The 60948-nt window shown below is 34.3% G+C and overlaps 1 protein-coding gene across 1 annotated transcript; it reads right to left on the reverse strand.

Annotated features, from left to right (window-relative positions):
• Positions 1-39051: 39051 nt before the first annotated feature.
• LOC143529152 (uncharacterized) lies at positions 39052-41974 on the reverse strand. The gene is made up of 2 exons (XM_077025000.1): positions 41239-41974; positions 39052-40287 (listed from the first exon to the last, which is right to left on the reverse strand). The coding sequence occupies exons 1-2, from the start codon at positions 41950-41952 to the stop codon at positions 39052-39054; spliced, it is 1950 nt and encodes a 649-aa protein (XP_076881115.1). The 5' UTR covers positions 41953-41974.
• Between the last annotated feature and the right edge of the window lie 18974 nt (positions 41975-60948).

The raw sequence follows: 60948 nt of genomic DNA on the forward strand, positions 1-60948 counted from the left end.
GTTAAAGGCTCGAGATTCATTTATTATTCATATTTTATTTTTTGTTCACCAATCATTAAGGTGAATAATCACTCCCCTGTTTTACTGCTTTTAAAACCTTTTAGGGGACTTTATGCGTACTTATTTATATTTTCATACTACATATTATCCATACTAGCAAATCATGGTTATTGTGTTGTTTATAATTAAATGCTTATTTGCTATTTGCTTACTTGCTTATTTGTTTAATTCTAGCATTCGGAGAGGTCCATCATTTATTCTAGCATACTTATTGATGTCGTCTTAGTAGCCAGACCCCGATTCGCTAGGCAATGGTTAACTGATACGCTTACTTGTATTTATTTCGTTTTAGTAACCAAAGCTCAATTTGCTAGGCAATGGTTAAACGACACCAATTATTTGCTCATCATTTTATTGTTGATACTCTCAATATTGATTTGCAGTTTTTCTCATATATTATACTTAGCGTCAAAAAAGGGTGATTACTTACTCAACCTCGTGCTGACAAACATATGTGTGTGTGTCTATATATATATATATATATATATATATATATATATATATATTGTAGGTTATCATATGATGTGAAGCGAAGGTGAAGATCATTTAGAAAAGACCATAGGCTATTTAATGAAAAGATAAACTGCCATGGATTATTTAAGTTGGATTATTTGTTTTGAGAATAATTATTTTCTTTTGGGATTATTTTGTATAACAAACCATAAAACAATTCAAAAAGAAATAAAATAATCAAAAGAAGAAGTGAAGAAATAAGAAGAAAAAGAGAAGAAATAAAACAAAGAAAGAATGAAGAATGTAAAAGAAGTAAAATTCCATCCCACATTGGTGAAGGAAAGAAAATGAAAGGCTTCCACCATGATATAAGTAGGATTCCTAATTCTTGTCCCACATTGCTAGATTATAAAAATTGTAAGCTCTTTATAAGGAAGAGAGCTCACATGATAATATTCTTATGTGCCAAATCACACCTAGTAGTCCTAGCGGAGGGTGCGAAGCACCCAACGCGCACGGGCACGGGCGAAGTGCGATGGGCACAATGTGGCGCACGCTCGCATCGTCGCGAGACGCTTAAGGGCCGCCTTAGTATTTTTGTTCCTTCGCGCAACGCGAAGGAGTATTCATAAGATTCTTCGCGCTACTCGAACCAGTAGTAGTTATCCAGAAAGTCCTTTGTCCTTCGCGCGCGACGACGTGGAAGTCGCGCAACGGTGACACGTTACCTGGCACGTGTCATGCCACGTGGCATAGCTAGGGCTGACTCGACAACCCTACATCTACTTCGCGCGACGCGAAGGTTTCTTTGCGCGGCGCGAATATGCCCAATTTCAAGTATAAATAGGTTGGGATTCTAACTTCACAAATCGTTAATTTTCACTTTTTCTTTTAAAATTTCTCATATATAAGGCTAGTATTATACACGAGTAGTTGTAACAGTATCTCTCCGATTGAAAGGAACTTATATACACGGATCCAAAAGCTCTATCTAACAAGGTAAGACATTGTGTCATCGAGTAAAGTTTCATGTCTCGTGATTATCGTTATGATTATGGGTTTATACTAACATAGATATACTATATTGTGCTTAATCTAGGTGCTTAACATCAGAAGGCTTGTTAAATATAAACTTTCAATGTGAGACATTCGAGTTTTTGCGCAACTCACATTTGCGTGAGACAATTGATTTTCCAACACTGTCATGGTGCTTTTCTAAAACCATAAAACTCGTGACAAATAGTCTAAATATTTTGAAAGGATTTTAAATACATTACAGTGATTAAGTCTCTGTAGACTTACGGGATGGTTACTACTGGTATTGTGGGGGTTTTGTGTACAAGGCTTGCCTACTGGGCTTGCCTACTGGGATATTACACGTTACTAATTGGACAAGTGTTAGCCAATAAGTAATATGATCATAGTCACAGATGCGGTCGAGTGACAAGTACCTTTTGATAATTTGTTAGCAGGCAGATGTAAAAACATCTTAATGTTGTAACTGTAAAATGTGTCATTTATAAATGAATGTACTCACCAGTAATTCCTGTTGATCAAATATTTTTTTTAAACATGTTCCAGGTGACTTGTTAGAGACAAAGGAATAATGTCTGCGGGCTTCCAGCTTAAATAAGTGGCTTGTTACCAGAATAAAGAAACATGTTTTGTAAATTAGGGTTTACCCCTATAAACCTATGTTTGTATAAAAATGTGTTTTTAATCCCAGTTTATGAGATAAGAATTATGTTGTTTTTATAACTCTGATCATTTTTCCTAACTATGGTTCTAATGAAATATTCCGCTGCAAATTATTTTAATAAACATCGATACCACCACTCAACGTTCACGACTTCCCTCCCGGGGTATAAGGTCGGGGGCTGTGACATTATGTAATTGTTTAAACATTATGTACTTGATTTGAAATTTGAAATTTGAAATAAATAAATTAGATATTGTCATAAATTACATGATAGTGTCTTGTGAGCTGTGAACCAACGGTTCATGCCCCGACATTCCGCCGTAGGTTGGGGTGTTAGTGGCGGATGCATAGTAATAGGAGGGGTAGCCTCTGCTACCACTCAACTTCTGTTCGGTGGTGTAAAAAAATTTAGGTCAGTTTTCGTGTTTCGTTACCCCTGAAAAAAAAATAACGTTACCCATATGCGTTTTAAGCCCAACCAATTTAAAAATTCAACCCAACTAAAGCCTAAAAAAATGTGTAAAGCCCAAACCAATAAAACCCATTAACCTTTAAAATAATATATGTTACACTTAAAACAAAAATGTCGGTCCTCAATTAATCAAAAACTGCCACCACCATGACCAGACACCACTGCGCTACTGCGGGCTGCCCTCTATCGGTCTGTCCTTCTCCTCTTTTGGTCACCTGAACAGGTGACCTCCACCACTCCACGCTGCAGCCGAGAAGAGGTGGTTCACCGGTTCGAACCCTCTTTTACAGTTCGACATATAGTTTCTCAATTTAGGTCCTCTTCAACATTTAAGTAAAATTATAATTGTTTATATAAGTTGTTAATATAGAACAATCGTAAGTTTTTTAAAATTATTCCCGGAAGTTGTTAAGGTACTTACTTTTATTAAAGAAGATGGGGAGAGTGTGCAACGACGAACTAATGCGAAAAGTATTCTTATGTATTTTAAGAGACTTGATTTTGTGTTTTATATACACTCGTTAGACGATATTTTAGGCCTCACAAATGCTCTATCGAAACATCTTCAAAAAAAAAAGTCAAGACTTGTTAGAATCGTCTAAGTTGATAAGTGGGACAAACCGAGCATTGAATAATCAAAGACAAAACTGGTTTGACAAGATGTTGGATATAGTGACATTTTTTGTGAAAAAAACAAGATTAAGATGTTAGATATGACGAAAAGTTATGGTAATCAATGAAACCGAGTTTTTAATACCGTTTGGATATGCAAATTCAAAAACTTGGAAAGAGATTTAGTGAGGTCTCAACTAATTTGATAAAAAATATGTCCGGTTTAAATCCTTGTGATTCGTTTTCTAAGTTTGATAAATCGAAGATAGTGGCATTTTCTGATACGTATCCAAATGACTTTAGTAATGAAGAAAGATGGTGTATTTTGGGTGATCTTACGCCATTTTATCACACTTTAAAGAAAGATGATAAATTTGCAAAATTGGGTGGAATGTGTGAACTTGCTTGTGTAATGGTGGAAACTAGAAAATACGCCACTTTTCTTTTGGTTTATCGTATATTGAAGCTAGCGTTGGTTTTACCGGTTGCAACCGCAACTGTTGAAAGATGTTTTTCTAAAATGAAGCTTATCAAGACAGATTTGCCCAATCGAATGGGTGATGAGTATTTGAACAATGCTTTAATTTGTGCGGTCGAAAAAGAAATGATTGATAAAGTAAAGAAGAGGATGTGATTGCTCGATTTCAAGCTTTCAAAAACCGAATGGACGAAATATGCAGCTCATGTGTTCAAATTTATTTATCATCATGTTTCTATTTTTGTTTAGTTTACATTGTATGAAATACGGTTAAAAAAAAAATTTAGCGCTACCCCTGACATTTGGTTCTAGATCCGCCACTGTGGGATGTGACATACATAACAAGGAATTAATTTTAATTCTTATATAGCAAGAAAAAAGATCCAGAATTGGTAAACAACCACTGATTTAGAGAACGATATAAGAAGGTAGCAATTGCATCAATTTGGAGAGTTTCCTTTCTCTAATCATTTTTGAAAAAAACAAAGAAAGATGTGTTATACTATTGATTTAAATAGTGGCCTGCATATAGTTACCATATATGCTCAAGTACCCGTAAATTGCGAATTTGATCGCGTTGCACCCAATCGAATTCGATGTTCCAAATCATTCCCGTACGCGGCTCCAATCGATCAAAATCGGTGTTCCAAATCCAATTTCAATTCGATCCGATCGTTGTTGGTTCTTCGAATTAGGTCCTGAAATACGATTAAGGGGTATGATTAGGGCAAATTAGGTTCTGGAATTCAAGTTTAACGGGCATTTTTAGGGTTAAAAGGTGAAAAAGTGTAACGGAAAGAAGAAGATGGAAGAGAAAGAGCGACGGATCTGAAGAGTGAACGCGTGTTTAACTATTTTAGGGTTTTAGGTAATTTAATATTTAACATTCTTTTCATTTTAGTCCTTGAAATTTATAAAACTCTAAAAACTATTAATAAGTATAAAATTAGTTTGTTATTTAGGATTTTACCTCCTATAATTTTACTAGTTTACATTTGATTCTTAATCTTATAATTTTATATGTAAGAAGTATTAAATTAACATTATATATGTACAAATTATAAATAACTATATTTTTTATTTGGGTATATCGAGCTGAACTACATGGTACACCGTACCGGTTCGTACCAAAATGAGCCTACCCCCTTCCGTACCAAATACATAAGCCTTAGTGAATTGCGTGCCCGAGCCGCTAATTATGTAACTCTAGTCCTGCATATAGATTTGGCCTGTGACGGATCTAGTCATCAAACTCATTGGTAACGTTCAAAAACCTTTTTTTTATCGTACTTCACACTGTGTAAACGAAACAAAAATAGAAACATGATAATAAATATATTTTAACACATGGGGTGTAAACTCCTTTTCGATTTTTAAAAGCTTGAAATCAAGTAATTACATCATCTTCTTTAACTTATTATTTTAATTTATTTTTGCATTCCCTAAACTGTACTTACCAATATGCAAGTTGTTCTCACAAATCAACTTTAATACCGCAATAAATAGACCTTTAGAAAAAGAGTCTTCAGATTCATTATGATCATGAAATGATAAACTATTTTCTAACAATAATCTATAACTATGAACATAACCCAATAATCGATATCAATTTGCAATCTTTTTTTCCATACTACGCTTAGTGGCATTCGCCTCATAGGATCGCTTTTGATTCAAGAAATTGTTATATTGTTTAGCCGTCTTATTATGAACACTCTTAACTTCCCTAAAATGGTCTTTTAAGGCACTTAGTTTACTCCAATTACAAATGCCTCCACTTACAAAAGTCTCCCTTGCACCTTGATTACCAACACTTTTATCAAACAAGTAATAGCATAAACAATATGCTTTTTCTTGTTTAGTGCTATACTCCAACCAATTGTGTTTATCAAACCATTTTACATTAAAACGTCTTCGACCACTAGAATCGCTTTTATATTTTAAGTCATGGCCTCGTGGTTGAAAAGCCTTTTTAACAACATACGCTCTTCTTGTGTCATCTATTTGATTAGGATGATAACTAGAAATAGGTGGTCTATCAGAGGGATCCGAAGGAAGATCATTCAAATTGGTTGTATTTCGTATTGAAGGGCTTGAAGCTGAAGGAATATAAACCAATATTATCATTTTCTTGCATACCAATCTCAATATTTGAACGTGGACCGTTATCTTCATTTTCTTGCATATCATCAACGATATTTGAACTTGGAGTTGGAATATTTGAACTTGGTGTTTGATCGATATCGTCGTTTTTCTTTTCCTTTTCATTTAAACAGATTGCTAAAACGGTTGTTGAGCCTGTTTCTTTCTCGTTCACGAACAAAAAAAAGGTTAATGGGTTTTATTTGCTTTGGGCTTTAAACCTTTGTTTGCGTTTTAATTGATTTGAATTTTTAAATTGGTTGGGCTTTAAACAAACAGGGGTAGCACAAGATTTTTTCAGGGGTAGTGAAATACAAAAACCGACCAAAAATAAACTTTTTTGCATTACCGATAAAAAGTTGAGGTGTAGTGAAGGTTACCCCTAGTGTGAACTAGGTCCGTCCCTGGATTTGGCAAACAATAACAACAGGAAGAAAGACGAAGATGATGGAGTCGATTAATTAGTTTTGTGAAGAAAAGATATTTAAATTATTTTTAGTTATGTTTTAATTAAAACGATATAGTTTTGATAGATTTTGCATACAGCTTGGATGTATAACAACGCCATATTCAGTTTCTCCTTTTACGTTATAGCTGTATAAACTTTATATCATATGATTATTTATTATAAAAGTCATATTATTTTAAATAATGAAGTATATAATGAGCTTAAAAATAATAAATTTAGATAAAATAAAAAAGGTTACTAGATTTTAATAATCTCAACTTTGACATATTAATAAATACTAATACTAACTGAAACAAATAAATAAATTATAACAATCCCCACTTTAACTTATATTCTTCACTCTTCATCAATCCATACTAAGTGAAAAATAATCTCGTTACTTTTTAAAGACATAAAAAATATGTATAAATGAAGGAAAAAATTTGAAAGTTAGAACTATCAAAAAAAATTTCTTCAGTTCAGCTAATAGATTAATATAAAGATTATTAATAATCAATAAAAAAAAATCAAGGCAATTTCGTTGTTATTACTTCCCTATTAATTATCATCTTGTCACCACTCTAATCTTAATCGTTGAGATTAAAGATCTAAAATCCTTTAGTACACTTCAAATCCTAAGTACACCTTATATTATTTGAAGTATCAATACAATATGTTGAGAATAAAGATCATCTTGTCACCACTCTAATCTTAATCGTTGAGATTAAAGATCTAAAATCCTTTAGTACACTTCAAATCCTTTACTACACTTTATATTATTTGAAGTATCAAATACAATATGTTTTGGTTTTACAAAGTGTAGAATTGATACGTACCTGTAAGACAAATTAACAATAAAGATAACGAAAGTGCCATCTGGACATAATTGAAAAATACAAAAACCACTATTATCATTCTCTCATTTTTTATATACCTTCAAAACATTGTATACTCTTAAAAAATATCTTCAGTTGTAATTAATCCCAGCTATAGATCAAAGTTAAGATTATTAAAACCTAATAACAAAAAAGAAGTAAAAATAAAGAAAATAAAGAACAATCAAGACACGCAATTTCGTTGTTATTACTTCCCTATTAATTATCATCTTGTCACCACTCTAAACTTAATCCTTGAGATCAAAGACCTAAAATCATTTAGTACACTTCAAATCCTTTAGTTCACTTTATATTTCATCATCATCATCATCATCGTACTCAGTATATCTGTCACACCCCGACTAGGTAGTTGCGGAAGCGTAATACGGGAATGTAACAGATAACACTGGTATCAACCACATTGTTTATAAAGAAATTCAACAGCTAAATTACATCATATTACATTGTACCTAAGTTTACAAACTAGGTGAAAAACACATAACCGGTTTACGAGCTTCTTATTCAGTATTATATCAGCGTCTATTCACAGCTATTCAACTTTCCTTCTAACACCAAGCATGTAAGCAAATCATTCCACTTTTGCTTTACCTGAAAAGCATGTTAAAACGGGTCAACTACGTCTAGTTGGTGAGTTTCAAGTTTCACGAGTGTCAAAGAAATCAGTACACGAGTTCGTAAAGTTTACAGTGTGTATGTATATATGTATGTGTATGATGTATTATACTAAGCCACAAGTGAAACCGAAACGAGCTAAAACACATGGCCTCCACTGCCCATGGACTCCCGTTGGCATTTAACAGCCACTTGCCCCAAGTATGTACTATGTCTAACACCACATAGCAGTATGTAAAAATATAATGACAATGTGCAACTGGGTTTACATATGTTCCGTCATACCCCTCCGGCTCTGTCAGTTGGGTTTGTCAAACCGATAGTACTATCCACACGTCACCGGCACGAAGTTAATCACTTGTGTTTGTGGGGACTTGTCAAGTGTTAGTACTTAGATAATCCACATCATCACACGTTTTCAAGTATATCAGTATATGTAAACATGCTTTTCACCCCAAAAGTTCGTAAAACAGTTTAGAAAGTGGGGGTCGTGAAACTCACCTTATCGTAGTTCGCACAGAAATTACGTATCAATAAGTCAGATGCCTCGTTTATAGCCTGATTCCTATAAACGGTATCGTATCGTTAATACTAGTACAGTGTTCAAGCTAAGTTGGGCTGTATAGATAATCTGGGTATAGCTGTTAGGCCCAGAACATGACCATAGTCTTAGATTGTGACGTTGTATACTATGAAATGTTTAAAACTGGATTTGACTCAGTTTCACCGTTTCCCGAGCCTAGCCCAGTTGATCGTTTATACGTTTCGGGATTAGGTAAGATCACATAAACTTAAGTAAATATATTGATTGATAAAATGATTTGATTTATGAAAGAATTTTAAGGTTTCGGTGTCTGGTTTGATCGCAGGGTTCGTTTCCGTTTTCACACGGGTTTGATTATACAAAACGCGCATAATTCACCCGAATTTTCCGGAATTCTCGTAAAAAGTTCGTTTTTATCAATATCATTCAAAAATATGATATTTGACCACTTTTGACATTTTGACATACCAGTCAGTCCGTTAAACACAAAACTGCCGGTTTCGTTAAAACAATTATAATTTAAATCTTTGATTAATCATAACTAAATATGTACTTATATATAAATTATGTAAATTTTTGTAAAAATACATTAAGACATGGAGAATTTTATAAAAATATTTTCAGAAATTTTATGATTAATTATTTATTTATAAAAATTCATTTAATAGGTTATAATCGTGTAATAAATGGCCCGTTTATATCAAACGACCTCCGAAAAATACGATAATTTTTACAAATGGCCTCAATGTTATTACATAGCCCCTGCAAAATTTCCAGAACCTAAATCTTTTGACAAAATGCCTTTTTGTGCGTTTTTCGGCTGTTAAAATTCGGTTAAACCATGATTGCACAAACCATACTTAGGCATTTCCAATGATCCCCAAACTTTACCAGTGATCTTACCATCACATATTAAACTCCAAAACCAAGTTTCATAATTTTTCAATATGTTTAGCTATTTTTCCCAAATAAACGCTCATAAACGGAAATAAATTCACCAAATATTCTCCGTTTATCGAAGAATTACCAAATTTGAACAGGGACTCTTTTATATGATCCCTAATGTTCCTGCAAGTTTTCACAAGCTAACAACAAGCACGTAACAACCTAATACTAAACAGCCCCTAAACGAGTGTTACGGGTTTACCTTGTCGGTTTTCGATGAATTTTGCTAGCTTAAACGACTCTCCGGGTCTCGGGTTGCAAACTCAGTATATCTACATATCATATAACATCAAACCAAGCATAAATCATCCATGTAACAGCCTTGACAATTAGGGTTTCGGTTTTGGGTTCAAACCGAACTTTCTAACCGTAAAAACGTTGTATTCATGTTCTAATCCGCGTTTTTGACCAAAAAAGTATATGTTCCTGGTTTGTAAACATGTTTAACATCAAAACATGGTTTTACTTGATTTTTAGGGTTTTTGGATGGTTAAACATGTTAAAAACTAATCAAGGATTAATTTTTCATGGTTAAACTATGTTAATCATGGTTAAAACTCAAAGAAAATCACTAATTACCTTAGGTTTTTGATGTAACTTTTGAAAGTTTCTGGAGTTCTACCTTGCAGCTGCTTGGACTTCAAATTTTATGAGTTAGAATGGATAATAAAGCTTAAGGAGTAAGTTATATAAAAAAAATGTGAAGTATGGTGGGCTGTCCGATCGGAATCCAAGAATGGCCCATAATGGGCTGTTTTGGCCATTAATTCTGATTATACAAGCCCAAACATGAAAAGCCCACTTCAAATTTAGTTCGGGTTCGGTTTTTCGCAAGAAAATTAATTCGGGTGTGAGAAATAGCGCAAAAACGAGTGTTTTTCAGCTTACTTTTGTAAAATAAGAAAAACGTACTGACTCGTTGCAAAATTCCAAAATATTTTCACGGATTGCTTAGAACATGTCATATAAGTGTTTTATAAATCTTTTTCGGCTTAACGGATGCTACAATGCTTGTTTTGATATTAACGATTGCGTTTAAGCTTATAGCGTATCGATAAACGAAACCTTTTTCGTTTAAAGAGTTTTAAACGTACTGGGGCCTAAATATCAATATGTTAGCCTCTATAACATATATATAACTCGTATATGACCCCTCAGTATGTATACGGGTCATAATTAGTATCGGTCGGTTACTCGTTTAAGCACTACGAATTAACCGATTTATCGTTTACTTGTTACGTAATGAATATAGTGTACCTCGTTTTGTCGCGAATGTCACATTCTCCCCCCGTTAAGAAATTTCGTCCTCGAAATTTAATGTGTCATCGGTTTTCTTTTTAGGGAACAGGTGTGGGTATTTCTTTCGGAATTCGTTCTTTCGTTCCCAAGTATATTCGGGTCCTTGTTTTGAATTCCACCGAACTTTTACCTATGAAATTTTGTTGTGTCGTAACTGTTTGGTTTTCCCGTCTACAATTTCTACCGGTTCCTCTACGAAGTTGAGCTTTTCGTTGATCTGAACATCTTCCAGTGGTACTATTGTCGTTTCATCAGTCAAACACTTTTTCAGATTCGATACATGATACACGTCATGAATAGTGCTCAGTTCTAAGGGTAGTTTTAATCGGTAAGCTACGGGACCAATTTTTGCGACAATCTCAAAAGGTCCTATGTATCTCGGGGCTAGTTTACCAGTCTTTCCAAATCTTATAACACCCTTCCATGGCGATACTTTTAAAAATACCTTATCACCTATTTCAAAAGATAACGGTTTTCTGCGAACATCGGCATAACTCTTTTGTCGGTCACGGGCAGCTTTCAATTTTTGTTTAACCTGGTGAATCTTATCGGTGGTTTCCTGAATTAAATCGGATCTTGAAATTTGAGTATCACCCACTTCTGTCCAACATAGTGGTGATCTACATTTTCGCCCGTATAGAGCTTCATAAGGTGCTGCTTGTATACTACTGTGATAACTGTTATTGTAAGAGAATTCAATGAGCGGGAGGTGTTGATCCCAATTCCCTTTGAAGTCCAGTACACAAGCACGAAGTAAATCTTCTAAGGTTTGGATGGTTCGTTCAGATTGACCATCAGTTTGGGGATGGTAAGCCGTACTTAGGTCGATTCGGGTTCCCAAGGCTTCTTGTACTACTTGCCAGAAATGTGAAGTAAAGTGACTGTCTCGATCGGAAATAATCGAAAGAGGTACTCCGTGTCGAGATACTATTTCATCAATGTAAATTTGAGCGAGTTTTTCGGTGGTATAGTTGTTACGGATGGGAATAAAGTGTGCGGATTTGGTTAATCGGTCCACAATTACCCAAATTGCGTTGTGTCCTCGAGAGGTTTTAGGAAGGTGTGTCACAAAGTCCATGGTAATTTGTTCCCATTTCCATTGTGGGATTTCGGGTTGTTGTAACATTCCCGAAGGTTTTTGATATTCCGCCTTTACCCTTGCACATGTTGCACATTTACTTACATACACGGCTATATCCTTTTTCATACCAGGCCACCAGTAAAATTCTTTAACATCCTTATACATCTTATCAGCACCTGGATGAATAGAATATTTGGATTTGTGTGCTTCATCAAGAATCAGCTTTCGGAGTTTATGATGTGTTGGAATCCAGACCCGGTTTTTGTAATAATATACTTCATCAATTTTCTTCTCAAAATTCCTTTCATTTCCATGTAGTTCTTCTTTTTCTAGCTGATATGCCTTCAAGGCCTCATCTTGTGCAACGCGAACATGTTCGGTTAGACTACTTTGAACAATCATTCCGAGTGCTCGTACCCTTAATGGTCTGATTCTGTCTTTTCGGCTTAAAGCATCAGCTACTACGTTGGCCTTACCCGGATGGTATTTAATCTCACAATCATAATCATTTAACAGTTCTACCCATCTCCTTTGTCTCATGTTTAGCTCTTTCTGATCGAATATGTGTTGTAGGCTTTTGTGATCAGTATAGATGGTACATTTAGTGCCATACAAGTAATGTCTCCAAATCTTCAATGCAAAGATAACTGCTCCCAATTCCAAATCATGGTCGTATAATTCTTTTCATGTACTTTTAATTGTCGGGAAGCATATGCTATTACTTTCTTTCTTTGCATCAGTACGCATCCTAAACCTTTACGAGATGCGTCACAATATACCACCAATTCATCAGTTCCATCTGGAAGGCTTAATATTGGAGCCTCACATAACTTCTGTTTTAACGTTTGGAAGGCCATTTCTTGTTCTTCTCCCCATTCATATGCTCGATCTTTTTGAGTTAGGAGGGTTAGAGGTTGTGCAATACTTGAAAAGTTTTCAATGAATCTTCTATAATACCCGGCTAGTCCTAAGAATTGACGAATTTCTCTTGGTGACTTAGGCACTTGCCAATTTTTAATGGCCTCAATTTTACTTGGGTCTACTTGGATCCCTTGATGGTTCACAATGTGTCCCAAAAACTGTACTTCTTGTAGCCAAAACTCACATTTGGACAACTTTGCGAATAACTTCTCTTGCCTCAATAATTTTAAGATTTCCCGCAAATGTTGTTCGTATTCCTCCTTACTTCTCGAATATATCAAAATGTCATCGATAAACACTATCACAAACTTGTCAATGTAAGGTTTACAAACTCGGTTCATGAGGTCCATAAACACTGCAGGTGCATTTGTCAACCCAAACGGCATAACCAGAAATTCATAGTGACCATACCGAGTTCGGAAAGCTGTTTTTGGTACGTCTTCTTCCTGAATTCTTACTTGATGATAACCAGATCTAAGATCAATTTTTGAAAAATACTTCGCACCTTGGAGCTGATCAAACAAGTCATTAATTCGAGGTAAGGGGTATCTATTCTTTATAGTCACTTTATTCAATTCCCGGTAATCAATACACATTCGAAAACTCCCATCTTTCTTATTTACAAACAACACTGGTGCTCCCTACGGTGAGTAACTAGGGCGAATAAAACCCCTGTCCAGTAATTCTTGTAACTGGTTGGACAGTTCTTGCATTTCAGAAGGTGCAAGTCGATAAGGTGCCTTAGCAATGGGTGCTGCTCCCGGTATCAAGTCAATACGGAATTCAACCTGTCGGGTCGGTGGTAAACCAGGCAACTCATCGGGGAATACATCTGAATACTCGTGTACCACTGGGATGTCTTCCATTCGTTTTTCCTCGGGTTCCTTAACTGTTACACTCGCCAAGTATAAAGTACAACCTTGGCGTAAATATCTCAATGCCTTAAGTTGAGATATGAGAGGCAGTACCGTACCAGATTTCTCACCTTGAACAATCATAGCTTCATCATTCGAAAGAGGTATCCTAACGGTCTTATCCTTATAGACAATTTCAGCTTTATACTTAGATAGCCAGTCCATACCGACTATAACATCGAAACTTCCCAATTCCACTGGAAGTAAATCAATAAGGAATGGGTGGTCGTTTAGGATAAGGGAACAGTTTCGGGCTATTCGGTTAACAAGTATAGACTTACCGTTAGCGAGTTCTATAGTATATGGTTTTGTTAGTTCACTAACCGGCATATTTTCTAAAGGTAAGAAATTAACAGATACGAAACTTCTATCGGCGCCCGTATCAAACAAAACTGAAGCATACTGACCCGAAACTAAGAATGTACCTGTCACCACATTCGGATCATGACGCGCTTCACCCGGTCCTAATACAAACGCGCGTCCCCTAGCTGCATTGGAGGTTGATGCTTGTGGTTGGTTCTGCCTTCTCACTGTACCCGGGTTCAAATTGGGGCAGTATCTCCGAAAGTGTTCCGTACTGCCACATTCATAGCAGGCACGGAGGTTCGTGGTAGGTGGGGTTTGTTGGTTGAGTTGTGGGCGGGTTGGTTGAGGTCGAGGTAGTTGAGTTGATTGCGGTGGACGGTTAACAGTGTTGGTGGGGGTTCTACAGTTTGGGGCATAGTGTCCCGTTCTTCCACACTTTTGACAAATGATCGGTTTGCAATCACCCACATGATGAAAGTTACATCTTCTGCACTTCGGTAACGTCCCTTATAGGTCTCTTGTTTTACATTAGAACTGGTCATGGCATAACTTCGGGTATTCGGACGAGCCCGCTTGTTTTGAGGGTTTCCTTGCATTCTTGTCCCATAATCAGTTCGTTTTAAACTTGTTGTTTCACCTGGCATCCTTATCAATCCAATTCTCATCAGATCAAAAGTAATGACACCCGTTTGAGATACAGCACTTTCTAATGTCGGGTGGGCAACTGAATTCACTATACTTCTCACAGCAGGGGTCAGTCCCCAGATATAACGTTCAATTCGCTTCGCTTCCGGTGTAACTAACCATGGAACTAAGCGGGACAGTTCGTTAAAATGATTCGTGTATCCCACATGGTCCGCTCCTTTCATTTCCAGATTCCATAACTCATGTTCCAACCTCTGAATCTCACTTTTAGGACAAAAATGCTCTAGCATGAGGGTTTTTAATTCAGTCCATGACATACGATTAATAGCATCTTGTCCCCTTATTTGGACTACCGTGTTCCACCACATCAGCACTTGGTCTAGAAACATACTGGTAGCAAATTTGACCACGCGGTTCGGTGGACACTCACTAATATTAATTACTGATTCGGTCTTTTCTATCCATTTGACCAGCCCGCTAGGTCCTTCAATACCCTTAAACTCAATCGGTTTACATGATGTAAATTGTTTGTATGAGTACTCCTGACGCGGGGGTTCTCGGTTATTATTATTGTTATTATCGGTATTGGTCCGAGTATTATCATTATTAGTTGTGTTAACAACCGGTACAGGGTTCGGGATATTATCAGGGTGCACAACAGGTTCTGGGTTCCCAGTGACATTCATAGTTGGGAGAGTGTTATTATTATTTATGACATTATCAGTATTCACCGGGGTAGTAACACCCGGGGCTACATTAGTGTCCGGCGGAGGTGTATTAACAGTGGCCGTGGTGGTGCTCGTAGGTTGATTAACAGTATTGTTAGCACGTATGCCTGCAGTGACTTGTGTTACAATTGTTGGTATCACTGCTTGTAGTTGACGAGCAATCATTGCGGCCACTTCCGCCTCAGAAAAAGGGTTTGCTTTCTTCGGGGCCATTCTTTAAAATAATCAATTATATAATAATCAATATCGTTTCACTATGATCAACACAACTTTACAATATTACAATTTCACAACACATAACTATACCAAAGAAAACACGTTTGTATTAATTATAATCATTACTGTACATATGCATACAAAATTAGCGCATAGGCTTAACCTGGTATAGGCCAGCGCTTGTATATGCGTATCAAAATTTGTCACTAAGTGACATGTAGACTTAACCCGATAAGGGCCAGTGCTTGAAATAGTACTAAACCACAAATAACTCCCAAGTCAGTCCAACACGCTGTAACAAAATGCTGCCTGGGATATCAAAAGACTATATACATAAGGCTAGACTACTATGTCCTATCCATTCTTTGCAACATGGAGCCACAACCAAACAACAGCAGCCACTAGGGCCGCATTAACCGCTAAGCATACCCCCAGTAGTATCATTGCTCAATCCTGACGCCCGTGGCTGTGAGCACTGGATCTTTGCACAATTCTGATTTCTTGCTGCATGTACCGCATGTGATCTTGCATATCATGTCTATGCTGGTTTAGGTTATTTATCGAATGTGATTGTTCTAAAAGCTGATCAGTCGCTAAACCAAACCATGCTGAATCAGAATGACGAGGTGGCTCGGGTACCGGGGCGGGTAAACCCCAAGTAGGAATAGGTATCTCAGTGACCTGGACACGTGATGTTTCTCCCCTATGGTACGTAGATCGAGGTGGGGGAGAGGTGTGCTCAGGTGGACGCACTGAAATGCGAGCGGTCTGACGGTTTCTAATAGTGGGTGGGGGTACTGGTGTATGCTGTACAGGTGGAGTAGGGGATCTGGGTGCTCTAACAGGTGAATGATAAGCACTAGTAGCTCCCTGTCCTGCAACATTCCTAGGGGATTCCCTAGGGGGGTAGGTGTCACAACGGTAACCCGATAAGTCGGGTTGATCTGAGGGTACCTCGTGAGGAATTACCGCATCTGCACCTTCTTCCATTTCCTCTGATTCCTCCCCAGTTTCCTCTTCCGGATCCTCCTCCTCCTCCTCAGGCCCTGTTGGTAGGGTATTAGGTAAACGATCAGTAGATCTTGACATATTCCTGCACAATTGTTAGTGATAAGAATAATATCCTTCTATATTAATCATAGTAAAATACATGCAGGTATTTATACACATAAGCACAAATAATCGTTTATATACACAAATATTTATCTATTATTATATTTTATACACATATGTTGCTGTTTTTACCTATTCGATTGTTTATCGACTTCTTCTCGAATTTCCTCGTACAAACAAGTCTGTTATTACGTTCCGGACCATAATAACCCACTTGTCCATTCGCGTTCATCACGAGAATCATTCGTGTATATTATTTAATATTATTTTATTCCCAGAGTTAATCGAGCCTACGGTTATCTTAGGGTATCATAAGGGACATCCTAATTCTTTATAACCAATGGCTCTGATACCAACTTCTGTCACACCCCGACTAGGTAGTTGCGGAAGCGTAATACGGGAATGTAACAGATAACACTGGTATCAACCACATTGTTTATAAAGAAATTCAACAGCTAAATTACATCATATTACATTGGTAGGTACTAAGTTTACAAACTAGGTGAAAAACACATAACCGGTTTACGAGCTTCTTATTCAGTATTATATCAGCGTCTATTCACAGCTATTCAACTTTCCTTCTAACACCAAGCATGTAAGCAAATCATTCCACTTTTGCTTTACCTGAAAAGCATGTTAAAAAGGGTCAACTACGTCTAGTTGGTGAGTTTCAAGTTTCACGAGTGTCAAAGAAATCAGTACACGAGTTCGTAAAGTTTACAGTGTGTATGTATATATGTATGTGTATGATGTATTATACTAAGCCACAAGTGAAACCGAAACGAGCTAAAACACATGGCCTCCACTGCCCATGCACTCCCGTTGGCATTTAACAGCCACTTGCCCCAAGTATGTACTATGTCTAACACCACATAGCAGTATGTAAAAATATAATGACAATGTGCAACTGGGTTTACATATGTTCCGGCATACCCCTCCGGCTCTGTCAGTTGGGTTTGTCAAACCGATAATACTATCCACACGTCACCGGCACGAAGTTAATCACTTGTGTTTGTGGGGACTTGTCAAGTGTTAGTACTTAGATAATCCACATCATCACACGTTTTCAAGTATATCAGTATATGTAAACATGCTTTTCACCCCAAAAGTTCGTAAAACAGTTTAGAAAGTGGGGGTCGTGAAACTCACCTTATCGTAGTTCGCACAGAAATTACGTATCAATAAGTCAGATGCCTCGTTTATAGCCTGATTCCTATAAACGGTATCGTATCGTTAATACTAGTACAGTGTTCAAGCTAAGTTGGGCTGTATAGATAATCTGGGTATAGCTGTTAGGCCCAGAACATGACCATAGTCTTAGATTGTGACGTTGTATACTATGAAATGTTTAAAACTGGATTTGACTCAGTTTCACCGTTTCCCGAGCCTAGCCCAGTTGATCGTTTATACGTTTCGGGATTAGGTAAGATCACATAAACTTAAGTAAATATATTGATTGATAAAATGATTTGATTTATGAAAGAATTTTAAGGTTTCGGTGTCTGGTTTGATCGCAGGGTTCGTTTCCGTTTTCACACGGGTTTGATTATACAAAACGCGCATAATTCACCCGAATTTTCCGGAATTCTCGTAAAAAGTTCGTTTTTATCAATATCATTCAAAAATATGATATTTGACCACTTTTGACATTTTGACATACCAGTCAGTCCGTTAAACACAAAACTGCCGGTTTCGTTAAAACAATTATAATTTAAATCTTTGATTAATCATAACTAAATATGTACTTATATATAAATTATGTAAATTTTTGTAAAAATACATTAAGACATGGAGAATTTTATAAAAATATTTTCAGAAATTTTATGATTAATTATTTATTTATAAAAATTCATTTAATAGGTTATAATCGTGTAATAAATGGCCCGTTTATATCAAACAACCTCCGAAAAATCCGATAATTTTTACAAATGGCCTCAATGTTATTACATAGCCCCTGAAAAATTTCCAGAACCTAACTCTTTTGACAAAATGCCTTTTTGTGCGTTTTTCGGCTGTTAAAATTCGGTTAAACCATGATTGCACAAACCATACTTATGCATTTCCAATGATCCCCAAACTTTACCAGTGATCTTAACATCACATATTAAACTCCAAAACCAAGTTTCATAATTTTTCAATATGTTTAGCTATTTTTCCCAAATAAACGCTCATAAACGGAAATAAATTCACCAAATATTCTCCGTTAATCGAAAAATTACCAAATTTGAACAGGGACTCTTTTATATGATCCCTAATGTTCCTGCAAGTTTTCACAAGCTAACAACAAGCACGTCACAACCTAATACTAAACAGCCCCTAAACGAGTGTTACGGGTTTACCTTGTCGGTTTTCGATGAATTTTGCTAGCTTAAACGACTCTCCGGGTCTCGGGTTGCAAACTCAGTATATCTACATATCATATAACATCAAACCAAGCATAAATCATCCATGTAACAGCCTTGACAATTAGGGTTTCGGTTTTGGGTTCAAACCGAACTTTCTAACCGTAAAAACGTTGTATTCATGTTCTAATCCGCGTTTTTGACCAAAAAAGTATATGTTCCTGGTTTGTAAACATGTTTAACATCAAAACATGGTTTTACTTGATTTTTAGGGTTTTTGGATGGTTAAACATGTTAAAAACTAATCAAGGATTAATTTTTCATGGTTAAACTATGTTAATCATGGTTAAAACTCAAAGAAAATCACTAATTACCTTAGGTTTTTTATGTAACTTTTGAAAGTTTCTGGAGTTCTACCTTGCAGCTGCTTGGACTTCAAATTTTATGAGTTAGAATGGATAATAAAGCTTAAGGAGTAAGTTATATAAAAAAATGTGAAGTATGGTGGGCTGTCCGATCGGAATCCAAGAATGGCCCATAATGGGCTGTTTTGGCCATTAATTCTGATTATACAAGCCCAAACATGAAAAGCCCACTTCAAATTTAGTTCGGGTTCGGTTTTTCGCAAGAAAATTAATTCGGGTGTGAGAAATAGCGCAAAAACGAGTGTTTTTCAGCTTACTTTTGTAAAATAAGAAAAACGTACTGACTCGTTGCAAAATTCCAAAATATTTTCACGGATTGCTTAGAACATGTCATATAAGTGTTTTATAAATCTTTTTCGGCTTAACGGATGCTACAATGCTTGTTTTGATATTAACGATTGCGTTTAAGCTTATAGCGTATCGATAAACGAAACCTTTTTCGTTTAAAGAGTTTTAAACGTACTGGGGCCTAAATATCAATATGTTAGCCTCTATAACATATATATAACTCGTATATGACCCCTCAGTATGTATACGGGTCATAATTAGTATCGGTCGGTTACTCGTTTAAGCACTACGAATTAACCGATTTATCGTTTACTTGTTACGTAATGAATATAGTGTACCTCGTTTTGTCGCGAATGTCACAATATCCCACCAATAGCAAAGCTATGGTAGGGTCTAAGGAGGGTAAGATGTAGACAGCCTTACCTCTACCCCATGAGGATAGAGAGGCTGCTTCCGGTGAGACCCTCGGCTCGATAGTAGTTTTGCATCAAGCCTTGGACATATTACATAAGGCACATAGCACTCAATCATCGGGACGCCGGCTGATTGGTGCATGTACCCTTGTCTTTCGGCTATCAACGCCACCACATGATGCCTGATTAACCTTCCATCACTTTTAACGTTATTTTCACAAAATTAGTAAAATAACGTCAAAATTAGTGCAATTTTACTTTTGCCCACCCGAGGGTTCATACATATATACATTATATAAAGTATACATTATATACTTTATATTTGAAGTATCAAATAGAATATGTTTTGTTTTACAAAGTGTAGGAATTGATATGTACCCGTAAAACAAATTAATGATATAAAGATAACATAAGTGTCACCTGGACATATATAAAAAAAAAATACAAAACCCACTATTATTGTTCTCTCGTTTTTTTATATACCTTCAAAACGTTGTATTATCTTTACAAAACATAACATTACACAAGAAGTTTTAATAAATAATTCTAGGCACTCTAACATCAAAGAGCATATAATCAAAATATATAATCTACCTATACCTATTCTAATAAAGTAAAATAATTATTGACACATGTCACTTGAAGATTAATTTCTAACCAAAACTTCCCGCTCAAACTTTTCTTCTATTTTTAATCATCATCATCATCGTACTCAATATATCCCACCAATAATAAAACTATGATAGGGTCTGAGGAGGGTAAGATGTAGACAGCCTTACCTCTACCCCGTAGGAATAGAAAGGCTACTTCCAGTGATAACCCCGGCTCGATAGTAGTTTTGCATCAAGCCTTGACATAAGGCACATAACACTCAGCCATCGGGACGCCGGCCAATTGGTGCATGTACCCCCTGTCTTTCGGCTATCAACGCCACCACCTGATACCTGATTACCCTTCCGCCACTTTTAACGTTATTTTCACGAAATTAGTAAAATAACGTCAAAATTAGTGCAATTTCACTTTTGTCCACCCGAGGACTCACACATATTTTTAATAAAAATACATTTATGGCATTGAAATTAAATATATCAATCAATTTTCTAATCAAATAACTAATTATCTAAATTATAGGGATTAAAAATATGCAAATATTTATGTCAATATAGTCAAAATATTTATATTTTAATGAAATAAGATCTACATTTTTTTTATTAAATCAATTTAAATATACTTTTGAGTGTAAGAGATGAATGTTGTAAAAATTCAATAAATGATATTTATAAGTTTAAGATGATAAAGACAAGAATAAATTATGAATGAATACCAAATTTATTCTCATATATTAATTCAACCTCTATGGATCCATAGGATTGTTATCAATCTCTTTTGAAACTGTAATACAAAAATATTTTATTCATGCTAATTTTATTAATAGGGGTGTTCTTCAGGATTGTTTTTCGGGTTTCAGGTTTTTCGGGCCTGGTTCTTCGGGTTTCAAAGTTTTAAATCTTGGACTGAAACTCAACCTAAATCTCTCACTTGTAATTCGAGTTCAGGTTTTTCGAGTTGGGTTAATCGGATTTCGTGTAACCTTGAAAACAAAAATTATTTTAAACACTACAATGTTAAAATTGAAAACACAAATTATTCTTTACTCATAACGTAAATGACCAAATAATAAAGCAATATAACTTGATAAAAAAATTCAAAAGAAGAGTAAAACAAACTTCAACCATAATCGTCTTCAGTCAATTGTGTTTTGGTTGTTCAATTACAGTTACCATTAGTCATAAACGTAAATTATAAATTAATAATAAGCATTCGATCTATAATATGTGGAATGGTAATAGTCAATTAAAGCCAGATTTTGATAATTTTAGTAGCTAAGGCTTATCCTATTATACCTAAAAATATATTTTGCTTAAAACTAAAAGTTTATTCGGATTTTTTGGGTTAACCGAAACCCATAAATCACACCCAAGAACCAACCTGAATTACTTCGGTTGGGGTTAGTCTTTTCTCGGGTTCGGGATTTTCTGGTCGTGTTAGTTAGGGTTCGTTTACGGGTTTTCTCGGTTTGGGTTTCGGGTAAATCTAAGAACCCTAATTTTATATATGATGCTATTTTTTTATGCCATTTATAATGAAACATTTTATCATCTTTTGTTATAATTCACTATTTCATTAAAAAATATGACAACTTATAAAATCACTAGATTCATCTTTCTTGTTTTCATGATTATGAAGAAATTGTGTAAAAATACACCACCCTATGCGTATGAATTGACCATTAGAAAGTATAATTTCAACTTATAAAATCATTTAACTTGATAAATATATGTTTAAAAAAATAATTAGTCATTTAATGTGTATGCTTTAATTGTATTTCTTTTAAGCATTCCGTGCATTACACGGGTTCTAAAGCTAGTATAAATAATAATCTAATATCCAATAGTCACGGTATTGACTATTGTTATCTATTAAGTGGGACAAGTATCTTTAAACCCAATAGTCAAACTTCCACAACTCAACATGTCATTGAGCAAAGTCTTGTGATTTTTTTACAAGATGAGCAGCAGATTAAGCATTAAGCATACAGATGTTCACATCTTATTAGTATTCAACTGTTGACAGGCGACTTGGACATTTAATATTATTAATTTTGTTTCCTTTTGCGTTACCTTTTTAAATTCTATATGTCGACATTCTTGAATCGTAGCAAAACAACTACAAAGTAAACAGTTTAGTTCACACGTTATATGCTGTTAAAGAGCATCACATACTCACATCTCACGTAACAACACACAAAAATCTTCCCAATTTGTTACACAAATTAGCCTCCTTACATTAATATATCAACACTAATTTACTTCTCATAACCACTTTATTTCTTTTAATAACTAATTTAGTCGGTTATAGTATATACGGCTATAATTCGTATTACAGTCTAACGAGTATAGGTAAATCTATGTAGGTTGAGTTACAACTAACATTGTAATGAAGTTTTGAGATATTATTTGGATTGCTAATTAAACGTTTAAGAGTTATCCATTCTTGTTTGTTAATCTTATACCAATTTATCACTTAGAAAACCTATTTATGTATGTTATATATTTGGGATGATCATTTTTTAATTCCAACTAATTAATATTTGGATTGTTAAAGTTAAAGTTTAAAATTTTCTTATTTTTAGATTATATATATATGGGGATAGATCATGCGAAAAGTCAAGTTACAGCGAGAAGTGCGAGAAATCAATCTTGATCATTAATTATGTGTAATCAATGGATTAGAAAAGTGTAACATCCCGAAATTTCTAAAGTAATATTTAATATATTATTTTGTCGGGTGAAATAAACGAGTTAGTGGAACGATAATAATAATAGCAAAATATGAAGACTTAGTAGGATAGTTAGATGGGATTAGATAGGGACCAAAAGGAAATATGGGCTTTCAGTCCATGGGCTTAAGGGAGTATAAATACCCTTAAACCCCAATCCTTTCCATTCCATCCATTTATCCATCCTAATCTCTACACACCCCAAAACACACAACCCGAACCAAGATCCAAAGGCGAGGACCCGAGCTCGTTGGTGCTAGATCGTCGTGACGAACCAAAGCAACAAAACCAGCTCGTGTTCGTAGTTCGACTCATTTACGGTACGTTTATATCGAGAACTTGTTCGTTTAGGTTTGGATTAGTATAGAAATGATAAATCTGTGTTTGTATGGTAAAAACGAATCCAACAAAGCTAAACTTACTGAAAATGGTTACGATTTGATGGGTTAATCGATTGATAAAAGAACCCGTAACCTATATGCCTAAATCGCACCCTTTAAACATCGATGTTAGGTCGATTTGATGGTTGGGGTTTGTAGGCGCTGGTCAGAAGATTCCGTGGATACCTAAATCGAGTTATTTGGTTAAGAAACGAAGATGATTAAGGACGAACAGTAGCTGCAGCCGACAACTTCGTCTGCAAGCTAAGTTCGCCTGATGAACTTCGCCTGCAAGCTAAGTTCGCCTAATGACAACTTCGCCTAAAGCAAAGTTCGCCTAAGGTTTAACTTCGCCTAAAGCTAAGTTCGCCTAAGGTTTAACTTCGCCTAAAGCTAAGTTCGCCTAAGGTTTAACTTCGCCTAAAGCTAAGTTCGCCTAAGGTTTAACTTCGCCTAAAGCTAAGTTCGCCTAAGGTTTAACTTCGCCTAAAGCTAAGTTCGCCTAATGTTTAACTTCGCCTAAAGTCAAGTTCGCCTAGAAAATAAATTAAAAACGATAAGTAAAAGTAAGCTAATACTAGGCCACCAGATTAAATCAGGCGAGTATTGATACGTGTAACTTATACAGTCAGCCGAGCTCAGTTAAAGAAGGGATTTACAACTATCGAAGGAAGAAGCAGAGTTCAGGTGAGTTTCTAGCCCCATTTCCTTGTTATGTTTTCGGGGCTGTGTGCATACTCGATGTGAAGTGTGAATACACTTACCTTAAGTGGTAAGTGTATGCTATAGATGTTATACGAGGTATATATTTTATAATGCTTGTCGGTACGTGAACGATCTTCGGATATTGCACGTATCGCCAAGGATAGTAAATTCCAAGTGGTTGATAGTGTGTATGAATGTTATGATGTGACTTGTTTATTACGTAAATACTGAACTGATATGAAGTGTGATATAGGCAGGTAGAGGTAGAGTGTGTTAGAAGTGGCAAGAGTCTAGTAAGGGTGTTAGTGGCAAAGTGGCATAACGTTATACATTATTAAAGTGGCAAGGTGGCAAAGTGGTAGGCGTAAATAAGAGGCTAAGTGGAAATGTGAGCAGGTTAGATAGTGGATTAGGTGTCTTCGAATACGTATATGATGTATGTAGTGGTTTTATGATAAGTTGCTTGATTAACTAGAACTCACTCAGCGTAGCTGACTTTTAGTATGCACGTAGGTGATCAGACCAAAGAACTAGCATGAGGATGGCACATGGCATGGATTGAACGGCTGGCATCTTAAGATGGAAGAAAAGATGTTTTAAATATAATGATTTGTTTTATAGTATCAGAGAAGAGATTGAATGTTTTGTAACGAATGCTTCAAGTAAACGTTTCCGCGAAAGTTTTAATTAACTCTGATTGCAAGAACTGTGTTTATGAGTAAATACGAGAAAGAAAGAAGATGCCAGTTCAAGATAGCCATGTGTCACTCAAGCAAGTTCAGTAAAGGTAAAGTGTATGGTAAATGGTGTATGTTAATGTTGGCTTATTTGCTAAATGAAGAATGAGTGCAGGTTAGGGATAGGATTAATTGATCTTAACTGATTAACTGTTTAAGAGTATAAACAAGCACAAGTGAAATCATGAAGGGAAGTATGTAGAACCCGAGGAGTAACGCAAATAGTTAATTACACTTGATCAACGTCATTAACTACTTACCTTACGAGTCACGTTCTAAATAATTCCTAGAGTGATAACATTTGTGTTTCCTTAGAGATAAGATAGATGACTGTTACAAAAGAGGCGGACACGAGAAGAATCCGAGGCAGAGCGATATACGAAAACAACATGACTCCAACTGCAAAAAGTAATGAAGAAGTCACGCTTGGAGCTTGTAGTCAGATATGCTAAGAGAGTTGTCAAATTGTCACAAAAGCATCAAAGGAAGCCCTTGGAAAGACGAGACGAGACTTGAGACATCGAGAGCCTCATGGACAAGCTACCTTCAATAGCTAAAACACATAACCACCATTCGATGGCTGCAAAGTCGGGAGTAAGAAGGATAACTCAGAAAGCAAAGGTGATTCAATAAAGTGTGCGATTATAAAGAAAAAGGTATTCCTTTTACAAAGGTATTCCTTTTAAAGAAATAAGCTAGGTTTCGGGGACGAAACCTCTTTAAGGAGGGAAGACTTGTAACATCCCGAAATTTCTAAAGTAATATTTAATATATTATTTTGTCGGGTAAAATAAACGAGTTAGTGGAACGATAATAATAATAGCAAAATATGAAGACTTAGTAGGATAGTTAGATGGGATTAGATAGGGACCAAAAGGAAATATGGGCTTTCAGTCCATGGGCTTAAGGGAGTATAAATACCCCCTTAAACCCCAATCCTTTCCATTCCATCCATTTATCCATCCTAATCTCTAAACACCCCAAAACACACAACCCGAACCAAGATCCAAAGGCGAGGACCCGAGCTCGTTGGTGCTAGATCGTCGTGACGAAACAAAGCAACAAAACCAGCTCGTGTTCGTAGTTCGACTCATTTACGGTACGTTTATATCGAGAACTTGTTCGTTTAGGTTTGGATTAGTATAGAAATGATAGATCTGTGTTTGTATGGTAAAAACGAATCCAACAAAGCTAAACTTACTGAAAATGGTTACGATTTGATGGGTTAATCGATTGATAAAAGAACCCGTAACCTATATTCCTAAATCGCACCCTTTAAACATCGATGTTAGGTCGATTTGATGGTTGTGGTTTGTAGGCGCTGGTCAGACGATTCCGTGGATACCTAAATCGAGTTATTTGGTTAAGAAACGAAGATGATTAAGGACGAACAGTAGCTGCAGCCGACAACTTCGCCTGCAAGCTAAGTTCGCCTGATGAACTTCGCCTGCAAGCTAAGTTCTCCTGATGACAACTTCGCCTAAAGCTAAGTTCGCCTAAGGTTTAACTTCGCCTAAAGCTAAGTTCGCCTAAGGTTTAACTTCGCCTAAAGCTAAGTTCGCCTAAGGTTTAACTTCGCCTAAAGTCAAGTTCGCCTAGAAAATAAATTAAAAACGATAAGTAAAAGTAAGCTAATACTAGGCCACCAGATTAAATCAGGCGAGTATTGATACGTGTAACTTATACAGTCAGCCGAGCTCAGTTAAAGAAGGGATTTACAACTATCGAAGGAAGAAGCAGAGTTCAGGTGAGTTTCTAGCCCCATTTCCTTGTTATGTTTTCGGGGCTGTGTGCATACTCGATGTGAAGTGTGAATACACTTACCTTAAGTGGTAAGTGTATGCTATAGATGTTATACGAGGTATATATTTTATAATGCTTGTCGGTACGTGAACGATCTTCGGATATTGCACGTATCGCCAAGGATAGTAAATTCCAAGTGGTTGATAGTGTGTATGAATGTTATGATGTGACTTGTTTATTACGTAAATACTGAACTGATATGAAGTGTGATATAGGCAGGTAGAGGTAGAGTGTGTTAGAAGTGGCAAGAGTCTAGTAAGGGTGTTAGTGGCATAACGTGAGCGCGTGATAGGGAAAGCCTGTACGTGCCATCGTTATTATGTGTGTATGATTGTTGATGTGACTTGCTTATTATGTAAATGATATGAAGCGTGTTGTAGACAAGTAGAGGTAGAGCGTGTTTGAAGTGGCAAAAGTCTAGTAAGAGTGTTAGTGGCATAACGATAGTACGTGGTAGGGTAAGCCTATATGTGCCTTCGTTATTAAAGTGGCATAACGTTATACGTTATTAAAGTGGCAAAGTGGCATAACGTTTTACGTTATTAAAGTGGCAAAGTGGCATAACGTTTTACGTTATTAAAGTGGCAAAGTGGCATAACGTTATACGTTATTAAAGTGGCAAAGTGGCATAACGTTATACGTTATTAAAGTGGCAAGGTGGCAAAGTGGTAGGCGTAAATAAGAGGCTAAGTGGAAATGTGAGCAGGTTAGATAGTGGATTAGGTGTCTTCGGATACGTATATGATGTATGTAGTGGTTGTATGATAAGTTGCTTGATTAACTAGAACTCACTCAGCGTAGCTGACTTTTAGTATGCACGCAGGTGATCAGACCAACGAACTAGCATGAGGATGGCACATGGCATGGATTGAACGGCTGGCATCTTAAGATGGAAGAAAAGATGTTTTAAATATAATGATTTGTTTTATAGTATCAGAGAAGAGATTGAATGTTTTGTAACGAATGCTTCAAGTAAACGTTCCCGCGAAAGTTTTAATTAACTCTGATTGCAAGAACTGTGTTTATAAGTAAATCCGACGCTAAAGTAGGGCTACCGGGTTCGGGGCCTTACAAAAAGTTATGACAAACTTGTAATTATTAAGATATTAATCTACCAATATTTTAATAAAGATGGATTGTTTAGTATTTGCTTTGTAAACTTTTCAAAGTGAAACTTAAGCAATTAATAGTATTTATTTATTATCATTACTAACTAATTGAAAGTTACCTATGAATTTTTTAATTGTTACTTTTTAATTGATGTTATTAATCAAACTAATATTAAACAAATATAACTTTAATCAAATACTATAATATCTTCAATCATATTTCTTCAAATGCATTAGCTATTATATAATGCCTACACAAATTTAATTATGTATTGCATACACATGCATATTCATGTATAATGTACGTGGAATCACGAATGTCTATGTGAAAATTTTAAAATTGTAGGCTATTAGCATGATTTGTTATTTATTATACGTAAAAAAAATTAAAAAAAAAATATTTTGTCCCGTGTAGGGTTTATATATATACTATTTAGGTGGTATCACGAATGTGTATGTGAAAATTTTACAAGTACAAGTTATTATCATTATCCGTTATTTATTATATATAATTTTATGCAATAAAAACAAGCTTATTTTGTATTGTGTATGTTCATTTATGTATTGTGTAGGTTCATATATGTACTGTGTATATGGTATTTCGAATTATGTATGTGTATTTTTTATTGTGTGTAGGTTCATTTATGTACTGTGTAGGTTCGTATATGTATTATGTATCTAGTATTTCGAATTGTGTATGTGTAATTTTTATCGTGCGTAGATTCATTTATGTACTATGTAGGTTCATTATTGTGTAGGATCATATATGTACTCTGTAGGTGGTATTTCGAATGGTGTATGTGTAATTTTTATCGTATGTAGGTTCATTTATATACCATGTAGGTTCATATACGTGCTATGTAGGTGGCATTTCAAATTTTTTATGAGTAATTTTGTTCATGTGTATGTTCATTTATGCAGTGTGTAAATATATCGGTGCTATTGAATTTAAGATCCATTATCTGGATAAATGTGTGAATATTAAATTACGAGAATAAAAAAATAATATTGATAAATAACAATATTGAATATGATAAAATTAAAAAACAAGAATTACTTGTAACTTCTCCATACATTATGACTTACCAAATATGAAAAAATATTTATTTTACTATAACACCCTTGTCATTAAATAAATAATAAAATAAAAGAAAAAATGTGATTGGTTAGATTCATTTCTCGCACTTCTCGCAATAAAAACACTTCTGAAATGAACCAAATCATATATATAGTGTGTGTGTGTGTGTATATATATATATATCTATAATATATAGATAAACGAAAACCCAAAAATTCAATGTGTCGCGATGTGGTCGCTCCCCCCTTTTATGGAAGCCACCAGATTTCTTGATTTTTAAATGAAGGCCTCTCATTGATTTAACCCAAATTCATGGGTATGGGTCTTACCAAAACCAGATATCTCTTAAACGGGTTATAGCATCTCATTAAATTAAAACTCAATCTTACCAATTATTTGATATGGAAATCCTACAAAATAGGAATATACTAAAATTTAATATCCAATTTAAAAAGAAAAAGATATTATTTATAATTAATAAACAATTTTATAGTAAAAAACATAAGCGGGCCACGGGTCACCAAATCCAGATAGCTTTTAAACGGGTTATAACATATCATTTATTTATGAAACCCTTTCATCATCTAACCCTAAGTATATTATTAACTTTCTTACAATAAAGAAAATTAAAATCCAAGAAATAAATATTAGAAAACAAAAAATGTATTACAACCATTCTTTCAAACCATCAGATTACTTTATTTGTAAATGAAGACTTCTCACGCATTTGACCCGAATTTACGGGTAAAGGTCTCACCAAACCCAGATAGCTCTTAAACGGGTTATAACATCTCATTATATTAAAAAATAATCTCATCAAATATTTGATATGAAAATCCTATAAAATAGGAATATACTAAAACTTAATATCCTATTTTATTTTAAAAAAAGATATAATTTATAATTAAGAAACAATTTTATAATAAAGGAAATAAACGGGTAATGGGTATCACCAAACCCAGATAGCTTTTAAACCAGATTATAACATATCATTTATTTATGAAACCATTTCATCATCAAATCTCTATTATATTAATTATTAACTTTCTTACAATAAATAAAATTAAAATCCACATATATATATATTAAAAACGAATAATGTAAATCAACCCCCGTAATACGGGTGAGAAAATCTAGTGTGTGTGTGTGTGTGTGTGTATCTATAATATATATAAATGAAATCCCTAAAATCCTACGTGTCGCGATGTGGTCGCTCCCCCCTTTTATGGAAGCCACTAGATTGCTTGATTTTTAAATGGAAGCCTCTCATTGATTTAACCCAAATTCATTGGTATGAGTCTTACCAAAACCAGATAGCTCTTAAACGGGTTATAACATCTTATTAAATTAAAAATTAATCTTACCAATTATTTGATTTGAAAATCCTATAAAATAATGATTTACTAAAATTTAATATCCAATTTAAAAAGCAAAATATATTATTTATAATTAATAAACAATTTTATAGTAAAAAACATAAGCGGGTCATGGGTCACCAAATCGACATAGTTTTTAAACGGGTTATAAAATATCATTTATTTATGAAACTCTTTCATCATCAAACCCTAAGTATATTATTAACTTTCTTACAATAAAGAAAATTAAAATTCAAAAAATAAATATTAAAAAACGAAAAATGTAAAACAACTAGTCTCTCAAGCCATCGGATTGCTTTATTTGTTAATGAAGGTTTCTCACGCATTTGACCCGAATTCACGGGTAAAGGTCTCACCAAACTCAGATAGCTCTTAAATAGGTTATAACATCTCATTATATTAAAAATTAATCTCATATATGAAAATCCTATAAATAGGGATATACTAAAAATTAATATCCTATTTTATTTAAAACAAGATATTATTTATAATTAAGAAACAATTTTATATTAAAGAAAATAAACGGGTAATGAATATTACCAAGCCCAGATAGCTTTTAAACCGGATTATAACATATCATTTATTTGTGAAACCATTTTAACATCAAGCCTCAAGTATATTAATTATTAACTTTCTTACAATAAATAAAATTAAAATCCAAATATACATATAAATATTGAAAACAAATAATGTAAAACAACCCCCGTAATACGGGGGATAAAATCTAGTATATATATAAGTTTGTATTGATTATGACATTATTTGATTGTTGAGACAAGCTCAACTAGTGGACCAGTAGATGATACAACGAAAGATTCGATAAATGGTCGAATTTTAAAAGCAGTATTTCGAAAGAAATCTTTAAAATTTACAAGTCAAGTCTATGGGGCTGTTTGGTTGGAGGATTTTAAAGGATTTCATGGGATTTGGAATTAGAATTCCATGACATAACCTGTTTGGTTGGGTAAAAGATGGAATTGGAATTGGATTTACTTTCCAACAAATTACTTCATTTAAAGGAATTATGATTCATTCCCTATTCCAAAGGAAAGTTAAAATACCTCAGGAATCTCACAACTTTACATAAATAACCCTCATCTCATTGCCATATGTTCTCTCTATTCAACCTCACGAACCCTAGCTGCCATGTACGCTTTGTTCAATCTCGCAATAACCCAACATGTCATGTTCCATCTCCATCTCTGTTAGAAATCTCCTCTATCGTTCTCGTTAGCAGCACCAGCAGATCTCCATCATCGTTCTCCTTTTGTTTGGTGAGTATTTCCCCTTTTTCTTGCTTATTAAATCATCGATTCTTGGTAATTTGTTTGAATTAGTGTTGGTTATTTGATGATTTGAGACTACCAAGTATACTTTCTGTAGTATTTAATATGAGTTTTTATTGTTTTTTCAATTGCACACCATGTGTTCGACATATTGCCTTAAAGAATATCGGTTCGATATGGTGTAGGCTAGTGTTATGTATTTACTAGTTTAGGGTAATTATGTCTTTTTACATGTTTTTAAATTCCAATTCCATTAACAAATGTACCAACCAAACACATGAAGGATTTCTAAGGAAATCATTTCAAATTCAAATTCAAATTCAAATTAAAATTCCATTTCCAATTCCTTGCAAAACATTCTGTGAACCAAACAGCCCCTATGAGTATTAGCTATTTACATGATTTAGGTAGACTTTTAGCACACGATTAGAAAATGATTTGCAATTTCATATAACTCATACAACACTTTCAATAGTTATTATAAGCTGAAAAACAACATGAGTATTGGTTGAGAATAGAAGAAAATTCTCTAGTTTGGTGTATAGTTAGAATAGTAGTGTTTAGCAACCATCTCCACTCGTGGATGTCTTTAGCTGATGTGAAAGAAAGAGTAGAAAATATGAAGATATGATCAAAAGAATCTGTCACACCCCGACCAAAGGCGGCGGAACATGCCGAGGTGTAACGATTGTCCATAAGCACATGACACTAATTAAAGTGACAGTATTTAATAAACTCATTTCATTTCACAACATCGAAAATGTCACATAACAATTATCCATAAAATAACCATAAACAAGATATCACAAAATATGGCAAATTGATATTGTTCATTTTTACTAATATCCTAAGGTCTTTCATGTCGTTTTCTTCACAATCATAAATCAACCAAGATGCAAACCTGCAACATTTCATAAAATAAAGTTTGTCAACACAAAGGTCGGTGAGCAATTCATAAGTTTAATCTTATTAGTATATAATAAAGATAGCCACAAAACTTGAATACGAAACGATAAATAAAAGTGGTAATTTAGATAAATAGATATCGCTAAACACATTAGCGACACCTAGCTATAAGGGGATGCCAAATAGTCTAGGATTTTATAGTTATCGTTAATTGCATTACGTTAACGACACCTTGCTATAAGGGGATGCCAAATAGTCTAGGATTTTATAGTTCCACCAACCAAAAGCAATAAACACATAGGCATATAAGCATAGAACACCAAATCGAGCAATTATTTAGGTAAAGTATACAATTACGTTTGTGGTTTAAGATTCAAATATAAAGCATTTTGTTGAATAAGTATGAAATGTCACCCCCAAAATAAAAGATGGAAAATGGGGTATGAAGTACTCACCTTAAAGTGATAAACTTGAAAGATGATAATTTGGAGATTTGTCGGAACGACGAGTTAAACGCACAATGCCTAAAAAGAAAAGAAGTCTTGAATTTAGAAAGGTTGTCTTGAAGGTCTTTAAACAAAATAGATGTTGAGAAATGTAAATAATTAAAGTTCAAGGTTTAAAATGTGACTATTTAAGAATTTATAATAATAACCCTTTAAAAATGTAAGTTTGCTCGAAACCGGGTTAAAGTATCTAACCTTAATATTTACTCAACCTATGTTAAGTAATAAGGTGGGTAAAATGCAAGAATGCAAATCCCTTTGGAATAAAGATACTAAAACGGGTTTTTTTTATCGAGTGTTCGGGTTGTCGGTTCGGGTCTTGATAATTGGTCAAACCCAAAGTCAACTTTCCAAAATATTGAATGTTATGAGATAACTCAATAAAATTTAATAAGACTTAACCAAGTATGTAGTTCCATTGTTTTAGAACTAACAACGCACGTTAAGCGAGTGTTCGGTTTTGTCGGTCCAAACTTTGTTATGAGATCAAGTTGGATCCAACATTTCCAAGTACTTAAGAAAATATTTAAAAATCAATTTGTAACTATTTTTAAAGAAATATACAAGTCTTGATGGCTAAAAAAACACACTTGTGTGTCTTAAGCGAGCAAGAATCGGTTTGGTTCGGTTTCCATCTCACAACAAGTTCATAGATGGTTTCCACATGTCCAAACACTAAAGAACTTGTATAATAATGTACAAATAAAAAAAATACCAAAAGTTAACAATAAAGTCTTTAAACAAAAGTTCGGTTTTCGGTTCGGATCGTGTTTCGGGTTAAGACCGAGGTAAGATTCTACAAACCCATAACCATAGAATTTGTAAAAATGATTTTAGAAACTTAGATCTAACACTAAGTATGTTTAAATAAATAAAACTAGTAACAAAGTTCGGTTTACGGTTTAGAGCTATTTACGGTTAAACCGAAGCATAGACTCTTAAAAACCCATAACCATGGAACTTGTAAACATGACCAACAAACTAAAATAAGCAAGATTAATATGTATGAACAAGTTACATAGATGTATATATATCAAGGACACGAAGTCCTCCATGAAGTCTTGCCTTATGGGGTCCGAAACCTCACCGACCGGAATCGGAGAAGTAATTACCAAAGGTAAACAAGGGGTGTATATTATATATATGTTGCACAACCATAAACAAGTATTAATAAGGCTACATAAACTAATTAAGATGAAAGACCAAAATCCTTCAAGAACACTTAAGAAGATAACCTTGAATCTTTGATGTTTGAGAGAGTTTTTTTTTTTTTGGAGTTGTAGCAAGGGAAAATGAAGAGGAAAGGTGGTGTATATATAGGGTAATGTTGGTGGTCAAATATGGGTGTGAGACACAAGAGTTTTCATGCAAAATGGATCAAGACAAAAACAAAAAACAACAAAAAAATAAATAAATAAAAATACAAATAAAAATAGGATGTTTTCAAGACCCAACAAGTTTGAAACAATATTGTAACATAAATCCATCATTTTGATTATAACATAAGCTTCGGTTTACAAATCGGGTCGGTTTACATAATAAACAAATACAAAAACGAATACAAACAAGACCCGAAATTGACGAATGTCACAGAATCCCTCTTGATCGACGGCCAGACGGCGATAGGGCGGAGAGGTGAGAGGAGAGAGTTCCTCTGTTTGTGAAGCTTAGTGCTGCAGATGCTTTGATAGCCGTTACACTTTTTGGTATATTTTATACAGTATATCAATGAGGGGTAGGGCAGAGAAGGCGAGACCGTGAGAGGAGAGAGGCCCTCTGTCTGTGAAGCTCAATGATGCTGATTGTTTGATAGCAGTTACATGTTTTTTGGTATATTTTAGACGATATATCGGTAATACGTTCTTTTGTATCCTTTCAAATATCGGCAATGCGTTCTTTTGTATCCCTTCAAACGGGTTTCTCTATGGTTTGATACGTTCTTTTGTCCTATCCACACTACTTCAAGACCTAACACGACAAGCGATGTACTCATGTAACTACAATGTTACCTAAATATTAATAACGTACTTTTCTAAAAATTCAAAAATAAATTCTAAACCATGAAAAAGAAAATTATAGATGTAGATAGCTAGAATAATAGAAACAACGAAATTCTGAGGCAGTTAGGCCTACGGTAATTGGAGTCATATGAACCACAAGCTGCTCTAGTGCTCTACCTATAACGTTGACCCTACACCAAATATTAACAATTCGAAACCGCTAGAGGTCACTAGCAGAATGGTGATGCAACGAAAATTCAAAGCTAGCAAGTTGCAAATAATTGTCAAAAAGGCCAGCAGTTGCGTTGCATAATTATTTCAACACAATGGACTTGTATTAAGTCGGTCAGTCAACATACCATACTTGGTGCCACCAAAATTGACCGGAATATATGAAACGGTGGATACTAAAAGGCAAAATTTTAAAAGATAACCTTCAAATTCAATAATGAAAATGGGGTAATGCTAAGCATATTATTTCCCTGAAAAAAGGTGTTGGGTTCAAATTTTGCTTCACTGGTTATTTACCGTAACCTTGTAAAGATTACCTGTTAAAAAAACATTACAAGGAATGCATTTAATTCGTTTTATATTTGTGAAAATAAATTAATGTTTAAAATTTGTTTCATCCCTCCTATCTCTATCATACCATCTTCATCAAGAGGTGCACATGTGTCCTTTCGTATGATTTGTATATAGTCAGTCAACCCCATTAAAAACTATATATGTCGTGTGTTTGTTATAAATTACACTTTTTCAGCAATCACTTACGTAATCGTGGTAATAGAATATACTTATGTGTCAAATTAAGAGTTTTCTTTATTCGTTTTGCAATATATACAAAATTGTAAGGGAAATTCGTAAATATATAAGGTCGGTTAAAGACCCACTATATCTATCTAACTATATAACTATACAATTAGAAAAAGATCTATTGCTCACATGATATTCAACTAAGCCCTTCACATAGTATGCGTACAAGTTTTCAATTTAACAAAATTCACTTCATTATCTATTTTTATTTAATTTAAATTGTCTCATTTTGATGGTTTTGAACCGTAATGATAAAATGAAAAACATATTGTTGGTGGGAATCAACCTCACTACCTATATTGTTTTTTTTCAAATATTTGTGTCTTACCAACTCAACTAGGATTAATTGATATTAACTTTTTATTTACCTTAATCGGTATAGATTCATAGGGTCAAGTTATTCTACAAATGGAGACAAAAATAAAAAAAATGAGAATGATTTATAGCCACAAAAAAAAAACCCTTCAAAAAAATTAAAAATAAATAAATAAAAAATCATAACTCAAAATTTAATAAAAAAAAAAAGTAAAAACACAAAAATGTTTCCACCGTCTTCTCATTCTTAAAAAAATAAGAACTCGAAAAAGACACAATGTTGAGTGAAAAGACCATTGTGTCTTTTTGTTTATCATTGTGTTTTGTGTTTATTTTCGTCATTGATTGTGTATTTTTTTTTCTTGACATCTACCTATTCTGATAAAGTAAAATAATTGTGGACACGTGTCAGTTTTTGGTTAAACCTCACAACTTTTTTTCTCTCAAAACTAATAATTATGTTATAGATAAATAATTATTCACTTTTCTTTTACACTTCATTAAACTTTATATTATTATAACATGATTAAATTATTCATTTTTCTTTAAACTTTATTTTATATATATATATATACATTTTTATAAATATAAATATTTTTATAAATTAGAAATATATGCTTTAAATCTATTCATTTATTTTTTCAGTTAATTTACTAAACTATATATATATATATATTAAAATGTAATAATATATGCCATTCACTTTCATATATAATAAAGTTTATCGTAGTCAGTTTCTCAATTTTTTTCTCAATGACTATTTCAGGTTTTTTATGGAACTTAAATTTGATTGTTACGGGTCAAAAAAGGGTAATATAAGTATTTTTAAAAGTTTGAGAACGCAGTAAATTTATCATTAAATTTGTTACGGGTTCAAAGTTTTGACTTGAAAATGCCAAATAAAAGAAAGTTAGAATTTAAAATGTGATTTAGGTTTCGAATTTATTTTCAATGACATTTTTGGAAATAATGAAAGATTCGGGATTTGGCTAATTGAATATTTTTCCCACAACTATTAAAATTTAAGAAAAGACGGCGAACACTTTCGACATGCTACCTCCAAGCCTATCAATACTTCTAATTTTTATCAAATTTGAAACATTTGTGTTAACATTGATTTTTTCCTTTAATGGTGATTAAACTATAGTGTGTGAAGCATGTCATACAAAATTATGCTCAAATGAAGCAAACCATTCACAAAATTGAGCAGCTTAACTTGTTATTTTTATGTGTTGTCAACTTGTCATTATGCCAAAGTTGAGAAGCCCCCTCAAAATTATAAACTTGTTATTTCCTTTATTTATAACTTTATTATTTGGATCATCTCGTGTGTTACACGCGCTTTAAAGTTAGTTGTGTTATATTAGTCAACATTGTATTATATTTTGTTCGGTATTGTGTTATATTTTGCGATTTATTGTGTCTTTTTTTTAGTTATAATTGTGTCTTTTGTTCATTTCGTCATTGTGTCTTTTCGGTTTTTATTTTATTTTATTTTTGTCTACCTTTGTATTTTAACTTTTCCCTAGATTCATAACCATCAATTTTGAATTCTTTTAAAATACAAATACAAATTATTCTTACTAATCTATGTGTTTTAAGAAATATGCAATTACCAATGATTTAATATTCATTATGCAATTCATATGTGTATATTTGATGTTTTCTATATTTTTCAAACTGCGTTATACAGGACACTAACCTGATACTATTATGCTGTTATACCAAGCTCATTATAACAACATATCGAACTTTTAAATGCCGGACATGCAGTTATAACCAATAACAAACTACAATTACATGCTACACGGTTGACCGACCCACTAAATCTTTTTAAGCCGTCAACAAAACATAACGTTAGATCTTGTGCTGCTGCGTCTCATCACAGCCTGCGGGCTCCACATGCAACTGGGACCTACCGAAACAAAAGTATTGATTAACCGACTTTCATTATTCACCACACTTAATTCTTAACCGCCAATCCCATCATCAAACAACGCATTCAACCCTGACCCACTTGCAATATCAACACTCGCATGTGAATTATGTGACGACACAAATGACCGAGAAATCGAAATCAAATTCAAATTCAAATTCAAACGCGACCGCCGTTTTATATGTGGCATTGCTTTCATAACCCCGTTCACCAAACCCGATACAACTTTCTTTTCAGCTACTGGTCTCGCAAGATTACTCCGAGCCACAAGCGTTCGTTTACTGTTCGGTGGCGACAATAGTTTCGAGTATCTTCCCCTCAGCAAGACGAGGCCCAAAACCGTTTTATATCTTTATGTTTCTTCTTATTGGAAGTCTTGACTTCCGGGTTTGGGCCCGGGCCGCAAGCGTTCAGTTACTCGGATTGGTAAATGGTAATCTATTCCTTTGCTCACTCTTAGCTTCCCGATTTTATAAACAGATCATTGGGCCTTATGCCATTTGGGCCTCTCTTCTTCAAGAAAATAGAGTAGTCAAATCACAGCCCATACTGATGGCCTTTCATCTAAATTGAAACCAAACATACACTTACTTACAAATGCAACAAAACATTGCATTCAAACAAGGTTCAAGACTTGAAGTTCATTATGAAAGCTAAATCAACAACCTTACACATCAACATAAAACAGGATTACAACAGGCTACATGATTAATTAAGCCGTCGATAGAACATACCGATCATAGATCTCGTGTTGCTGCATCTCATCACAACCTGCGGGCTCCGCAGGCAACCGGGACCCACCGAAACAAAAGTACTGATTAACTGACTTCCTACTGTTTGCCACACCGTGTTCTTTGCCAACAACTCCATCATCAAACATCGGGTTTAAGCCCGACCCACTTGCTATGTCAACACCCGTATGCGAATTATATGAAGACACAGACGACCTCGAGAATGAGTGAGAACGCGAATGTGACCGCCGGTTGACACGTGGCATCGCTTGCATCACCCCGTTCACTAGACCCGAAGCAACTTTCTTTTTAGCAGTTGGACTCGCAAGATTACTCCGAGCCGCAAGCGTTCGTTTGTTGTTCGTTGGTGACACGGGCTTCGAGTATCTCTCCCTCAACGAAACTGGGCCCGCAACCGAGCCCGTAACAGAGCCAGAATCTCCTGTTTTCTTCATTTTGGGCCACCGAAGGAACCGTTTTATACCTTTATGTTTCTTCTTGCTGGAATTTTTGACTTCTGGGTTTGGGCTCGGGTTTGGAACAAGCCCCGGGCCCGAACCTGAGCCCAAAGTTGGTGTCCCGGGAGAATTCTCGACTCCCGAATACAAAAATATTTCGGAATCCGAAACGTTAAACGTGGTTCCCGGGCTTCCACCCGCGCTCCCTTTTCTCAAATGATTCGCAAGAATTTTTCGAGCCGAATAATAATCTTGATCAGTAATCACCGCACCGGCGGACATAAGTTGTCGAATGAGGATTTCTGAAGAAACCGAAACAGGTCGTTGTTTAAGTAAGTCAAGCGGAGTCATACCATAATTATCGCGTTTATTAACGTTAATCGAACGAACGGTCATGATCAACTCCACCAGATCACTGTCAATGTTACCATGCACTGCTAGATGAAGAGCTGTTCTACCTTCATTATTTGTAACCTTTATTATTTCTTCAATATTAAACGATTTTGAACATATTAGTTGTTTCATGAGGATGATTTGGCGGTCGAGTCGTCTGAATGTGGGTGTTTGGAACCCGGCAATGGCAGCGTGTAAAAACGTCTCGCCGGCATTGTTTTTGGTGTGCAGGGAAGATGGTGATGCTTTGACCAAAAAGTCAACGACAGAGATGTGGCCTCTTGAAGCTGCTATATGTAGAGGTGTATTGCCTTGTTTGTCAGTTGAGTTTATGATATCATATGTAGAGACTAGATATTGAACCACCTGCATTTTATAACAAGTTTCATTAAGTTTTTTTGTGTTTATATTTTTGCTTCATTTTTGTGTGTCGTGTTAAAATTCAGGATGTATACTGGCACATCCGTCAGCTTCAGTAAAGTTATACGGCTGTATAAGGTTATACGAGTCGTATAATTTTGCAGAACGCATTTAAAAGGCCCATATAACGTTTCCATATACCAGGGGGTGCGCATGAAACCCAAAAAAGGTATCTGTAACCAGAAGAAATGGAAATAACCAAACACAAACAAAAACAACGGTTTGATTTTATGTTTTCATAAATGCTGTATCTTCTGTTCGGTTTAGCATGTAATTTAAACCGAAAAAATATCTAAAAATCTGAACCGAAATAACCGAACCCAAACAAAATCCAATAGTTTAGTTTTATGTTTTTGTAAACCGAATTTTCTGTTTGCTTTCGGTTTTGCGGGTAAGTAAAATCGAAAAAACCGAACAGAATGTTAAGTAATTTCATAAATAGTCTAGCCCAAACGTATAATAATCAGTTAACCATTAACTAACAAAACGATTTAGGCCGAAATTCATTATTTGCCCCCCCCCCCCCCCCCCCCCCAAAAAAAATATATTTCAAACCTAAATGATATAACCGAAAGAACCAAAACCAAAAAACCAAGCCTAACTGTCCTCAAAAACTCAAAAGCAAAACTTTCGTTTTGGCTTCGTTTGAACCCAAAACCGACCCATTCAAACCGCACACCCCTATCATACGGGCTTGCATAAAACCTTATTTTATTTTCATACTGGCCGTATAACCTTTTCACATATCGTACAAGCGGAATAAGGTTAAAAGGTTCGTTTAACTATATACAATAGGTTATACAGGATGTTTGAGCTGCCAGTCAGTAATGTGTGAATACGTGTCACTGGTGTTCGTATAATCCGTCAAAAATTACCGAAAGGAAAAGAGAAACGTACCTCGACTTGTCCTCGTCCCGCTGCAGTATGCAAAACAGTCGACCCTTGAATATCCCTATACCCCAAAACCATCTCATCACAACAATCACCAACAACCTCCTTCAAAATACCCAAATTACCCCCTCGTGCCAACGCATGAACCGCACGGTTCTTCATTTCCTGCTTATAAGCAGCCGGGATTTCCCCAGCATGTGCTGCGAACCCCCCACCATTGCCCGACATAAAACTAGGAGACATTGCAAGATCATAAACCAACCTAAAAACCTCGGTGTTGTTACCACGTGCAGCAGCATATAATATATCAGTCACACCATACTCCCCTTCACCAAATACCAAAAGCGGGTCTTTATGTAACAACTCTTGAACAAACGAAAAATCACCCGCAGAGGCAGCAGTGTACAGTAACCACCCACCATAACCCGAGCCGATCAAGGAGTTCTTCCCCTTTCTGGCATCACCTTCTTGTAAGAGCTTTTGGGCTACTAATGAGCGGTTTTTGGCCACATCATCAAACTGTGCTTCGTCGTCCCACACAACTTCTAGGCGACGTATACGCCTTAATGATGACAGTTTTATTAAATGGTTGGTGTCGAGGCGTAAAAGCTCACGGACTAAATCATAGTGTCCGTTGGCAGCCGCCCAGTCGATGGGGGAGGCGTACCACCACTGGTCCCCGGTGCTCTCCCATCGCAGCGGGAAGTAAGTTGGAGGCATTGTGGAAATCAGTTGAATTCAACTGGGAACGTATATCAGATAATTAGTAAATACAAATTCTGCAGCATCAACAACTATAAGTAAATAATAATCAGTTTTCTAAAAAGTTATGATTTAAATCATTGAGCATGTGCAATACATAAGACCATTAAAACAACTATAAAATGCATCAATGCCAAATTAATGCAGACCCTACTGAGGAGTTAAATACATATTAATGAAGAAAGGTAGCAAAGAATATACGCTTTAGAAACTTTAAAATTTGTTCGGCTTACGGTTTGAAACCGGCCAAATTATTAAAAAGTTAAATTTTTTAAAAGCAAATTTTTCTTTCACGTATTTTCCGTAGTAAAAATCCAGACAGCATGTGAGCAGTGGTATAAGTATAATGATGACAACTAATAAAGGTACGACAGACATAATTACAATTTACAAGTAGTGGAAACAAATCATAAAGTATGAACAGATGAATCACATGACGAGATTTAAAAACACCCATTAAAGTTAAACAATAGGCTAATTAGGAACAGAGGATCAGGGAAAAAAGAGTTATCATCATGAGAGTTTTGTAAAAGTGAATCGAATCGAATCGAATCAAAGCATACCGAAGTTCTTTCTTTGATGGATGTGAAAAGTTACAAACCCAAATTTAGATATAAACGAGAAAGGCTTTGTAAAAGAATATAAGGAAGGATTTGAGTATTAAATTACCTGCGGGAAATAGTTGCAGGTGTTGAACGAAATGGCTGAGACACGAAAAGCTGAAGAATAAAGAGAGTTATATAAATTTGGTATCTCAGAAACGAGCTTCCATGGATTTTTTTATTGGTATTTGTCATTGCGTTCTGTCGTTATCGTTTGTGTTGGGTGGATTTTTCGAATTTTTTAATAGTATTATAGTATTTTAATTCCTAAACTTCCCAAACTTTGTATGTATTTACTTTTTAGGAAGCCGGCCTATCATATTTACCTAGTTTAGTAATCAACTTACTCCCTAAAAAAACCTTTGCTTTGGGAAGTAAGGACCGATCGGTTTAGACGGGCGACTACTTGACGAGTAATTCTTACGTGCTTCCTGCCTAGGTTTAGTATTCGATCTTTAGTTCCTCAGTACCTTCTTACTAGGCTGAGTACTTGTAACTCTCCATTTTTTCTGTCAACGCCAGGTTCTAAAAGCTTGTTTTATAAGTGAAACGACTAATGTGACCGAAGGCATACAATTGACATTCTTCTTTAGAAGTTGCAATAAACTACCTATTTTTTATGATATTTTGATCAACAAATGTAAGAAATGATTTAGATCCTTGATCAAGACATATATGGTTAAGATAAATGAGCTTTGTACTTCTCACCCACAAGCCACGTGTTTCATTATGGAGGTTTCGTACAATCATACACTAAACAGGCCTAGTATAATTACTCAACTACATATTAAATAACTAGTTTTAACTTTTCAACGATACATGATAAACAAAGGTATATATAATTAATCATATACGTTGGCCTACTAATAACGATTCAACTATTACGAAACAAAATGACTTGGAGCTCGATTCCTCATCCAACCAAGACATTACTGATTTTAACAATGTTAGTAGTCTCTCAAATATGAGAAAATTACTGTTTGCGTCCCTGTGGTTTTAGGGCGGAGACATAATGAGTCCTCGAAAAAAAATTTAAATTGGTTGACTCCCTGTAATTTCTGAAATGAACAATTTGAGTCCCTGCGGTTTCAGAAACGAACAATTTAAGTCCCTGTGGTTTCAGTAAAATGAAAGTTTACCTTGAAATTTAAGTAAAGGCAGGGACTCAACTAGTTCAAAAAAAATTTCGGGGACTCATTATGCCTCCGCCTTAAAACCACAGGGACGCAAACAGTAATTTTCTCCTCCAATATTGTTCTCCTATAAAATCATAAATTATTTAGCAATTAGCAGGTTAACCATTAAAAACTATCTAAATTAACCTAAGTTGTTACGTACATTCTTAATTAAGTAGATCAACTTAGGTCACCTGAATTCATCTAGTTACTTAAGAATGTAACAACCAAAGTTTGGTGCATGTTGAGCCAATCATTAGTACAAATCAATGGACTCCTTAACAACCAATTTCCCTGACCAGACATTGAAGTTTTTATCAAACAAAAATATACATGTAGTTTCCATTGAGTTTAGATTGTAATGGCCTTTTTCTTTTATAGAGTAATTGTTTTTATTAAAAACTATAAAATTTGAGGAAAATTATATCAGTGGCCAACTAGCCATTCAGATTCAATTTTTTTCAGTTAGTTTTACAAAGTTCTTAGAAACATAATTAATTGATCAAATTTAAATTATATGTATACAGTATACCCATAAATCTTAACTCGATAAATGCGTATCACTGTACGATTGTGGTAGAGTAAAATGGAGATGTGGGGTGATTGATGTGGCCAAACACTTCAATCAATGAAGATATAATATGTTGCAGCACAAATGAAGTTGTTGGGTAATTTGTCCTTTTGAAAACATCACGAGATCGATCTCAAATCAAACATGAAAAGTTGTTTTCATGTAGTTTATTACTTCAATCAATGAAGATATAATATGTTGCAGCACAAATGAAGTTGTTGGGTAATTTGTCCTTTTGAAAACATCACGAGATCGATCTCAAATCAAACATGAAAAGTTGTTTTCATGTAGTCTATTTGATTAATAACATCATTATTGTTTTGGTTTATAACATAACTAGCTTTTGACTCGTGTATCACACGCAATTTGTCAAATAACAAAAATAAATAAGGTCTGCTAATTGAAAGAAATAAACAAAATTAAAAGTAAAAATAAAATAAAATATATAATAAAAATAATAAGAAGCCTAGAATCTCACATTTACAAATTAGAAAAAATCTCTTTCTACAAAACATTTGTCAAAATTGTTTTGACCCATTATACTGTAGAAAAATGGGTCACTTTTTTATTTAAAAAATAAAATAACAAACACTAACGATACTCTCATTAGTAATGGAAAATATACGAGTACAATATCGGTTACAAAATCGAATAAACTAAATATAACATACAAGTTTGTATATTCAAAATTGATAGGATATGGTGTCTTCATCTAGTACTTCATGTAATAGCTTCGTCTTGTGTCTTCATCATATTTGGTCTTTAACTAAGCATCTTGACTATCATAAAAAAACAAACAAAATATTGGCGGTTGTGGCTGAAGATTCGTGTTCAACACGGGTGCTTTAAAACAGATTTCACGCCTCTACTTAGATAACGCGTCTGTCTCCCAGGGTACAACAGCCGAAGCAGTATCTGTCACACCTCGACCAAAGACGGCGGAACATGCCGAGGTGTAACGATTGTCCATAAGCACATGACACTAATTAAAGTGACAGTATTTAATAAACTCATTTCATTTCACAGCATCGAAAATGTCACATAACAATTATCCATAAAATAACCATAAACAAGATATCACAAAATATGGCAAATTGATATTGTTCATTTTTACTAATATCCTAAGGTCTTTGATGTCGTTTTCTTCACAATCATAAATCAACCAAGATGCAAACCTGCAACATTTCATAAAATAAAGTTTGTCAACACAAAGGTCGGTGAGCAATTCATAAGTTTAATCATATTAGTATATAATAAAGATAGCCACAAAACTTGCATACGAAATGATAAATAAAAGTGGTAATTTGGATAAATAGATATCGCTAAACACATTAGCGACACCTAGCTATAAGGGGATGCCAAATAGTCTAAGATTTTATAGTTATCATTAATTGCATTACGTTAACGACACCTTGCTATAAGGGGATGCCAAATAGTCTAGGATTTTATAGTTCCACCAACCAAAAGCGATAAACACATAGGCATATAAGCATAGAACACCAAATCGAGCAATTATTTAGGTAAAGTATACAACTACGTTTGTGGTTTAAGATTCAAATATAAAGCATTTTGTTGAATAAGTATGAAATGTCACCCCTAAAATAAAAGATGGAAAATGGGGTATGAAGTACTCACCTTCAAGTGGTAAACTTGAAAGATGATAATTTGGAGATTTGTCGGAACGACGAGTTTAACGCACAATGCCTAAAAAGAAAAGAAGTCTTGAATTTAGAAAGGTTGTCTTGAAGGTCTTTAAATAAAATAAATGTTGAGAAATGTAAATAATTAAAGTTCAAGGTTTAAAATGTGACTATTTAAGAATTTATAATAATAACCCTTTAAAAATGTAAGTTTGCTCGAAACCGGGTTAAAGTATCTAACCTTAATATTTACTCAACCTATGTTAAGTAATAAGGTGGGTAAAATGCAAGAATGCAAATCCCTTTGGAATAAAGATACTAAAACGGGTTTTTTTTATCGAGTGTTCGGGTTGTCGGTTCGGGTCTTGATAATTGGTCAAACCCAAAGTCAACTTTCCAAAATATTGAATGTTATGAGATAACTCAATAAAATTTAATAAGACTTAACCAAGTATGTAGTTCCATTGTTTTAGAACTAACAACGCACGTTAAGCGAGTGTTCGGTTTTGTCGGTCCAAACTTTGTTATGAGATCAAGTTGGATCCAACATTTCCAAGTACTTAAGAAAATATTTAAAAATCAATTTGTAACTATTTTTAAAGAAAAATACAAGTCTTGATGGCTAAAAAAAAACACACTTGTGTGTCTTAAGCGAGCAAGAATTGGTTTGGTTCGGTTTCCATATTACAACAAGTTCATAGATGGTTTCCACATGTCCAAACACTAAATAACTTGTATAATAATGTACAAATAAAAAAAATACCAAAAGTTAACAATAAAGTCTTTAAACAAAAGTTCGGTTTTCGGTTCGGATCGTGTTTCGGGTTAAGACCGAGGTAAGATTCTACAAACCCATAACCATAGAATTTGTAAAAATGATTTTAGAAACTTAGATCTAACACTAAGTATGTTTAAACAAACAAAACTAGTAACAAAGTTCGGTTTACGGTTTAGAGCTATTTACGGTTAAACCGAAGCATAGACTCTTAAAAACCCATAACCATGGAACTTGTAAACATGACCAACAAACTAAAATAAGCAAGATTAATATGTATGAACAAGTTACATAGATGTATATATATCAAGGACACGAAGTCCTCCATGAAGTCTTGCCTTATGGGGTCCGAAACCTCACCGACCGGAATCGGAGAAGTAATTACCAAAGGTAAACAAGGGATGTATATTATATATATGTTGCACAACCATAAACAAGTATTAATAAGGCTACATAAACTAATTAAGATGAAAGACCAAAATCCTTCAAGAACACTTAAGAAGATAACCTTGAATCTTTGATGTTTGAGAGAGTTTTTTTTTTTTTGAGTTGTAGCAAGGGAAAATGAAGAGGAAAGGTGGTGTATATATAGGGTAATGTTGGTGGTCAAATATGGGTGTGAGACACAAGAGTTTTCATGCAAAATGGATCAAGACAAAAACAAAAAACAACAAAAAAATAAATAAATAAATAAATAATAAATAAATAAAAATACAAATAAAAATAGGATGTTTTCAAGACCCAACAAGTGTGAAACAATATTGTAACATAAATCCATCATTTTGATTATAACATAAGCTTCGGTTTACATAATAAACAAATACAAAAACGAATACAAACAAGACCCGAAATTGACGAATGTTACAGTATGTACTGCCGGGGAATGCTACGCGCCCGAGGCTACACCGGATACTTTAGTGTGTTAGAACTTGATAATATGAAGATGAAGTTTAGAGAGTTCTCCTCTACAATATTCCATGGAAAAAGAAATATATAAGGTTTGTTTTTGATGATCATCCTTTTTGTTCTAAGACTTATCTTCTCTTTTTTTAAGCAAATTTATGCAATAAACATGGATGAGTGAAAGGTCTAACTTAATTTGAAACATAAACTCTAATAAATATCATCAAGTGACATAAATAAAACTCTACCCAAGAGTTTATTTTTAATTCACCATATTAAGAGTTTCATTAATATTTTACTAAATAAAATATCCATTCATTTAACATAAATTTCCAACATTCCCCCACATGAATGGAGATTGATCAAAACATACACAAGATATCCAATGGAACCTCGACAGTTAAATATTGTAGGATAGGTAGGTGTTAGCTTTGAACCTTCATTTGTGAAGTATACTTAGTCTCCTATCGGTTAGTAGACGCGATGTCCTTGAACAAACCCCCATTTGTGCAGACGATAATACGCTTCACACAATACTCTCCCTAACCGAGCACATCCCCCATTGTCGTGTCCATTATGGTCCTGGAACACTAGCCTGGTTCTGTGGAAGCTCTAGGAATTGCGCACTCCACAATTTCATTCAAAGCGACCTCACTTCTCTTTCACATAGGTGATTGTCCATAAATCATTAAAAGCATTAAGGTTACAATGATTTACACAAATCATTAACCATATATTATGCTTAGCCTCACGACATGTCACTGTTGTTATAGGAATGGACTAGGAAGTAATTAGACTCCCTTTATAATTTAGGAGGCTATATATATTAGCTTATGTGTCAACTTATACATAAGCTATGCCCCCACAGTGACCACCCTTAGATATATAATTAGGTTTTCCTATTGAACTTAGATCTTGGGATCTCCAGTCAACTAAGTTAGGTTTTCCTTTATATACCCTTTTTCATGGGCTTTAGTCTCATTCCACAACTTGATCTCTACTAAACCCTCAGGTTGTTGGATCCATAACATTATCTTTGACTTTGTCTAGTCACTACAGATAACTTGCGTAGTTGAGATCAGTTGTCATGATGTGTTTTTAACTTATAAGTTAATTTTGCCTGTTGTAAACTTTCTAAGACTATAACCACAATGGCCACTTGAATCTGGTTATAATATTTTTATTTGTAAGATACACTTATTATTAAGGCAAACACATCTCCATTATGCACTACGACCGTTTTGTCCTCCACTTAGACTTGTGTTTGCAATGTTAGATTGAATTATAACAATCCTCATTGCTAAACCTTCCAAGTTCAAATGCAAGACACCTCCTCATTTAAGTGCTATTGGATAACATCATCCAACTTTTGGATGGGGTAAAGAAGGGTTCTTCATTTCTACACAAGTATGAGAAATCATCTCATTACCATTTCTATATAACCCAAAAGGGTTGTTTCTTAAATGGCTTCCCCCACATTTCTTGCATTTTGACAAGTTTGCTTAACTTTACTTATGACTATAAATCGGCACTTAAGATTTGAACAAGACCACGACTTTGTATCAGTGAGTTCATCAATGCTTACTAACTAATAAAGTAACACATGCCTTAGTGTTAGCTTCCACCACTTGATAAAGTTTAAGCTAAATTTGTCATAAGTTTGTTAACAAATCTAGAACATACTAAAAAATTTGAGGTCTTCTGACGATCCTCATAAGTTATATCATTTCCTTATATTGAATGATGACCCTCTTTAAATTTGTCCATACACAAATTCATTCTTGTGTTGTGAATGTTTCACATTAATTAGTCTTCGCAAAGCATCACAATTAACAAGTACTAGTCTAGCATGCTTTAGACTACAATACTTTAGCATGTGAACATAAGATGCATCATTCTGATTCTTCACAGCCATTATAATCTCACTTTGAAACGTTCAACCCAAAATTTTAGACAAAATTATGAGACTTATTAACAATATCTAAAATTTAGTATTTAAGAAAGTCTCACAAGTGATGGTATGTAGCACATACATAACTGTCACACCCCAACCTAAGGCGGAAATGACGAGGCATGATCCGATTGCTCACAACTCGAAGATACTATCATGAATATAAGTGACAATATCTAATTAATTATTTTATTCAAAGTATACACACATTATTCAATTATAACAAAAAATTTAAATACATGAATATAAACTCAAATAATGATTATTTTGATTATATCCTAAGGTCTTGTCTAGGTGTCCAACTTCAATCTTCAATACAAAGCATCCTGCATATGCGTAGAAAATGGAGTTTGTCAACATAAAGTTGAGTGAGATGATCACCAATTTTAACACAACAAATAATTATATAACAAATAAATAATAGATGATAAATATTAAATACGCAAACAACACATATGATAGTAATCAATCAAATCATAACAAAGCATATATCAACCATAAACACAACCAAAGACTAACCCAAGACTTGCTAGTGTGCCAATGAATCGTTGCCAAGAGAATCGGGCATTGATTACGATGACTAAAGTTGTCGTTTTACCTTCGCCAAGCGAGTCAGGCTCCGGTTACTAAGACGGTAGTATGATTATACTAATGAGAACCTTATACAAGGGGATATGTTGGACCTCTCCGACAATGATAGAATATACATGATGTGTTGTAAAACACACTTATTTTCCGCACATTTTATCTACGTTATTATATTATATTTTATGTATTTTGACTTTTTTTATATGGGTTTTACATAATAATGTTTATTTTGTAGGCTATGGTTAAAAGAATGAAGAAACTGGACTTTTCGAGGAGCTTACGGGCCTTTTATGCATACGATTTCAAGAAAAAACTCAAAGCCCGACCTGATTACATGTTGGAAAAGCCCATGCCTACCTTTATATTATAATATAAAAAAAAATAAAAAACCCTAAGTTGGGCAGCTGGTCCGATCACAAGACAGCAGGAAAGAAAAGAGAGAGAAAAAAGCTTTTCTCGGCTAGGGTTTGGATCTTGTGACGGCTAAGGAAGGAAGAAGGAGTCAAGAACAAGCCTCGGGATCATTCACCATCAGTTTCTACAGCCAAGAGCATCCCCAGTTCATCCATATCCTTTCTTTCATAACATTGTTCATCAAACTTTAATTTTCTTATTCAATTGTTAATTTGTTTTGCAATTGCTTAAGAGTTTGACTTGTTTATGATTATTGTTGATCATTGAATGATTGAATTGATGATTTGAATGAGTTATATGATGTTTTTATTAATTAATAGCTGCTGTCCAAATATTATGCTAGGCTAATCTTGTCGGTTCTACCTAGGAATGATGATAATTGCTAGTGTTTGATGAGTTTTATTGATCGTTTGATTGATAGACTTGAATTGTCATTGTAAAGTTTGATTTAGACATGAAATAGGTTATGTTTAAGGGCTGGAAATTTTGGTAATTCATTGCTTAAACTCCTTGCGTTGGTTAATTAGTTTTGTATTGATTGATCGGTGCTTGTTTGATTCTAGACTTTGTGTTTAGGGTTTGTTTGCGGTAGGTACAACCATAGGGTTTTGTTGCATGATTTTGTGGTTAAAGTACAGCGGTTAAACACCTTCTAAGAGACCGAGAGGTGATAAGAAGTTAGGTTTGTCTCATTGCCTTTGCATGCTAGAATTAGAATTACGCGAGAGCGAGTTCGTTTCTTGTCCGGTTTAGGTGTTTTGAACGACTAGTTGATCTATTTTGGTTTAAGTTGAATTGTTCCTCTATCCTTAATTGTGTAGTATTCATTACCATTAGGGTCGAGTGTTGGTGAGACCGAGATGTGAGTCAACATTAGAACACGTTAACAATAATTTTCCGGTTTAGTCGTTTTAGCAGATTAAGAGTAGTGTTGAGTGACACCGAGAGGTGATCCAGTGAGCCTGAGCGATCCTTAGTCGTGTCATCTTTAGGAACCGGTGTCTTGTTGTCATCCAATCCATTTGCTTGTTAGACCTACAATTTGATTCAAACCTAGGTAGACGTTTTTCTCCATCCAAAGTAAACACAGTTAGTTTGTTGTTAAGTTTTCTATTTTTGGTAACTTTTGTCAGTTAGTCCAGTTAAATTATTTTATAAAAAAGAAAAACCAAAATTAAAATCAATTAAATATTATTCTTAGGTAAGGTCTTGTCTAGAGTTAGTGATCATTAACGTTCTTACGTGTGCTCAGGTTCGATACTCGGACTTCCTAGGTCTATACTACTTGCGATCGATACACTTGCCGGTTGTGTGACGTGTTAGGATTTTCGTTTTAAATTTAAAGCTTAGTTGTGAGGGTCATTCTTTTAGACATATCCGACGCGTATCAATACACATAAGAAAATAGCAATTAGCAAATAGCATCTAGTTGATGTTCATACAATGATTATGTTTGTGAGTTTGTATATAATATACGATAGAAAATATGAGTAAGTACGCATATGTCCCCAAAACATTTGAAAACAGTAGATAAAAAGGGGAATGATCAAACTCACCTTACGCGATTACTAAATACGATTAAACGAGCTAACAAATAAGCGAGTCGTCCACTACACGTCAAATGTTTTAAACAATCAGAATATGAATCTATGAGATATGATATACAACTAAAAAAAAATTCGTGGCTGCTAGAATCAATCCAAACTGACTTTTAGAACTCAGGTTATGTTTGTTTTAAGATTTAAGCGAGCTGGCACTGACCAGAATCCGAACAGCGAGTCAGAAGTCGGGTTTTGGTCAGTAGCATTAAAATTACGTTACAAGAATAAAAGTCTTCTGGACCGAACGCTGAATCCAACCAGAAGTATGAGAAAATGGATAGTCAAACTTGTTGACTGTTTTGCCTTTTACGAGTTTTAAAGCGACTGACCAGTCAACACCCTTCAATCTCATAAACTGATTGAAGGTTATTGACTAGGGAATATATATGAATGATTCCTATGTTTTACAACTTACCCGGAAAGTGAAAGAATCAATAGATACGAAGAGTCAAAGATCCTAAAGCAAGCAAAGTCAACCGTGTATACGCGTATTTTCATCAATAATGCAAAAACCGAAGAGTTTGATCAAGGTTGGACATAGGTGACGACTGGAGACTCTCTCGAGGGTTAGGATCAAGTTTGTGGCAGAGAATTATGATATGTTTATATAAAGATTACAAAAACGAACCGTATTTGGAAGATTTACTCGCTTAAGTAACTAAATATGGTATTAATGACCAAATCAATGAAACAAGTTGTAGATTTTGTGCATGATCAATAATTTATGAATATGGACTTGTATTTTAGTTATAATCATTTTCTTGGACTTTAATTTACTCGATTTATGCCAAAATAAGCGATTTGGATGTTATGAAACAAAATAAGTTATTCAATGAGAAAATCTGGTACAATAACTAACAAATTTGGCTTGGACACCAAGAAAACGAAATTGTACCAGCTATAACATTTCTTGGAGTTTAAATTTTGTTAATTTAATCAAAAATAAGAAAGAATTGGCAAAATAAGTCCCTGTAGTTCCCGAAAATGCGATTTTTAGCTGTTTTAAGCGATTTTAAAGGTTTATAAGGACTATTTGGCATGATTGAAAGTTATGGAATTATAAAATAAGTTAAACCAAGTTAAATACAAGTTTTAATCAGTTCAAAAGATCCGAATTGCATTCTCGAATCGGTTTAAACAAATACGAAAAATCCGAGATGTTACAGTCTCCCCTACTTTAGGGAATTCCGTCCCGAAATTAAGGAAAACTAGAAAACTATCATTTTTGAAAATAATTAAACTTTTAAGGAAAATATCATAACATAAAACTTCTAATAATCGAAGCAACGCTTCAAATGACAATCCGATAAGGGCATTTATATATTGGATGTACCAGCGGCGTATCCACAATGTCCTTATCATCTCATCAGTTGTACCGTTACCCATGCTATCTTAGGTTCTAAATCATGACAGACAATTATACGTATTATGATTCCCATGCGAGAACTTGAATAATTATGTTCCGGACCATAATTACTCTTATCGTCGGATGGTCCGCATAACTCGTTTCATCATGTTGGTTATAAAACATTTAAAACCATAATTTGGAAAGAAGCAAATGTTTTGAAAAATTTTTAATTTCAAAAGATATTTAATAAATGTTCGAGTTTGATTAATAAAATAAGGTAAGTTCTAAATATCTTTTGCTTACGAAGGAAACAAATTTCGCGAAATAAATGTTATTTATAAATCGTGATAATCGAAACTAAGGAATTGAGGTATAGGTACAAGATTCTAGTAAGTCTATCTTGATGAAAGGAATTTTATTCAGGCGATAAAATGCACAAAAGTTAATTTATAACAAATCTTTAAATAGTTAATAGCATGCGGAATCTTTAAAGATCATATTCTTTAGCAATGAAGTTCTTAAGATTGAGAGTATAAGTTTAAACATAGTTAACAAAAATTTTGATGAGTCGAGTTTGGTTAGTTTAAGAACTTAAAGAGAAGTTAATATAAAGTCATAGCTTTTCAAGTTTGTGGTGTTGAGATTAGATTAATTCGATTAAGATATCCTAAAATATTATAATAGTTAGTAATTAATAATTTAAATATTAATGATAATACGAAGATATACCTATTTGAATTAAATTATTAATAGATTAAACTGGGAAGTGGATATTTCCGAGTCACCGAGATAGTTATATTCCAATTAAATATTTAAAATTAGATAAAAAATAAAGTAGGTAATTGAAGATATTAAATTAGATTAAATTGGGAATTCTTGGATTTTTCCTTCTTCACAAAATCGTTATAAAAATTTGGAAATATGTAAATTGAATTATTGATAATGGAAATTTAAGTAAATAACAAATTTTAAATTAAAGTGAACCATATAATAAAATAAGATAAATGTGAGGCTAGAAATGCATGAACCACCATGACTATTCTAACAACTACGAGTTTATCATTTAAAACGTTCAAGATTCTCAAGGTGTATCAAAAATCAAAGTAGGGGGTTGAAGTATTTACGAGCCAACGTTTAGTTTCAACTAATTAACGAACTTAACCAATAAATAAAGTGAGTGATGGGTTTTAATGGAGATTTATCAAAAATCAAGATTTTTGAACGGTAAAAATTTAATTAATGGAAGATTTTTAATTTAATAATGAAAATTAAATTTGAGTTATGAAAAATTTAGTTTAATATTAATAAAATTTACCATAATTGAATTTTAATAATAAAGATTATAGAATGGAAAATAAGTTGTGAAAACTATCATGAAGTTGAGGAAAGACAGGAAGAAATCAAATATTTATAGTTAAAATTGAGGGTAAGGATTTAAGTACACTTGGTAATTTATAGTTTGAAAATAAATTAGAAAAGATGATTTAAATATTTTAACGGATATGAGTCAGTATAAGATTTCTTGTTCGGTGTATTTTAGTTTTGTCGAGATTGGCGGTTGTTTGGTTAACGGAATACAGTAGCAAACTCCTTGTCGATTCTAGTAGTCAAATAGCAATCACGAGAAGCAGGTGAACTACGTTGATTACGATGATTGATTCCTAGGAAAGACATTCTATGAGGACCAAAGATGAAACTTTATAAGATGATGGGTAAGTTGGGAAAATGAGTGATGTAATAGATTTGTGCAAGTGATGACTTGAGGACGAGTCGGAATTTAAAATAATGTGTATAAGTTTGAAGCATTTAAGTAAATAATGTTTTATAAAATTTTCCAAAAATAAAATAACCAAGCATATCAAACGAGTTGACCTCCCTGAGCTTTCCATGGCAATTTGAATGACCCAACTAAATAAATCAACATAAAGTTTGTGAATTGACCTCCCATGAGCGTTCCATGGCATTTTGATGGCCCAATTCAAATAACGTGTAATAAACAATTGAGTTGTTCAGCCCATGAGCGTGTAGATGGCATTTAATTGACCCAACTAATTAACGAATTATCGAATTAATGGAGTTGTTCAGACCATGAGCGTTACGTGGCATTTAATCGACCCAACTAAATATCGAATCAATGAATCAAATAAATTTAAAATAACTAAACACAAAATTTGGAAGTATAATAGTTTAGCCGGTTATGTTTACCACACGACCGTTTAACCGATTACGGGAATCACTTAAAGTTACGGTTGTACGACATTTGTCATACCCCCATGCTTCAAGGTGAATGAGCAAAACAAAACACGAGAATTCTTAAGGAATTTCCCACAATAAAAGATAATCTACCAAAATAAAAAATTTAGAAAAATATTTTGAATGTGAGGCATAGCCTCGGAATTTTTGTGTGTGTGCAAACAATAAATAAGATAAATATAATAAAATAATTAATCTAAGCAAGCAGCAAACAATTTAAATAGCACATTAGGCAGTTTAGATAAGCACGTATAGGGTTCCTACTCATATGTCTAGGACCATTTCTAACGAACTATCTTATAACCTTCGGCTCTGATACCAATCTGTCACACCCCAACCTAAGGCGGAAATGTCGGGGCGTGATCCGATTGCTCACAGCTCGAAGATACTATCATGAATATAAGTGACAATATCTAATTGATTATTTTATTCAAAGTATACACACATTATTCAATTATAACAAACAATTTAAATACATGAATATAAACTCAAATAATAATTATCTTGATTATATCCTAAGGTCTTGTCTAAGTGTCCAACTTCAATCTTCAATACAAAGCATCCTGCATATGCGTAGAAAATGTAGTTTGTCAACAAAAAGTTAAGTGAGATGATCACCAATTTTGATACAACAAATAATTATATAATAAATAAATAATAGATGAATTAAATACGCAAACAACACATGTGATAGTAATCAATCAAATCATAACAAAGCATATATCAACCATAAACACAACCAAAGACTAACCCAAGACTTGCTAGTGTGCCAATGAATCGTTGCCAAGCGAATAGAGCATTGATTACAATGACTAAAGTTGTCGTTTTACCTTTGCCAAGCGAATCGGGCTCCGGTTACTAAGACGGTAGTATGATTATACTAATGAGAACCCTATACAAGGGGATATGTCGGACCTGTCCGACAATGATAGAATATACTCATAAGAAAATAGCAATTAGCAAATAACATTTAATTGATTTGCATACAATGATTATGTTTGCGAGTTTGTATATAATATATGATATAAAATATGAGTAAGTACGCATATGTCCCTAAAACATTTGAAAATAGTAGATAAAAAGGGGAATGATCAAACTCACCTTAAGCGATTACTAAATGCGATTAAACGAGCTAACAAATAAGCGAGTCGTCCACTACACGTCAAATGGTTTAAACAATCAGAATATGAATATGTGAGATATGATATACAATTAAAAACGAACTCGTGGCCGCTGGAATCAATCCAAACAGACTTTTAGAACTCAGGTTATGTTTATTTTAAGATTTAAGCGAGTTGGTACTGACCAGAATCCGAACAATGATTCGGAAGTCAGGTTTTGGTCAGTAGCATCAAATTACGTTACACGAATAAAAGTCTTCTGGACCGAAAACTGAATCTGACAAGAAGTATGAGAAAACTGATAGTCAAACTTGTTGACTGTTTTGCCCGTTAACGAGTTTTAAAGCGACTGACCAGTCAACACCCTTCAATCTCATAAACTGATTGAAGGTTATTGACTAGGAAATATATATGAATGATTCCTATGTTTACAAATTACCCGGAAAGTGAAAGAATCAACAGATACGAAGAGTCAAAGATCCTAAAGTAAAGTCAACCGTGTATGCGCGTATCTTCAACAATAATGCAAAAACCGAAGAGTTTGATGAAGGTTGGAGGTAGGTGACGGCTGGAGACTCTCTCTAGCATTTGGATCAAGTTTGTGGCAGAGAACTATGATATGTTTATATAGAGATTACAAAAACAAACCATATTTGGAAGATTTACTCGCTTAAGTAACTAAATACGATATCAATGACCAAATCAATGAAATAAGTTGTAGATTTCATGCATGATCAGTAATTTATGAATATGGACTTGCATTTTAGTTATAATTCTTTTCTTGGACCTTAATTTACTCGATTTATGCCAAAAATAAGCGATTTGGATGCTAAAAACAAATTAGGAAACAAAATAAGCTATTTAATGAGAAAATCTAGTACGATACAAGTTTTAATCAGTTCAAAATATCCGAATTACATTCTCGAATCAGTTTAAACAAGTATGAAAAATCCGAGATGTTACAATAACTTCATCATTCATTGAAGGAATATAACTTAGTTTCCTTTGATCTCAAAGGCTTCATCATTTACTTATATGGACTTTGAACATAAGTCTTAATCCAGATCATTTTGATAAATACATTCATCAAGATTAATGTCACTCGTCTATAATCTCTATTATGTTGAGATAAAGTCAATTGGATTAACACTCAAACTCTTGGAATTCACATTTGCATATAAAGATTTATACATTTTAGTGTTGTTTCTTGAAACTTTTTATTGAGATACTCCCCCAAAATGAAAGATAAAACTTCCACATAGTTAAAACAAAGTGAATGGTGGTAGAAACATCTATATGTCCGTCGCTATTGTAAGCATATTATAATAAACCTCTTGAGATTACTTAATATCAATTACAATAAGAGCATAATAAATCTCTTACGATTCAACTCGGTGAATTTTCAATGATGAATTTCCAAGGATTTAAATATCTCATCAGCATATATTAATTCATATGTTACAATTCACACTTATTTAATATTCAAGGAGTTAAATACGTCATTAACATATATCAATTCACATTTACTGATTTCCAAGGAGTTAAATATCACATTCTTGTGTATTTCATCTTAATACACTCACCTTGTTATTCCATGACACTCTCATGATGTTGTTTCTTATGCAAAATTATTTTTGCACTATCCTACGTTACAATAAATATTGTTGTATTTATTGTAAAATTGCATGTGTTATCCGAAGATATTGAACACAAAATAATAATACAACCGAATTACAACATAAAGTCTAAAGAACTTTTATAATAATTTAAATGGATAAGCAGACGACTTCTAGACATCTAATCTCAAAGTGTTATTATCTTCAGCACTTTCATCATCCGACATGAATCATCTCAATGATATCATTTTATGTTATGTATTAAGGTACCCCCTCAAATAAAAATCCATGCATGCATATTGTAACATCCTAAAATTTTAAGGTTGAATAAAGAAAGTTATGTTTAGTGATTTCGCGTTATTGATTATTTAATATCGAGTAAGGAGCGGATCATGGACTTAGATTAATTGAGATGGGTTAAATGAGAATGTGCCTTAGGTCCATGGGCTTAAGGGATATAAATATCCCCTAAACCCTAAAACATCACTCATTCCATCTTATTCTCTAACACTCCAAAACACACCCACACCACTCACACCGCCGGCGGCCGAGGGAGAGGAACGAGCGTGATCCGAGAGAGAGTGAGCGATTAGTTGTGATTAAACAAGTTAAACGAGATCCAAACAAGCACGAAAAGGTATGATTCTTGATCTTTGAAGTTTAAAGATCCAAGCTTTATAGTGTTTATACGACCGAAAACGGTTGGGGAGCGTAGTGGGTGATGTCGAACCATAACAAGGGTGTTAAAATCGCCAAAAATGCTTGATAGAAACCAAACAGCGGCTGAACTGGGCAACTTCGCCTTCAAAGCGATAACTTCGCCTTCAAAGTGATAACTTCGCCTTCAAAGCGATAACTTCGCCTGAGGCCAAGTTCGCCTAATTGATAAGTTCGCTTACGGCCAAGTTCGCCTAACTGGTAACTTCTCCTGAGGCCAAGTTCGCCTAATTGATAACTTCGCTTACGGCCAAGTTCGCCTAACTGGTAACTTCGCCTGAGGCCAAGTTCGCCTAATTGATAACTTCGCTTACGGCCAAGTTCGCCTTAATGATAACTTCGCCTAAAGCTAAGTTCGCTTAAGGTTTAACTTCGCTTGGACCCTGCTAGGGGCTGCCGCCCCTAGACCCCGCTGCCAGGGGCGCTACCCCCGGACCCCCGTTCGTTGTGGGTCATATAAAGATTGAAATGCAATATGAGAAATGATAGTTAATTGATGCGTATACTTGTTATACAGTCAGCCGTGCACAACTGAAGAAAGGGATTACGATTAACGGTGAACGTAACCGTGTTCAGGTGAGTTTCTAGCCCCATTCCTTGTTATGTTTTCGGGGCTGTGTGCATACTCGATGTGTTGTTAATACATTTATCCTAAGTGATAAGTGTATGTCATATGTGATATGTATGAATGATTGCTTGATGGTACGTGAACGATCTTCGGATATTGCACGTACCGTCAGGTTGTAACGCTATGTATAAGGTAAGTATGATATGTATGCTTATGTGTATGAATGTAATAAAGTTACTAAAAGAAGGAAAAGACGGTTGTATGGTTGTATGGTTACGAAAAGGGTACCGAGCCCTAATAATACTCGAGGTATGATGTATGGTTGTATGGTAACGAAGAGGGAATCGAACCCTACTAATATTCGAGAACTAGGGACCAGACCCTTATAATATCTGTGATGTTAGGGACCAGACCCTTATAATATCTGTGATGTTAGGGACCAGACCCTTATAATATCTGTGAGGTTATAGGGCGAAAGGCTCTTTAAAACGTAGGATTATGTATGTAAAGAAAATATGAATGAAAGTATGAATGAAGGTATGAATGAAGGTATGAATGAAGGTATGAATGAAAGTATGAAAGTATGAATGAAAGAATATAAGTTTATGTGTATTGTATAGTGTATGATTAACTAGAACTCACTCAGCGTAGCTGACTTTTAGTATGCACGCAGGTGAGTAGGATGAGGCAGCTCGCTTGAGGAGACACGTGGCACTGAATAAGAGGCTGGCATCGAAAGACTCAGGATCTTTACGTTTAATGTTTCGTTTATTTTGAAAGACAAAATGATGTTTTAAGACAAGACGTGTTTTCTTATGAAATGTTTTATGAAAGTTTTTAAATTCCGCGAATGTTTTAATTAACTCTGATATTTAGAACTGCGTTTATGAGTAAATCCAACGCTAAAGTAGGGCCACCGGGTTCGGGGCCTTACACATATCCTCATATCTTCGTTTCAATTTTGAAACCATACTCTTGAACAAAAATGTTCAAAACAACATCAAGTTGTTACAATTACTACACTTAAGTAGCGAAGGTTAGACAATCTATTTTGTTCACACAACACGAAGTTTTCTTCCACCATAAAGTATCCTTGAGAACGTTATCCTAG

Source organism: Bidens hawaiensis, unplaced genomic scaffold, assembly GCF_021521415.1.
Source record: "Bidens hawaiensis isolate Kalapana, Puna unplaced genomic scaffold, B.hawaiensis_p1.1 tig00008505_1, whole genome shotgun sequence".
Taxonomy (NCBI): Eukaryota; Viridiplantae; Streptophyta; class Magnoliopsida; order Asterales; family Asteraceae; genus Bidens; species Bidens hawaiensis.

What these genes read in the sequence shown, in the direction of transcription:
- LOC143529152 (XM_077025000.1), bottom strand. Translation starts at nt 41,952, where the DNA reads ATGCCTCCAACTTACTTCCCGCTGCGATGGGAGAGCACCGGGGACCAG. An exon ending in CGGGACGAGGACAAGTCGAG is followed by an intron (nt 40,288 to 41,238) that starts GTACGTTTCTCT and finishes TATAAAATGCAG; the next exon opens with GTGGTTCAATATCTAGTCTC.